Here is a 72089-nt window from a genome sequence, read left to right as displayed (position 1 = left end):
ACACTACATACCCAAAAGAAATTAAGTCCATTTGTTAAATGAGCAGATGAACCGTTTTCATTGTAACATTCTTTACAGCAGCCAAGAAGGATGCTGGGTGGTTTCAAGAGATGGCCTTCATAAGTCACGTGTTCTCGAATACTTGATTCTCAGTTGGTAGCTGTTTAGGGAGGGTTAGGAGGTGTGGCGTTACTGGAGGAAGTGTGTCACTGGGGTGGGCTTTGAGGTTTCAAAAGACTTGCTTCCTTTCAAGTTAACTCCTCTTTCTGCTTGTAGATCAAGTTGTGAGCCCTCAGTGGCTGCTCTAGTACTAAGTCTGCCTGCTGCCATGTTACTGTCTTGATGGTGATGGACTCTTACCCCTCTCGAAGCACAAGCCCCAAACAAACCCTGTAAGTTGCATTGGTCATGGTATTTTATCAGAGCCATAGACAAGTAATACAGAAGTAGAAACTAGTTGTCTGATGACTAATGGTGGATAGAAAAAGGGCACTATCTGTAGACTTACATAGTAGAAAACTATTCAGCCTTGAGAAAGGAGTAAATCTGGGTACTGAGTAAAAATGTGTACTGAACAAACGTGAAGGCCTGAGTTTCCTCATGCTTCTATACAAAGCCAAGTGTAGCTGTGCAGGCCTGGGGACATGGAGAAAGGTGGATCCCAGAGCCTTGCTGACAAGCCAGGAAAGCTGAATTTCTGGGCTTCTGGCTGTGAGAGATCCTGCCTCAAACAATAAGTTGGAGAATCAGAAAGACACCTCAGATTGATGTATAGCTTCTACATGTATGCACATAAATAAACTCTCTTGCACACTACCCCTTACCCCACATATGCAGGCAAAGACAGCAAAGAAAGGAGAAGGAAACAAAAGAAAGGAAAGGAAGGAGGAAATCACGTTTGCATGGACCTTGTAGACCTTATGCTATGTGAGCTAGAACAGGTTCAGAAGGGGGAAAAAAAAGCATTGGATGATCTTACGTATGGAATCTAAGAGAGGTGAATTTGAGAGAACAGAAAGCCGGCCAGTTCTCAAGGCATATTTGGACAAAATGGAAGGATGGTATAAGGCATAAGACAATTACCTTCTGGACATCTAAAGGTCACTAGTGTTAAAAATACGCGGACAGACTGGGGAGATGACACAGAGCGCTGGATGTTTTTCCAGAAGACTCGGCTTTGATTCCCAGCACCCACATGACCGTTAACGAGCCGATAAACTCCAGCTCTGGGGCTCTGGCTCCTTCTTCTGGCCTCTGAGGGCACAGCATGCACATTGCACAGACAGACATTGAAACAAACACCCAGACCCGTAAAACTAGAAGTAAATATTTTAAAATACACTGAACGCTTGAAATTTCCTAAACCAGATGATTTCAAGTATTGTTACCACTCACCCGTGCACAAATATGGTAACCCTGCGGCCGTAGGTTGTCAGTTAGCTTCACTGTGGCAGTCATCACACAATGCACATATATTTAAAAACATCCCAATTGCATATCCTAATGTGTATGACGGGTCTCAGAAAAGTCTCAGAAAAGCTAGGAAGCGGAAAACATTCCATTTCCTCGACGTTTCAAAATCTCTCACGAATTCTTCCATTCTTGTTGGTCACTGGATCCAACCAGATCCTTCCTCCTCCCATCCTTCCTCCTGTTTTTCCTCCCTTTCCTCCTGGCACTTTCTAGGAGCGGATTGGCTCTGGTAGATGATTCTGGGGAAAGGCAAAAGTTACACTAGTCCTCAGCGCGGAGCTGGCCCTTTAACTCTTCATCAGCGTCAAAAGCAGGGACTCACCTCTCAAGAAGCCGAAGACAGGGAACATCTCTACTCTCCATCCACCTTGCCTGTTTCCGAAACATTGATTATTTTGAAGGCGGTTGTCTGTTTATGTTTCTCCTGTCTGTAGATCTGGAATAATTAGGGGCCTAGAGATAATATCTGAGGCATTTTATTGAATGAGCTCGCTCTGACTGGGTAGTGTTTACTGTTTATTTAGCTCTCTAAATGCACCCGGACCTTGACAAATATGCAGAAGGGCAAGTTTACTGCCCTGGGGAGCTTAGGTGCTGATGAAGACATACACAGCAGAGTAGGAAGGAGCTGGGAGGGAAGAGCTGGCAGGGAGGGAGGGGCTGGTGAGGCTAGAGGGAGGGAGAGAGGGAAGCTGCCAACTCTGGGAGAAAGTAGTGGGAACACTGAGTGAATGAAGGGTTCTCTGGAGAAACCCTCCGAAGTAAACGGGGCTGTTTCCTCAGCACAACACCCTCGAAAGGAAGAGGTTAAGAAAGCTCAAGAAGAAGGAAGACCAAAATGTTGGATGCTTTATTCTTTCTTAGAAGGGAGAACAAAATACTCATGGGAGGAAATACAGGGACAAAGAGTGGAGCAAAGGGTGAGTCATCCAGAGGCTGCCCCACCTGGGGATCCATCCCATAGGCAGCCACCAAACCCAGACGCTATTGCCGATGCCAAGAAGCGCTTGCTGACAGGAGTCAGATATGAGTGTCCCCTGAGAGGCTCTGCCAGAGCCTTACTGATACAGATGAGGACGGTTGCAGCTAACCATCGGACTGAACAAGGGGACCCCAATGGAGGAGTTAGAGAAAAGACTGTAGGAGCTGAAGGGGTTTGCAACCCATAGGAAGAACGACAATATCGACCAACCAGACTGCACCAGAGCTCCCAGGGACTAAACCCCCAACCAATAGGTACACATGGAGGGACCCATGACTCCAGCTACATATGTAGTAGAGGATGGCCTTGTTCAGCATCAATAGGAGGCCTTGGTCCTGTGAAGGCTCATTTCCCCCAAGGTAGGGGAAAGGCAGGGCATTGAGGTTGGAGTGGGTGGGGGGGGGAGTGGGAGCATCCTCATAGAAGCAGGGGGAGAGGGGAAAGAAGATATTATTTGGAATATAAATACATAAAATACGTCCCCCTCCCAAGAAAGACAGTAAAGGTAGGTAGGTGCATCAATGCTTCAGTAGTCACTGAAGTGTTGATGCTACCACAGGACAGGTAGTCATGACGACGAGGGAGTCTGTGCCGCATTCCTTACAGTGCCCAGAGTCACATTTCAGCAGCATAGCGTCATCCATAGAAACAGGTTCAGATAAGTTAGCTTCCTTGTTTAAGGCGGCAGAGCCACTGAATAGATGAGCGCCAGTCTCAAACTTGGCTGCACAGTTCACTCATTTTATTGCTTTCCTTCAAGGTAAAGATAATGCTAAAGAATGAGGAACCAACGTGAGGTTAGAATTGATAGCCTGGTTGTCTCAGAACTATAATCAGACTCTCCTCGTACCCTTGACAAAACATCCTTGTATTTGTCTTATAAAAGTTTACAATACTACATGAACATGTTTGTGCTAGCTGGCTCTGTGTGTCAACTTGACACAAGTTAGAGTCATCAGACAGAAAGGAGCCTCAGATGAGAAAAATGCCTTACCACTGGATCTCATAGAGACATTCTTCTCTGTGAGATCAATAGTGATCAATGAGGGAGAGCCCAGCCCATGGTGTGTGGTCCTAGGGTCTATAAGAAAGCAGGCTGAGCAAGCCCATGAGGAGCAGGACAGTAAGCAGCACCCCTCCATGGCCACTGGACCAACTCCTGTTTCCAGGTTCCTGCTCTGTTTGAGTTCCTGGCCTGAGTTCCTTTGGTGATGAACAACAATGTGGTGGTGTAAACTGAGTAAACCCTTTCCTCCCCAACTTGCCTTTTGATCATGGTGATTCATTGTAGCAATAGAAACCCTACCTAAGACAACCCTTTTTGCTTTGTGGTTGGTATTTTAGCTCTCCATGAGAGGAAGCATCACTTTAATAGTCTATCCATGCAATGCGCTGTTGTGTTTTAAAAGTGGCATGCCAAATAACCATTCAGCATGGTTGTTATTTAATTTAAACCTTTAGTTTTAATTTTTACGTTTTGGTGTTTGTTGAAGCAGGGTCTTAGGGAGTCCAGGCTGGCTTCCAATCACTGTGTGACTGAACATGACCTTGCACTCCTGATGCTTCAGCCTTAGCCTCCTGAGTGCTGGGATTACAGACCTGTGCTTTGAGCTCAGCCAAGTTTGTATTTCTAATTAACAAATAATTCTGCACAACTGTGGTCTACAATATGATAGTTTGCTATAAATGTATACCATTGAATGATTATATCAAGCTAGTTAGCATACCCATTGACTCACGCACTCATTTTTTTTTGTGGTAAGAATACTTAAAACCTCAGCAGTTTTGAACTGCACAACACAATATTGCACGGTAACTCACTTGAGTCATCTCATGGAACAGCAAGTCCTGAACGCATTGTTTCATGACTGGACATTATGTACTTTCCCTTGTATCTACCCTTCTCTCTCTAGCCTTGATAATCAGCACCCAATCCTCTACTTCTGTGCATTATACTTTCTCTACACAACATTTTAATTAATTATTGTGAATTTCCCACCATGTACCCATTCATACTCACTTCCCAGTCCTTCCAGGTTCAGTTCCTAATTTTGTGACTTTCCACTAAAGAGAAGAAGAAAAGAAGAAGAGGAGGAGGAAGAGGGGGAGGAAGAGAAGGAAGGAGAGGAGGAGGAGGAGGAGGAGGAGGAGAAAACGAAACGAAAAAATTCAAGTCCAATTCGTGTTGCCCACCTGCTCACTGTTGGCATGGTCAAACTCCCAGTGGCAGCAACTTAAAGAAAACCTAGTCCTTTTAAGATTTCATACATATGTGGAAAGCTATGGCATTTGTCTTTCTGTGTCTGGTATATTTCACTCAATGTATTATCTTCCAGGTTAATCCGTGTTGCCTCAACTAATAAAGTTTCCCCCTTTCAGAAGTCAGAAAGTGTTCCATTGTATATACATGGCATGCTTTCATTTCAATATCTCTTCATCCATTGGTGGATGCTAGGTTGATTTCAGATCTTGGTATTAATGAATAACAGCCTATTTATTTAGAGAAACTGTCCTCCAGTGGGTAGAGGATGCATTTTGAAAGCAGGCATGCTTAGTTATTTCTAGATCTACTATTTTATGTGCTGTATGATCCTGGAAAAATTATAGAGCCTCCCCTGAGCTTCAGCACCTTATCTGTAAACATCCTACAAACATATGCACAAGGGAGTGTCTGTGAAATAGCTGGTGGCTGACATATAGAACCGACAGTGATAGTTTTCAGAGGCAAAAAAAGCCAATCTCCCCCTGCAGACTTTAGTGAGGATATATAAAACCATCCCATGTTTTAAGTGTCAAAAGTGAATACCTTTCTTCTTGTTCCTAGAGGGCATGTTACCCTTGACTGTCACCCTGCTAATAATGGCCGAAACAACCACACACTTAGCACTCACCCTGAGGGTGACGCCATAGGTCGCAACAGGGGAGCTGGGATTTCTGCCAACCTGAAACCATCTCCTGGCATATATTATCCTGTAGAAGCAGGCACAAGACATTTCTTAGAGCAGTGTTTGCCCTGTGTGCTCTTTACAGCCTGCATATGCGCCTTTATCACTCACTCACACTGCCTCAGCTCCTTCCTTAAAAATGGCCAAGGCAATCTTCAGTAGAGATGTGCCAATGTAATGAGAGTTTGGGTCCGTTCTGACGAGTATTTTGTTTCTGTGCCAAGGACATTTGAAAAAGAAAATAATAGGGCTTTCCTTCAGCATGACCTTTCCCTTACACACCTAGAAGTTCTTCGTTTCTTTGTTTCTTTTCTTTGTTTCTTGAAATAGATAATAATACACCGTGTCAAAATGGTAGGCTCCCCCCCACTTCCAGTTTAATCTCAAATTCTTCACAGAGATAAAACTAAGTTACCCAAAGCATGTAAGCTGGAGGGGTTTGGGGAAGGAAGATTACTGGGTCGTGTTTATTTCGACACATAAGTGGGAAGGAAAGGTTCTGGCCTTCTAGAAAAGGGAGCTTCAGATGGAAACAAGGAGATGATTCCTGCGTGCAAATAAAACAGATGGCGAAGCGGATGAGCACGAATGGCTGGCCACGGGCTCCGTTCACACATCGCTTTCTGCTTCTAATTTCCATCCCTTTTATCTATCCTGATTTATGTTTGTCGGGAAAAACCCATCACAACTTCTATAATTCCCATTTATGCACTGCGGAGCGAGACACGAAGTACTCCATTCATCAGTCACAAATACTTGTCCTCTGACTAACTATAGGGGAGGAGAGGAGCAGAGCTGAGTTCCCGCATAACCTGGGGTACTTATTCTATGTTTAGCATTCCAGCTCGATCCTATTTGAGGGCAGGTCACTGTACATGGTTCTGATGAGATGACAGGAGAGTTGGAGAGGCATTTTTTTTTCTTGCCTTTCTTATAGGTACAGAAGGCATGTATGAGGTGGGTAGAGGTCATGGCTACCGTCAGACAGAAAAATGGTATCGGGACAACAGTAACCCAAAGTCAGGTTTAAGAATCCTTTATACGACTTACATGGACCTAGACAGCATAGCCAGCAGAACACAGCTCCCAGGGCTTACTCTAGGCTCTCATTTCTCATTGTTGAGTCCCTTGGGTTTTCTTCTTTCTGAGAAGATTCTCCAGCCGCGGTCTGATAGCCTTTCTCTGCTGCTCCTCAGCTGGAAAGCCAGCCTGAGGAAATGTAAACACAGCTCCTCTCTCCTCCTGTCTCAGGAACTTCGCCCACCTTCAATTTGGGCTTCTACTCCGACAGCCTGATGTCTAGGGTTGGCCGCAAGGGGAAAACGTGACAGCTCACATTTTTTCTTTAGTGCTTGATCTAGGAGCATATACGGAACTTCATAGACTGGCTAGAGCCAGTCACGCAGCCCCACCTGACTGTGAGCAGACAGAGAGGATTCCATCCCTGTGCATCTCGGAGAGAGAGAGCACACTCATGCTCATGCAGGTGGACACCAGACTTCTATGGCATGGAAAGCCTAGGGCTCATGAAGAGCTAAAGATTCACCAAAGGAAGAAAGACATGGAGATTTAGGTCAGAGCAGCCAGTGCATGGAGCATGTGTGGTTCCAGTGACTCTGGAAGCTGAGATGGAGAGGTGAGTTGAGGCCAGATGTTCAAAACCAGTACAACAGTGAGATCTTGTATTACCTAAAAGAAGAGGGAGAGAAAGAAAAAGAGGAGGGGTAAGGAGAGAAGCAGATGTGTCAGGGGCAGCTTCAGTGCTGTGTTCCAGGTTCTCCTGAACCTCTTGTCTCTGCTACAGAGAGAGTGGTCCAGTCTTGGCGCTGCCCAAGAGAGCAGGAAGGTGTGGGTATGTACGCAGCTTCTTTGGGATAGAATAAACACTGCAGAGTGTGAGGTGGAATTCAGCTTTCGGAGTGAGTGCCGAAGGGATTGAGTGCAGCTACCTAGAAGGATGAGGAGAGAAACTGCAGCGAAGCCCTGACTAGTGGAAATGTGGATGGAATGCTGAGCGGACACACTCCCTCCCCTGCATCCCCTCGAGGCACCTTCCCCATGGTGTTCATGATCTCTCCTGCACCTCCTCAGGGCTCTGTCATCCATGGCCTGTGTGGAATCTTCCACCTTAGGGAGAATCCCACGTTTACCGTCTCTTTTTCTTTCTCCTTCCTTCTTGCTGACCTAGGATTGTGTTCCCAAATAAAACATCAACACTTATCCCATGTCCCAGGGTCTGCTTTTCAGGGAGATCAGAGGAAAAGAAAGCTTTCTATTAAATAATATCACACTTGAGGTTTAAAAGTACCAACTGCCTTCAAGATTCGCATTAGGGGAAAGAGAGACAGAGGTTAAAATGCTTAGAATGAGGAGACAGTCAGGTATTGTCAGAAAGGGTGCCTTGCCAGCTTTCCTCCATCAAGTCAGGGGAGGACGCGGAATTTTGGGAGCTTTGGGAGCAAAGTAAAAACTGCTAAAGCTGGAAGTTGGCGTTGGAAGGAGGGTTCAGCAGGAAGGGGGAATTGCTGCATAAGCCTGAGGACAAGTTCTCAGAGCCACATAAGGAAGTTGGGCATAGCCACTAACTGTAGTTCTGGGGCTTTAGGGGCAGAGAAAGGAGGAATGTTGGGGCTTGGTTCAAGGAGTCAACCTGTCTCAAATGAGGGTTGATAAGGTGAGATGCCTAATACCCTCCTCTGGCCTCCATGCACGTATACAGGGGCATGCACCCGCACATACATGTGCATATATGACAGACGTATGTCACAGATTCTCTCTCTCTCTCTCTCTCTCTCTCTGTCTCTCTCTATCTGTCTCTCTCTGTCTCTCTCTGTCTCTCTCTCTCTCTCCCTCCTTCTGCATGTGTGTGTGCCTGTGTGACTGTGTGTGAGCACACACATTTGTAACTCTCTCAAACTAGGAGTATATTGTAAAGGTGCATCCAGTCACAACACAAAATCAGAGGTCGGCACAAGTCGATATAGCTGTTGAAACACATAGAGTCTATAATGATGAATATTTAATAATATGTATGTCCAAGCAAATAATTTAAGATACAAATAGGTATAAGTAGGCAGTTGGCATAAAGTTAAGTCAAGGCACCAAGTCTAAGGCAGTTGAATTGTCTGAGAACAAAGTTAAGGTTCATGAGTCTTGATGTTGTTCTATAAAATCTAGAGAAAACATTCAACTGGAAACACTGGGCAGATTCGGATTCTGGGACGATATCAAGAAAATGTCATAATATAGACCTTTTTTTTTTTTTTTTTTTTTTTTTTTTACTACCTGCAAACTGCATTTAAGGAGTTAGTTATCCAGCCTTGTTATCTGAATCTCTCCTACAATGGTTTTATCTGTGGCCTCTCATCTTCTTCCTGAAGAATTCCAGTCATGGTGTATTTGCTCTCTCTCCTGAAAATTGAGAGTCACTTCCCCCGTGTGGGGTGTGTGTGTGTGTGTGTGTGTGTGTGTGTGTGTGTGTGTGTGTGTGTGTAAAGCAGTCTGTGGAGGGAGTTGGGGGCATAGCTCAGTTGGTGGAGTGCTTGTCTAACATACACAACACCCTGGGTTCCCTACTCAGGACTACACATACTGGGTTAGGTGGTATACACCTGTAATCCCAGAACTTGCGAGGGAGAGGCAGAAAGAACCTAAATGCAAGGCCATTTATTGCTACATACCAAGTAAGAAGAGGCCTGTCTGGGATGCATGAATCTCTCTCTCTCTCTCTCTCTCTCTCTCTCTCTCTCTCTCTCTCTCTCTGTTATCGTGGTCAATAAGTAAGCTGGCCAGTGGTGGCACGTGCCTTTAATCCTGGTACTCAGCAGGCAGAGACAGGGAGATATCTGGGTTCAGGCTAGCCTGGTCTATAAAGTGAGTCCCAGGACAGCCAGGGCTATGCAGAGAAACCCAGTCTCAGAAAAACCACCACCACCACCACCACCACCACCACCACCACCACCACCACCACCACCACCACCACCACCACCACAACAACAACAACAAAAACAACTGAAGACAGAAAACAAAAGCAAAAAAAAAGCAACATGTGCCTTTTCGCCATTGGCCTTTTAACCACACACAAAAGCTGGCTTAAAATTATACTTCCGTTCTGACGCAAAAAATACTTGAAGGCAGATTTTACATTTACCCAGCCTCACCTTTGCCAGAGTAAATGTCCACCACTTCACTAACCATCCTCTCGATGGTTTGTGTTGTTTTGTTTTGGTGCAAGCCATTTCAGGTTCCTAAAGTGAGGAAGGAGACTCTTAGCCACTTTCTTGGGTCAAGGCACATCGAATCAATGGATAGGACACAAGAAGAGAGACACGACATTCTCACTCATACAAGGACGGGAAACCTTACCTTCCTGACACAGTGTGGAGCAGCAGTCAGTAGAGGCTGGAAAGACCAGGCAGACTGGTCGAGGGTGGCCGGATAACAGATACCGAAAGGCAGTTCACAGAGGAACAAGCTGTGTTATCCTGCAGGTTGGCAGAGACTGCAGCTCACAATGCTTCCTTGTGCAGTCATAAAGATCCAGAAGAGAGGAGTTCCAAGTCTCTCGGCACAAAGGAACGGTACATGCTTCAGGATGTGGGATTGATAACTTGGCTTTGATCGTTGTGCGTTACCCACCCATATTGAATTCCCATTCTGTACCCCTGAGAGATGTACATTTATATGTCAATAAACGTTTGTTTAAAGTGTGCTTGTCTGTTATCTAGATCTGAATGCAGTCTGTATTGTTAGACTAGTGCAAAGAGATTAGGAACGTTTATCTCCTTGTTAAAAACTCCTCATTTCCATGACTAGACTCCAAATGCATGTCACCTTTCCCATGGCCACTACCAGATGTAATAAGACCGTCCACTGAGTATGCCCCTCCTGTTGCTTCTCACACAAGATTTCACTGTCCTGTCCTTGTGAGCTGATGTTTTCAAGTCCAGAATTAGTCCTTCCTATTAGTTTCTATTAAAAATTATCCTGTTTGAATCAGGTCATCATTAATGCCTGAGGGTTTAAACGTCAAAATTAGCCATGTAATGTATTTATGATGTGTTTAGAATTCTTGACACTGGCAATTTCATACTTGTACATATTAGGTTTTGATCATTTCACCACCATTATCCTCTCTGATCCCCTAACTCTGTTTCTCTCTGGATCCAGTTGACTTTAATAAGAATTTTTTTTTGCATGAGCATGTGGTGGGAATTAATTACTGAGCATGTACAGCTAGCTTATCATGGTCTATGCCACTCATAAAAATTATACCCCTTTCCAAGGTCTGCTTAGATTTGACCTCATGCTTTTGTTAGTAGGCAAACTGACAAGACAGAAATGAGGACTGCACCCCGTGGCTTACTTTCAGATAGTGTGGATTACATCAACTAGATATTAGACCAGGGGCTACTGTGATGGGTCTGTTAAAATGTTGTGCCATTGTACTAAGTCCCTGCATTGGTCCCTTCTGGATGCTGCAACCATTTAATATACTTCCTCATGTTGTGGTGACCCCCCCATCCATAAGATCAGTTCACTGCTACTTCATAACTGTAATTTTGTTACTGTTATGAATGGTGATGTAAATATCCAATGTGTGAATATCCAATGTGTGACCTCTGTTGGGGTCCCAATCCTCAGGCTGAGAACCTTGAGAACTGCTGCCCTGGAGGTTTTATCAGAAGAGTTGCTGAACCGTCTCCATTTGCCACCCCCCTCCATCACTCCTTCATGTCCTGCAAAATCGGCCTAGCAGCCTTGATGCCAGCTGACTTAACACTCACAGCTTGGTCTTGTTTTCCTGCTGTTGGATACGAACTATCTCACAGAACATTGCCCTTCGACAAGCCCACTCTAAGCTGGAGGAAGACCTCATAAATGTGTATGAGCAGACACACTGAATTGTTACCACCGTAATGGCACTATGTTTTCCTTTATCCACGCTCTAGTCTGATCTTTCTATAGACTGGGTTTATTAAGAAACCTAATCATAGATTTATCCTTTCAGACATTACTCAATGTACTTTGAGTGTCCCCAAATCAAACAGCCAATACCCAGGCCTATTATTAGCCACTCCTAACACCTTCCTATTGATGTGCCCCATACTGTCCCCAGAGCGAATGGAGTGAGTAATACAACCAGCTCCAAACTTAGTGGCCTTGGATCAAAGACATTGACACTCTGTCAGAAAAGGAGACAGTGTTACACAGGAATGAGCACCTCCACCCCTGCCCCCGCCACACACAAATGCACACACACACATACACACACACCCCCACACATGCACACACACCCACACACACATGCACACACACATACACACACATGCACACATGCACACAAACATAGATACACACATACACACATGCACACATGCACACACACATACACTCACACAAACACACATACACACATGCACACACACACATACATACATGCACACATGCACATACACAGGCACACACATGCATTCCCACCCCCCCACAAATGCACACACACACACACACACACACACACTCACACCTAGGCATGCACACACACATGCATTCCATCCCTCCAGTTTTCTTTAAGGAATATCATTGCTCTCTGGAAACTTCTTCTTTGAGAAAACTTTAAAAACACACACTGGGTCTGGATGTTTTCTAAGGCATTGATTTTCTTCCTCCTCATTGCGTATGTAGCCCATGTGAACGACAGGCTCCAGAGAGGACCCCAGACTCTGAGGCTGACGGTTCTCCCATTGCTCCATGCATTCTCTACAGCCTTGGGAGTTATTTTTAATGCAACGGGCCAGAGTGGCATGTTGAAAGATCCATAGTAACTAGCTAACAGTAACAGCGGGGCCTGCCAAGTAGAGGTTCCATAAATCAGTCATAAACACAGTTACAAAACTGGGGCCAACGTCGTGTGCATGAGGGAGTGTCCTCGGAGAAGCCCAGCTTCAGCATTTTCATGGGATCGGTTTGGATCTTCTCAGGAGTGAAAAGCTCTCATGGCAAAGATATTTTTAAAGGGAAATAAAACCCAGAGTGAGAAAGAGGCTTTGTGGTACTTTATTCTGATGGCAGACTTTCTCCTGGATCATCAGGCGACCCACGGAAGCCAAGGCAAAGAAGTGATGAACACATCAGATGCCCTTTCTCATGGCTGTTAATGGTTTTAAAATCATTCCTTTTGCACTACCACAGCTCATGTTCAGACCTTAATAGCTTGACATACTGAAAACCTCATGGCTGACCTATCCTCTCTCAAACCTACCACATTCACCACAGTAAAAAGAGCCCAGGTGGGATTTTGAACATCTAATCCTTTTAGTGAGAATTTTACAAGGAGCTGCCAAGTGCTACCTAACCATATAAAAGCTGCAAGTTTGATACACTAGGGGCTTTTTCGTGTCGTAAACCTACAGCACTCGCAGGGAGCTGGATGCTTTATTTAGATTTGAATCATGCTTTGGGAATTGTAAGGGCTTGTTTATCAGGCAATGGCTGTATTGCCAACAAATACTAACACGGTACGAGTCATGTTTGAAAAGGCAGAGAAGTGTCCTTTACTGGTTTGACTCTCAGCCTTTACAGAGGACCCAGGCATACAGAGAAAGAAGACCATCACCTCTCACAGGAACTGTTACCTAAGGACAAAAATTCATCAGCAGGAAGGATGCTGGAGTGCTGTCAGCTTCAGGCTCAATAAGAGAAGTCAATGTGTGCTGGGAGAGGCTGCTTCCCTTCCCATACTTGAGCACTGCACATCAGATTGCTTTCATCTACTTTATTTGCAATGGTTCTCCTCTTCTGGCTTGTTTGTTTAGAACCCACTATACTCTTGGTAAAGAGAGATGCTGTGGAAGATAGGACATATTGTAGAAACAAGAAGGGAGAAGTTTTGGCCTGAGGAGAGATTTTACATTAGATAAAAACCCCTTTGCCTACATAACTAGGGTTTCTGGCAGGGGGCAAAAAGTCCGATTTTTCTTACAACCCTATGGAACCGTCAGCACTCGTGCTGACAGGATGTCTGCGTAGCTGGGAAGGCAGGAGGTAAGTGAGGTGGCCAGCACCCGTCTCTGCCCCCTGAGGGGCTGGGATAGAACGTGCGCTGATGTGTCCGACATTGGCAAGGGCTCCAGGAATCTGTATTCTTCTTCCCACACTTGCAAGGACTCAGGCATTCTGTGAAAAAATGGGAATGGCCATCGGTTGAATTTAGATCAGGCCGTGTACATGAAAGCCACAACCGTACTTCAACTTCTGGTGTTTTTGAAAGCTGAAGAAACTGTTTTAGGTCACGACAGCAAGTGCAAACTGAGGCCGTCCCAGGCAGAATAGAATGGGTTGTTTCCTTAATTCTAGGCGATGATGCTCTCACCCTTTGGAGATTTAAATGAACATGAAGGTTGTAAAGAAAGGCAACACGTTTGATTCCGCCAAATTTGGCATTTGTTTGCCAGTTTCTTTGACCATGAAGTGCTCACTCAAGGGGCACTTACCAGCAGCTGAGAGAGACTCAAGGTTAGTTAAATGGAAGGAATGCTAACACGGGGACACTTTGACTTGGCACAGAGAGAACCATGGAAGATGGGCTGAGATGGTATGTGACTGGAGGCACATCCAAGAGAACTCTGGCCTCCAGACCCCATGCTATTCCAGGACAGGCTCTTCTCAAGGCGGCAAGCATCGTATGTGCCCACAACTGGGAAAGGGTTTCAAAGACCTAGGATGCTCAGGAAGGCAAATGGTATGCCGTTTTCTCACCTTTCTATGTCCGTCCCAGCTTTGGTTAGAGTGAGGAGAATGAAAACCTCTTCAGTTTACTCTCACAGAGGGTGAAGGGCCAAGCTGTCCGATTCACAGCTGAAGACCCGTTGTTGTCTCTGAACCTGTTTTCATTTGTGAGGTCTATCTACAGGATAAAGGATATGGAGATGCCTAGGCTGGGGGAAAGTTGCCTAGTTTCCATTTGTGGTGTTAGCGGTCTGCACTAAGATTAGAATACACAGGCTTGAGGAGGCCACGCCAGCGTTGGGCTAAGGTGATCATCAAGGATTGTTATCATATAACCACAGTCAAGCTTTGCTTAACCAGAGGTCATACCCCTGGCAGCTTGGCATTTGGAACAATGATTGATTTTGTTAATAATTTTTTAAAGCTAACATTGCCAAATCATTTGTTTCATTATCCTCCTCCCTTTTCCACTAACCCTCCCTCTGACAAGGTCTCATATAGCCCAGGTTGCCCCCAAAATCAGTTTGTAGCAAACATTTTCCTCCTTCTACTTTCATGATGCTAGGATTACAGGTGGGGACATCCATTCCTAGCTGACATTTTAATTTTTATATTCATATACTGTTGTATCTTGCTCATGTTTGCCTCCTAGCTACCTCTCCTTATCCTCTTCCCAACTATAATTAGTCCTTTCTCTCCCACTAAATCACCTTGTTTTTGCCTTCATGTCATACACGCCACCCCAAGTCTGAACGCAGAAGCTACTGCATAGACTGTATGCATACTAGTGACCTCAAAGCAAGCTGCAGAAACAGATTGTCCCCTTTTTGCTTTTTAATTGAAAACAGATTTTTCCCCCTCATCTAATATATCCTTATTAAGGTTTCCTTTCTCTCTATTGCTCCCAGTTCCTTCTTACGTCCCTATCGTCCAGATCCACCTCTTTCTGTCTCTCCTTAGAAAGCCAACATGATTCTAAGGGCTAATAATAAAATATACCAAAATAAAATATGTTAAGATAAAACCACTCACACATTGCAGTTGGACAAAACCAATGGACGGAAAAGACCCAAAGAGAAGATCCCAGAATCAGAGAACTGCTCTTTTACACATGTAGGGAGTCCATAAAGACACGGAACTGGAAGTGGTAAAATACATATAGAGACCCACACAGGACCTGCCGCTCACTCTCTGTGAGATCATGTGAGCTCTGCTCATGTTGATGTAGAGGGCCTTGTTTTCTTGGTGTCCTCCATTTCCCTCCATTACACTCTTTCTGCTTCCTCTTCTGCAGGGTTTTCTGAATTCTGAGGGGAGGGCTTTGATGGGGATGTCCCATTTAGGGATGGATGAATGCTTCAGGGTCCCTCACCCTCTGCATAATCAGATCCCCTCTTGTTTGCATGCGTAGTTTTAGTAAGATTGATGACCCAGACTTCTGGCACACAATACATTTAAGAGCAAGTTAAAAGAAGGAAGAATTAACAATGGTAGGTACAATTAGGTGGAAAAGAAAACGGATAATGTTGTAAAATCTCCATGAGAGAACTCGCATGGAAAGCTGATGGCGTTCTAAAAGCCAATGGCTCACCAGGCCTCAACAGTTCTCTCTGTGTAGTCTATTGACTGTTCTATAGAATCATAAAGAGTGTTTGCAATTCATTAAAAGGCACTGAAGTGTGCCCAGTTATGGCAAGAAGGCACATCCTACAAAACGCTTGTTATTTTAAAGGCTTGGCCACTTAAAAGCCTCTGTTGAATCTGATATTCTGTCCAGGTGCTTTTTCCTTCAGAAAGAGGCTCATTGTCAATTTTTTTTTTTCAACTGCACTTCACCGTCAATGATTAACCCTATAGGTTAAAGGAGGCTTAGCATGGCAACAAAGTGTTTTTTGAAAACAGCCTCTTGTGATTTGAAGACTAAATAAATCATTAAATCAAATGACTCCGTAATCAGAGGTTTATGACTATTTAAACTAAGCCAGCCAGTGGCACTCTACAGAGAGATACCGGCTGGAATTATGTCGTAAAATGCGGCTTTATATACTTTATGTACTTTATCTTATCATCTTAAAGGCCACTTGTGCGTTGTACGGAGGATGTCGGCTGTTCGGGTTGGCAGGCGACAATCCTCAATGTCAAGAAGCAGTTGTAGTCCCTGCTTCAGAGGGCCACTAGCACCCTCCCAAAGGGGCTTTTGTTTTCCTCTCCAGCACTTGATTTTGGAGCACGCCTTCCCACTCTCAAGGCGTTTGGCAATTTTTAATCTCATCAAAAAAAAAAAGAGGTGGAGAAACAAATAAAGCTGCCTTTAAGATAAGCACAGGAATTTGGAGGTTCTGAAGGAATAACGTGTTAGTGTAAACATGTAACGTTTGCCACTGAGAGAAACACGGCACACCGCTCTAACATATGGCCACCATCCTGATTCTTTGCAAACAATAACATTTCCACTTCCCATTCCATGCTGAGACGACAGCCGAGGAGTAGATCCGCATTCGAGCCCCGCATTTTCTCTCTGCTAACCTGACCGCACCAAGATTTGTCAGTCTCTTATCTCATAACTTTTTTAAAAATAGAAATATAGATTGATTTCTGATGAGAAAAGAAAATAATAAGAACACCAACCTTGTGTCTAACTTACTAGCAAATGGCATTTAAAAATGGTAAAATATAATGACTTATTTTGAAAGCATGCAGGGTACTTTTAACTGCTGGGAAAAGAAAACAAAAACAAAAACAACCCAAAACCAAACCTCCCAAAAAACTTTCAACTTCATTGAGTGGTCCTTGGAATCCTGAAGAAGTGGCCTCGAGTACCCGTGAAGAAATGCCTCAGCAACAGGGTGGGTGAACTTGCCAGAGTGAGGGCAAGCAGACAAAAAACGAGGGCTTTCTTCTCTGTTCTTTTATAGACATTGTCACCAGAAGGTGTGGCCATGTTTAGAGTGGGCCTTCTGAGCCAGGTTTAAGGTGTGTCTTCCCATCTCCCTCCAATGGTCTAATGAAGAAGGATCCCTCATGGGTATGACATCTAAAACCCTAATGCACTGGGCTTTAGCAATTCCGGATGTATTGAAGACTAGCCATCACAGGGGTGTTCTAGAAGAATAAAAAAGAAGCAGAACAGGAGCTGGTTAGATGGCTCAGTCAGTATAGTGCTTGCCACACAAGCAAGAAGACCTGACTTTAATTCCCCAGAACCTGTATGAAATGCTGGGTATGGTAGCATATGCTTGAAATATCAGTACTAAGTGATCTGCGGGACTCCCTAGCCAGCTGTTCTAGCCTTATTGGTGAGCCTGAGGTAATAGCATGAGACCCTATACAAAAGTAAAGATAGATGACCCCTAGGAATGATGACCTCCGGCCTCAACGTGAATGTATGTGCATATATGAGCATGTGCACACAGACATGTAAATACAAACACAGAACATATGAAGCAACACTTTCCTTGCTCCTCCACTATTCACATCCTGCATTTCAGCTTTCCTCTTCTTTTTCTCTGGGTGGTGTGTGTGTGTGTGTGTGTGTGTGTGTGTGTGTGTGTGTGTGTACCCACATCCATACATTCCTGTATTCAGCAGTATATAAATTGGTTCAAAATCATATTTTAAAATAAATTTGTATTTTATATAAAATTACAGAGCCGCTATAATGCTTTGTGTATTTGTTATGGTCAATTTGTGTTTACATAAGTTTTACTATTCATTTCCTTGGATAAATAGATCAATGCTGGGACTCTGTGAAGTTGTAGACTGGTGAAATCTAGCCTCTTTGAACTGTTGGAGCACACAGCATCAAATGGGAACCTGGAGCAGCGAACACTGCTTTTTAAGAAAGGCCCACGCAACTCCAGTCAGCCCTGCTTTCCTCTGTTGGCCCAAGTTCCAGTGGCATTCAGCATCACACTAGACTCCTGTTTCGCTTAGGGCCATCCATCCATTTTCATTACTTACTTGGACTCTGTGGGCATTTTACTCTCTGACTTACGCATACAACAAACTTCAAGGTTTCCCATTTGAAGTTGGATTTTTACAGGCATTTCTCCTAAGTATCCTAAAACAAATAGCATTAGTTATCCTACATGCTGAAGAGCTGAGATCAGACCAACCCTTTCTTGGTTGTAACTCATGTGTGACGCCTTTCTTGGTCTGGATAATTTTGTGTATTAACTGTGAAAGGATGTCTATCTGCCAGTTATTTAGGACCTGATGGTAGGCCAACAGATGCTGTGAGATCATGTTTGTCAGGGGGCTCATTGTACAAGTCCCCTGTATACTGTGACATCATATTTACTTGTTCCAGTAGATAAAGAACCATGCCCAGTTGAATAGATTCTTAGGAAGGGTCTATTTTTATCCAACTCCTTAAACTACATATACATGACAAATATTTCCATAGGATTAATGACTAGGTGTTCCAGCCTCCTCCGCCCTTATTAAATACTAGCTTTTTCTTTCATACTTGGAACTCTGCTGAATCTGTGAATGAGGAACATTTTCCATATGCAATGCATCCAAATCCTTAACCTATTAGATTCTGTTGCATATATTGGTTGCTCTTTAAAAGAATAGTTTCCAATCTAACCAACACCCAAATAGCTTCAGTCAAATACTCCTTAGAAGGAATATTTTCATATGTTCAAATTCGCATATACACTTTATTTTTGGATAAGGTCAAGAATTAGCCAAAGGAATTGATAGCTTTAACTATCCATAGATTTGCCAAAATGTTTTCCTAGCTTCATAGGAACCACTTAGACACCAAATGATTTGGTTTTATTTCTACTTGTCTAGGCAACAAACCAATTTCTCGGTCTCCATGGACACACAGTAAAACAACAAGAGTCAGATATGTAAAAACAGCTATCTGACTTGAAATCTAATGACTGTCTGTGACAGTCTGCCCTGGGATGATGATATAGGAGTGATTCTTTGAAGGACTGGTAACAGAGAGATTCTACCAGAGCATCCAGGAGAGAGCCACACCTCCTACTTCCTTCACTTTTTGTTTGTGGAGACTCATACATTTCTTATGGATTGTGATTTTACGGTTGAGGACTTAGAAAGTTCCAAAAGAAGTCAGTGGGATGGACACACACACACACACACACACACACACACACACACACACACACACACACACACACACAGTGCAAACTCATAAAGTCAGGCCCCGGCTGAAATGCTTTTATTTTGCACTTGGTAAAGGAAGAAACCTCATAGATGGGTGCATATGTTAACTCATTAAGAAGTATACATTTGGAAATTCCTGTGGAAAGACCCCCCAAATAACATTTGGAATAAAATGTTAGACATTACGCTTTAGTGTATGTGAGGGCTAGCTTGGGATGAGAACAGAGATCAGAGAATGTATGAGTTTTTCACCCTCAGCAGAGAAGACTGAACTGAAATACTCCCATGTGGATTAATTCTCTAGGATCAAACTAGGATCGTGATTATTGAAACGATTATTCTGACTCCCAGGTTTGACAGTGTGCTTCTGTACTCTTGCTTCTGTAGTACTAAATTCTCCATTTGTTTCTCAAAAGGAAGACATTAAAAGCTGGGCGTTGCAGACGGTTAGTCAGTGTTGCAGGTGGGCAATGAGAGAAGAATGGCAACAGTAACACTTTCATGGCATTTGAGACAGTGATTAAACTGTGACGCTGGGCAGAGGTTTCTACTCAAGACTCCTTTTTATCTGGGAAGTTGTTATTCAACAACAGGTATGCAGGTGTATAAAACAGCTATGGAGATAAAACCTTACTTATAATAGATTTGAAAACAATTATTTGGCATACATATGTTTTTAACTACCATCTTATACAATCAGCATTGCATGCTAATCAGCTAGACACATTTGTTTATTTCAGCTAAAACGTTAAGTCTTGAGTGAGTATTTTGTACTGCAGGATGTAGGATATTTTCAACATGCTTCAGAAGTGGCTGAGATTTTCATTTTCTTTCTTTTCTTTCTTTCTTTCTTTTTTTTTTTTGATGTCAGAGCTAAGAATGTTGCTGTGTGTAAGGATGTAATAGAATATGGAAGAAATGGCTGTGTCACAAATTCCTGGAACCTTTGTCCTAATTCAAAGGCAAAATTAACTTAACATTCTTTAATGAAACCCAAGCTTGCAACTCAAACAGGAATTTAAAAAAATTGAACATTCTTAGCTAGTATAATCTGAAGATATACTCATTTGATATTTTCATGCTGAGAAGTGCTGGTATAAAAATATTAATGATCTTAGTTTTCTGTAATTAAACCATTGAGGCTTTTGTTTGTTTCTTTGCTTTGGTTTTCCTTCTTTCTTTCTTTCTTTCTTTCTTTCTTTCTTTCTTCCTTCCTTCCTTCCTTCCTTCCTCCTTTCTTCCTTTCTTTCCTTCCTTCCTTCCTCCCTCCTTTCTTTCTTTTTCTTTTTTTTTCTCTCTCTCTCTCTCTCTCTCTCTCTCTCTCTCTCTCTTTCTTTCTTTCAAGAGTAGGAAGCCTTGTATGCTTAGGAGAATTTCGTTATATGCTATAATGCTGCATCTGAGGCACAGTGTTCAGGTCAAGTGTATTGACATGCATCATGTGACGTGTGCCTACATTGTGTTCATGTTGGGGGTTCTGAACCAAAGTTATAGTTAGAGTGTATAGCACAGCTCAGTCAAGCACTACCAGGAATATCTTGGAGAAATTGTATATTTGATTTTGAATTGAGTTTTGGTTGTCTTGCATTTAGAAAACTTTTACTGTCGCCAAACTTTAGAGATACTATATTTTAGTTTTGGTCCCGTTGGAGGTGACAACCATAGCTTAAAAAGCTTGGTGTTAGCTCGTTAGAGGAATCCCTGAGCTATAAGGGATGTGGAGTCTTTTTAATATTCTTTTTGCTACTAATATTATAATTCCCAACGAGGGAAAACATTTACTTCACATACAGTAAAGAACATGGCAGGAACTTAAGAGATCTAGTTTCTCAAAGGAAGAAAGCTTTCAAGTTCAAACATAAGGAATCAGACAAAAGAATCAAGTGGGCCACAGTTTTTCCTCCTGATATCATGAAGGTTTCTATGATTACCACAGATAGTAGATTCCTGAGGAAAAAGAGTGGGTACATTTCTCAGATATTTTCTTTGTGTCTTTCTTTTTTTCCTTTTCCTTTTCTTGTTTCTTTTCTTTTTTGATTTTCAAAACAGGGTTTCTCTGTGTAGCCCTAGCTGACTTGGAACTTGTTTTGTAGACCAAGCTGGGCTAGAATTTACAGAGATCCACCTGCCTCAGTCTCCTGAGTGCTGGGATAAAAGGCATGTGCTACATTGCTCTGCACCTTTTGTTTTTGTTCGTTTGTTTTTTCAAAATATAATTCTGAAATATAACATTTTTAACAAGGGGATGCAGTAGTGAGTGTCAGCTACTATAATCCAGTTGTGGTTTTTAGGGTTATAATGACTTCATGGTTTGTGGCAATGATATGCTGTCAACAGAAAATCAGAAATAGTTCTACCTCAAGACCCAGCTATACCAGTCCTGGGCATACACTCAAAAAAAAGCTCCAGCATCCCACAAGGACATTTGCTCAACTATGTTCATAGGAACATTATTCAAAATAGCCAAAACCTGGAAACAACCTGGAAGTCCCCAAGAAGAATGGATGAAGAAAATGTGGTGTATTTGCACAATGGAGCATTACTCAGCCATTATAAACAATGACTGTTGCAGTAGGTGATTAATGCCATTCAAATTGCCCTGGCAGCAGTGGCAGTGTGAGTTCTGCACTAACCACCCCAATGTTCTTAATTCCTGAATGAAAGACACACACACACACACACACACACACATACACACACACACACACACACACACACACACACACACACACACACACACAGCCTTCTATTTGATATGCCTTAATCAGCTCAATGGCTGCACCACTCCCAAACATCCACATGGTTAACACACTCTCCCCTTCGATATTCCTGAATTATTACTCACTAAAACCTATATTCCATTTTGGCCATCTGGACCCAGTTGGGGAGCCCTCTTGGGCTGCTCTTTCCTGACTCTTATATGTTTGGTATGTTCCTTCTTCCTGCACTTCTCAGGCCTGGTTTTCTGTTTTCCCCCACCATGGCAGTTCTCCTTTTCCTCTCGGCCAGCGAATCCTAAGGTCCCACCTCTGTCTCTCTGCTCAGCCGTTGGACACCAGCAACTTTATTTACCAATCAGAACCAACTGGGGGGCAGGGTTATCCTGAAATTTCAGGAACCCAAATAACACAATGCAAGTGTTAGACCAAATCCACAACAAATGACAACATAAAATTTGCAGGAAAATGGATGGGACTAGAAAAGATCATCTTGAGTGAGGTAATCTAGACCCAGACAGACAAACATGGTATGTACTCCCTTACAAGTGGACATTAGCTACACAGTAAGGATAGCCATGCCACAAACCAAGACCCAAAGAAGCCAAGTAAGAAGGAGAGCCCAGGGTAAAGGGTTGAGTCTCATTGGAAAGGGAAACAGATTAGACATGGGGGAGGATGGAGGGAGGGGACTGGACACTGGGTGGGGGAAAGGGAAGGAATGGAAACAGCAGGGATGGGAGGAGGACGGAGGGAGAGAGTATTAGGAGAGAGAACTGGAAGCAAGGCACATCTCTGGGAGGAGCTGTAAACCTAGGACAATGGAAACTCCCAGAGATCTATGAGGGTGACCCTAGCTAAGACTCCTAGCAATGGGGAATATGGAGACTGAACCAGCCATCTCCTGTAACCAGGCAAGATTTCCAGTGGAGGGACTGGGACACCAACCCAGTCACAAAAGCTTTGAACTACAATTTGTCTTGCTTAAATGATATGCCAGGATTAAAAGGTGGAGCAGAATTTGAGGGAAGGGCCAACCAATGACTGGTCCAGTTGAGACCCATGCCATGAGTGGGAGGGCACCCCTGACACTATTAATGTTATTCTGCTACACTAGCAGACAGGAGTCTAACATAACTGTCATCAGAGAGGCTTCACCCAGAAACTGATGAAAACTGATGCAGAGACCCACAGCCAAACATTAAGTGGAGCTTGGGGAATTCTGTGGAAGATGGGGAGGAAGGATTGAAGGAGTCAGAGGGGTCAAGGACATCACAAGAAAACCTACAGAATCAATTAACCCCAGGCCCTTGGAGGATCATAGAGACTGAGCTGCCAACCAGAGAGCATGCATGGGTAGGACCTAGGCGCTCTGCACATGTGTAACGGTTGTGCAGCTGGGACTCCATGTGGAACTTCTAAAGCTTAAGCAACGGCTGTCTCTGACTACATTGCCTGACTTTGGATCTCTTTCCTCTAACTAGGCTGCCTTATTTAGCCACAATAGAAGATGCCCCTAGTCTTACTACAACTTGATATGCCATGGCTGGTTGATATCCATGGGAGACCTCTCCATTTCTGAAGAGACTGGGAGAAGGGGTGGAGGGCGGGGAGAAGGAGGGAGTGGGAGGAGAGGAGGGAGGGGAAGTTGCGATAGGGATGTAAAGTAAATAAATAGCAAAGAAAGAAAGAAAGGAAGAAAGAAAGAAAGAAAAAAAGAAAGCAAGCAAGCTAATGATGGGTTACAATTTTCCATACAGTATTCATTATTGATAAATTAGTGTTTGTCTTAGGTAGGGTTTTACTACTGTGAACAGACACCATGAATAAGGCAACTCTTGTAAAAAAAAAAACCAACATTTAATTGGGACTGGCTTACAGGTTCAGAGGTGTAGTCCATTATCATCAAGGTGGGAACATGGCAGCATCTATGCAGGCATGGTGCAGGAGGAGTTGGGAGTTTTACATCTTCATCTGAAGGCTGCTAGCAGAATACTGTCTTCCAGGCCACTAGGAAGAGGGTCTTAAACCCCATGTCCAAAGTGTACACCTACTTTAAGGCCATACCTCCAAGTAGTGTCACTCCATGGGCCAAACATATTCAAACCACGATGGTGTTCTATCTTCATTTAAGAGAGGGGGGGGAGGGGAGGGAGAGGGAGAAGGAGAGGGAGAGGGAGTTGCCGAGAGCAGGGAAATGTTTGGGAAAAGTTGCTGAAGAAATAATGAACTTCTTAAATTTAGGCATTGACATGTTTACATTCTGGAGGGCTCTCACCCTGTGAGTGAAGTTTCCTGATCCACTGAAGTCACATGCATGAATGGGGAAGGAACAACACTCCAAGAAGTCACATGGTGGACAGAATGGAGAGTGTAGCTGTGAGGCCTGGAGGCACATTGCAAGGACCACTTAGTCCTCTGTAAGATGAAGAAGGGGCAGACGATTTAGTGCAGGTGCAGAAGAAAAAGACATGCCAGCAATTTAAAATGCAGGGAGATTTAGTACAGGCAGAAGATGCTTCCAAATACATGGGAAAGACTCAAACAGTAGCCTTCTGTATGTCTGTTCTTCGGGAATAATTCCTAAGAACTTGCTTGCCACCGGCCTTAAGGTCTAGGCTTTAGGGATTCATCTGAACACTTGTAAGCAGAGTGAGGACCAAACTACACCTACCAGAACCATTCTAGCCAAATGGAGCCACCGTACCTTACCATCCTGCTCAGAGAATTCCAGTGAAAAGTTACAAGAAGGCTCACGGAAGAGATCAGAATAGATGCCAAACATGCAGATCTTGGAGGTGATCAATATATCAGTAATTATGACTTTATAGCTACAGTCACAGGGTAAAAGATGTATCTTTAGAAATAATGTTTGAAGAGTTTTCGTCTCCTGAGGAAATGTTCATATTATTCAAGGGTCATATGATTCTGGTTTGTAATCATTCATTAATAAATATCTGGTGGGTATAATTATGTTTAGAAAGTGTCCTTTCCCGAAAGCTTATTTGTTGGAAAATTAAATGCCTAAATTTGCATGTTAACAGTATTTGGATCCAGGGCCTTTGTGAAGTAATTAGGATTATAAAAGGTCAGGAGAGTGGGGCTACTGTTGCAACATTAACAGTCCTACAAGAAGTGAAGAGAGACTTCAGCTGGTATGTTTGCTCTGTTTAACAGACGTTTGTATTAGGCAATGTTCTCTAGAAAGACAGAACCAGAAGGGAATATATATTATATCTCATATATTATTATTAATAAATTGTATCTAAATTATACATAATTAAAACATCCATTTTATGAATTATATATTTATATTATAAATTAGCTCTAATTTATACGTTGTACATATTTTTATTTATTTTTTTCAGAATAAGGAATGAAAAGGAGTTTTCCTGTTTTTTTGATTAACCAGTCAGTAAATGTGCTAATTAGGTGGCATGTGGCCGTCCTCACTCCCTGCAGAAGCCAGAACCAGCCTTTGGTGTTCTTCATTGGCAGATACTCCTTTTTGAAATTTGCATTTATTCATATATTTATTTACATCTCAAAAGCTGCCTCCCCTCCTCTTCTGCTCTGAGAGGGTGGGTCCTGCCTGGGTTTCCCACAAACCTGGTCACCAAGTCTATGCCAGATTACATGCATCCTCTCCCACTGAGGCCAGACTACAGTCCGATTACAGCTTTAGGGAGAGCCTCCGCTCCCCTTGTTGTGGGGTCCACATGGAGAGTGAGCTGCACATCTGCTACCTATGTGCTTGGGGCCATGTTCCAACCCGTGTGTGTGTTCTTTGGTTGGTGGCCCAGTCTCTGAGAGCTCCCGCATTAAATACTAAATACATAGCAGAAGACAATATGTTAGATTGCCTTACCTAACAGGGGTCAGGTAACTTAACACTGGACTCTTAGGTGTTGGAACGAACCTGGAAATTGCTCTAAGGTGCTGGGTGTTTCTGAAATGACGGCTTGGTGCTGAACATTTAGAAGATCCTTGGAGGGTTGAACTACAACTGTGGGAGAAGTGGCCAGGCTACATCTTGAACTGGCTACAGAATTTACCAAGGCATCCGTGTTCAGTGCTCTCTTTGCCTGCAGGAGTGCCTATGCAAGCTAAAGACTGTAGAGGTTTACGCCAAGGCTTGAGAAAGCTGTACGTCTAACACAGAAAGCTGCAGGCACAGTGGAGCCAATCCGAGAGGGAGGCTACACATGCGGGCAGCAGAGCTGGGAGGCAGGGCGTAGATGAGGTCTCCACAGGCTCCAGATGTTGGTGCAGGGGTTGCTGGTTTCTCTGCCTGGGTTCAGGTCTTACCTTGGTTGTGGCTTTCCTTGCAGCCCTGAATGTGGGTGGCACCATTCCATGGGCGAACGTCCTAGAGTGAATAAAAGGAAAACAACATCTCCGCGGTGCCCCCAACCTTCCCTATGCTCCAATCCCTGCACCCATAGTTGCGAGCTCCTCCCACTAATACCTTTCTTGTCATGATAAAGTATATTCCTTGAACCATGAGCCTTGAGTCGATTCCATCAGGAATTTGTTATAACAACAAGGAAAGTAACTAATACAAATACTCTCTTCTCTATTATAGCACAGCAAGGAACCGCTCACCAGATGCTAAACAGATGCCGGCCCTGGGCTCTTAGACACCAGCCCCCAAACAAACCCCTATTGTTTACGAGTTACCTGGTCTTAAGTATTTTGGTATAGTGGCAGAACACAGACGAAGACAAATCTTATATAAATGATATCACGTTATATGGAATTAAAAAAAAGCAGAAAAATACATATGCAATAGAATGTGATCCCAGTTGTGGCAACTTTCTCTTTTCTGTTTCACGGTTGAAAGGAAGTAATAAAAAATGTTAATATTTGGTCGTGTCTGTTTGACAGAATGTCACATGATTTTCATTTATTTCTTAGGCTTTTGGAGCTTCTCTAAAATTAAGCAAGCATTACTTCCAAAACACACACACACACACACACACACACACACACACACACACACACACACACACACACACACACACACACACACACACACACACACACACACACACACAAACACACACACACACACACACACAAATGTTCATGTTCTTTTCATAAGCTCTTACCCATTCAAGGGAATTCAATGATGAAAATATTTTTAGAAAATATATCAATCTACCTAAAGCACGAAACCTCTTTCCCCGCGGTTTGTGCCCAGACAGATGGCCCACAGTGATCTTCAAGCTTCTGAGTGTGGAGTGATGGGAGTGTCTGGAGAGGCTGGCAGTTTTAGCCTGCCCCCGTGTGACACAGAAATGCCCACTTATAAGAACTCTTCTGGGGCTTTAGGAGTTCTGCTACTACTTCCCTTCTGGCAGTGTCTTGATCTAATAAGGCCAAAAGCAAGCACAGTAAATTTCCTGGGACTCCTTGCCAAATTCTGTCAGGAGATGTTCATCGAAGATTTTTCTGATCAGAATAGGATTTTCTGTGACGCGTAGATAATTAATTCCCCAGGCTTCTGTCTGATCAGAGCTGAGCTGTGCACATGCTTTTTTTTTTTTTTTTTCTTAAAAGAAAAAAAAATAAGTGCTCGCTTTGGCAGCACATATACTAAAATTGGAACGATACAGAAAAAAAAATAAAAAGAAGAAAAAGAAAAAAGAGAGAAGGAAAAAATATGTAGAGGTAGGCCAGTGGGTTACACAAATAACTCTTTTGCTTGTCCATGTGTGATTCCAAGTGAGATGTGCACTCACACATACATATGCTCCTGAAGCTATGCCTTCCAGGAGTCCTCAAGATGCTGAGAAACATTTGTCCTGAGTCTTGTGTTATGACTTTATTCCTGTGTGAAGACAGACAGAGACTGGTTGTCAACTGAAGGGAGGTATAATTGGCAAGAGAGTGTGTAACTAGAACCATTGCTAAGAACACCCTGCTTCTGTTCCAGTAACATAGACATTCAAAAGGAAATAGTTTGTAAACTTCTTTTGAAAATCATTGGTTGGCTTATCATATTTTAACTCTGCATGTATGCACACATGTGTGCATGAGTGCATGTGTGTGTACATGTGTGTGTGGAGGCCAGAGGTTATCATTTCGTGTTTTCCTCAGTAGATCTTCACATTAGTTTTTTTTGAAACAGGGTCTCTTACTAAACTCAGAGTTCACTGATAGGGCCACTGAGCCCAAGGGTCTTCCAGTATCTGCCTCTGCCTCTGCCTCTCCAGTGCTAGGATTATAGACTAGAACTCTTGTATTGGTTTATGTCCATGAGTACTACAGAGCTGAACTCAGGTCTTCATACTTGTTTGCCAAGCTCTCTACAAACTCTGGAGGCCCACTTTTAAGTCTTAAACTCCCCCTATAAATTATTTATTGGCTCATAAGGAAATCTTTTAAACGTGTTTTTCATAGTTCCTCAGCCTCCTAGACCCTTTCTTCAGCCCCTTTTTGCCCCGTCAGTAGGAGAATCAGGGTACAGAGATTATTATCACTGGGTAGGAGAAATGAAACCTGTTGTTTAACTGTAGTCAGGGTTGGTATGTAGACCATAGAGTAAAAGAGTCCTCTATCTGGAAACAAGCTTGCATGTACTACAGGCGAGAAATCCAGGAAATTTCTGAACAATTTCAGAACAATCTCTTATGTGCAGATTAATTTTTATTTGCAATGGTGGTAGAACTCAAAGCATTTGAGGCTAAAAAAAAGTTTCACTGAGCTCACATGGGCTTTGAAAGTCTTTCAGATGTGTCACACACACACATATATATATATATTCATATTATATATCTATTATATAATTAGGCCTGGCATTATGGCACACACATTTAGTCTCAGCATCCAGGAGTCAGAAGTAAGTGGATCTCTGAATTAAACAGCATCCTCATCCATGAGAGATCTAGGCCAATCAGGTCTGTAACTTTAACTTTTATTTGCCTGATGTAATTGTCATCTTAGAGACTTACTGCTGAATAAGCTCACCCTTTCTAGTTCTTTCTGAACTCTGGTTGGCTGGTTCAACTCAGTTGTTCTGGCCCAAACTCCTCTCCAAGCTGACTGCTTCAAACTGGCTTCTCTGGGTTTCTCACTGAATAGCTCTGCTTGGAAAAACTGCCTCCAAATTCCACAAATGGAACTGTACTGACTGAACTCAACTGCATTAAACTACACTGCACCAAACTGCACTGCACGGAACTCAAGTGAAATCTGTACTCCCTGAACTGCCCTCCCCTTCTGATTCACTCTGTGCTGCTCTTAAGTAGCCTTTCTTTCCTCGATGTTCTCATGAGAGTTGGAAGCATCCTATCTCTGACTCATTCTATCAAATATTTCTCTGATTCATCGCATTGTCTGCCCCTCAATTAGACATCATTATTTGTGATTTAAGGTATGTACTAACGGCATGTCTGTATTCCAGCCAGAGGGATTAAAGGTGTGTGGAATTCATGTTTCCATTCCAGCTGGATCACATAGACCTCGAGGTCTTTGGATGTGATCTCTTGCCAGAGAAGCTATGTTGCTTGATGAAAATTCCTCTATGTAGGGCTATATGAGACCTTATTTCAAAATAAAATGTTATATAGAATGTATGTATATGCATGCAACATTATAAATTTAAATTAAACTAATGCTGTAGTTAAGTGAACTTTTAACAACACACTCCTCAATTATATTTGATGATAGGAGTAACCATATCCAAATGTGAAAGAATAATATGGTATACAACAGCCACGTGTTCACAAATGCATTTTTCTCTCTATAGAAATATTCTATGGTATGTTTTCCTTCAGTGTAGCACATCTGGTCACTGATCTGAGTTCTCACATTCTGTATAAATAACCTGTAACATGTACTTAGGCTATTACTAATTCATAGCTCACTTTTCCAGACTATTACAGAACTATTTACTTTTATAAGGGCAGCAGTTGTTTCATAAAATTCTTTCAGAACTAGCCTTTTCGTACCCAGGTGGATTCCACATGTGTGAACAAAGGAGCTACAATCCTAACCATGCCATGGATTGGAATGTATTTTTTTTTCAGTCATTCTTGAGAATGTAGAAAGTGATCCTGCTATATGTCGGCATTCAGAAAGTGAGTTATCTAATGAACTTTCTAATGAAGTAGACTGCTGTGTGTAGCCTTCGGTAAAAGCTTTTGGGAACTCATAAATAAAATGCGTTTGACCCAGGTGTTAGTAATCAAATTTAGAATATTTTAAAACAACGTTTTCAGCCATGAAACCGTAATGCATATTTCTTTTTCTTTTCTTTCTTTTTGCAGCAAGGGTCTAAGGTATGCTAGGGTGGCTCTCTGACCCTGAACTTTGTCCCCATTCTTCCTAACATAAATTCCAAAGAACATTTTTTTTCTTTTCTTTTTTTGTTTTCTTTTTTTTTAGGTATCTGGTCAGCAGGCTAATGTTCTTTTAGAGCATGCCTCTGATGAGAACTTGACTACTGCATTATATTTTGAGGATTGTATACAATTGTGATTTATGCTCTTTTGGACACATGAGGGCAGGGGGAGTCCCCTTTAAACAGAAAACTTCTTCATTGAATAAGCATGCCATTAATTCATGATTCAAGATGTCATAGTTTGGATGAGATAACCAAATTCCTCAGATGGTTCAGCTGAAAACAGCTGTTTCCTTCAGAACCAGTTGGAGATATTTGAGTGGAAAATGGTAAGCTGGAAAAATAATGGACACGCAGTTATTGCCACAGTTATTACTGGAAATATGAGGTGATTAAAAATCGTGCAGGGATTACTTCTATTAAGAAGTTTTCTTCCCGTTGCTTTTTCCAAGAAACTACTTTCAAATGAAATGTCATTGGAGCTCGCCTGTTGTTGATGGATTTAAATCATTTTCTGAGCGTGCCTTTGAAGTCTTTGGGGATCGTTATGAAAAGAATGACCCCAAATTCTTTGCAAATTCTCCGTCCTGAAGGTAACAATACCATTTTGCGTTACAAAGAGTCTTCTATTCAGCTCTCAAATCTTCACGTGCAGATGAAGTGTTTCAGTGATTGGTGATATGTCACCACTGACACAGTGTAACCTCGTGCTTCAGTTCTTTGCATAGAAAGAAACTCTTTCTTTAAAATGTGAACACACAGTCTCTACCCCATCGCACAAAATCTCCACATGTCACACCTTCTTGCCTGCTCACACTGAGGCGAGGTCAATGCAATCTTTTCTCAAAGCAACTGCTCACAAAAAAAAAAAAAAAAAAAAAAAAAAAAAAAATCTTAAAAAACAAAACGCCCATGTTTTCTGGCAGAGCAACAATGTACCAGTCAAAATAGTTTTATTTAATGACTGAGCATGGTTAGCTGGCTCCCCATAATTCATTTTATAATTGGGAAAATTGTACCACTTCTGTCTGATAGTGTCAGAGTAGTGATCTGGAGCGACTGAGCAGGAGTTTCCAACAAAAAAAACATTTAAGTTTTCCACTTTATAACGCAAGAAGAATTTAGGACCAGGGCAGTTATAGACTCTAGAGATTGTTTTCATGTCCAGGGTTTAGTTCAAATTTCAGACAGGAAGGAAGCATGGGCATAGTTTGATTTCCAAAAACAAAGTTTTATTTGTCAAATCTCACTTCCTTGTATACTTATTGATACAAGTCTAATATCAAACTCATTAAGCTCTCAAAAAAGTTTTAGAAATGAAAAATAATGAATGAGTAAAGAAAAGTAATTATTATAATTCTCCTCTGTGAGTTTCTCTAACATGTAAGCATTCACCTGATTCTTTCAACCGGGGCCTCTAGTTCCTTTGAAAGTTTCAACTGCAAAATGTACATGGAGTGCATCAATGGGTGATTGAAAGCTGTATACTCCCAGCTGTAATAATATATATGACTTTGGTGGTAAGCATCATGACTTCACATGCCCTACTATGCGTATGATCCAAGAGTATCTAGACATTGTTGTCTTTAAAAACGAAAAGATTTATTTTTTTATATCCTTCCGTGTGTGAGCCCATATGTCTGTGTGCCCCATGTGTATACTGTGGAGATCAGAAAATAATGTTGGAGTACCCTGGAACTGAAGTTACAGATGGTTGTAAGTCACCGAATATGGGCCTAGGAATGGAACCCAGGATCCCTAGAAGAACAATACACTTTTTGTTGCCAATGAGCCATAAATCTTTCATGAGAACCTATATGACTCCCCAGTTAAGAACCTGTAAGAACCTACATCTTTGTATCAGAGCTGAAACATAGAAATTTGTTCGGGGGTGGGTCCAAAGTTGTTATATATTCAGATGCTAAATTCTGGCCCTCGTGATTTACTTACAGTTCCACGAGCACATTCTCTTGAACATAAAATGATGTTGTATAAACTTTGCTCTCCAGTCTTCTCTGAGTGGTTTTATGAAAGAAACCACAGTCAATTACTGGGAGAATAGAGGTAGGCAGGGCTGGATGCATTTAAATGCATTTTAAAAAGTACATATTTATTGATGTTCTCAGCTAGCTCATAAATAAGTGAGACTGGGACTGCTAAATTTATTTAATCATCTTTAGTACAATTACTGGGCAAATTATCCCTACTCTACTTTTGTGTATGCTAGACTGTCAATTCCCATCTGAGCTCCCCAAGTACTTGCTGTTTGAATCTCACCTGGGTTATTTCTGCTCCATCAGTTCATCCTCAGGGCCATTTCACTCAGCCACATGCTCCTGGTCCATGTTCTTCTGTTCTCTCTTCTTCCTCCTTCTCTTCCTTCTCTCTTCTTCCTCCTACTCTTTTTCTTTGGGGGTCCTTACCTGATATCCCCAGCACAGTCATCAAAACTCCACCTACCTCTATTCTCCCCAGCAATTGGCTGTATCTTCTTTTATTTAACCAGTCATAGAATACTGGAGAGTAAAATTTATACAACGTCATTTTGTGTATGTGAGAATGTGCTCATGAAACTGTAAGCAGATCTTGGAGGACAATATCTAGCATTTGAATACATAGCAACACTAGACCAACCCCCAAAAGAAATTGATTTGTGTGTGTGTGTGTGTATTTTATACATTTACACCATGTATTTTGATCATATCCATACCAAGTCTTTTCCTCTAACTTCTCCTAGAATATCTCCTAGAATATCTCCTTCATGTACTACTTCTCCTTTTCCTCTTCTTCTTTATGACCCAATTCATGCTGTCCATGTGCACATAGATACAGGGTCATTGGCTGGAGGAGCATAAGCAACTTATGAGGGACCATATCCCTGAAAACAAACGAATGAACAAACAAACAAACAAACACAAAACCAAAAACCAAAATGGACTCTTCCTTCTCAGCAATCATCAACTCCCAACAACTGGTAGTTAGGGGCGGGTCCTCATGGGTCCCTCCCCCATCCATGCTGGAATGATGACCAGCTTGATCTTCTGCATATTTGTAGCCAATCGCAAGTTTTGTGAGTTTGGGGGTCCAATGGTTCTCCTGTATCCAGAGAATATTATTGTATAGCAGTCCATCTTGACATCTGGTTCTTACATTCACCCTGCCCTTTCTTCCATGATATTTTCTGAGTCTTGAGAGGTGGGACTATGAAACAGATGTCCCACTTAGGGACAAACACTTCAGAGTTGATGATTTTATGCACTCACCAGTCTTTGTATATATGCTTAAAACTTAGGAGTAGTAGGTTTTCATATGGATTTTTCAAGCATCCTTAGTTATATATGATAACTAACTAAACTCTCTCTCTCTCTCTCTCTCTCTCTCTCTCTCTCTCTTTCTCTCACAACACAAACACACACACACACACACACACACACACACACACCTAAAACTTAGGAGTAGTATGCTTTCATATGTATTTTTCAAGCATCCTTAATTAGTTATCCTTCCCCTGACCCATTCCTCTGCTCTACCCTCCCATCCTCCTCCCAAATTAAGCTTTCTCCTCCTTTTATTTCCCTTTCCTCCGTGTATAACCAGTACCTACTCCCGCCTTCCCTTACACTCTTGTTTCCTCCATCACAATGGCCATCTTCTAGTTTCCTGGCTACCATAGATATTCCAAGTTAAGCAAACAAATCTAAAGATTCAAAGCAGAGTCCATATGTGAAAGGGAACATATAGAATCACTTTTTAGGGGGATGTGGCCTTTTATTGACTGTGGAGCTCACTAAGTGTCTCAAATGATCATCAAGACCCTGGATGGGATCCTCATCTCTGTCTATCTCTGTCTCCTAACTATATGGAGTCATAGCCATGAATCACAATGCATGGCTTTTAACATGGGTTCTGGGGACCATAACTCAGATCTTCATACTAGAGGAACAAGCACTTTATCCCCTGTGCCATATCCTTAGACCATCAATTGACTGATTTTTTTTTTGTTTTACTTTATTTTACTTTACTTATCGTATGTATGTTATGTAGGTACTTGAACTACAGCACATGCATACAAGTAAGAGGGTAACTTTCAGAAGTCAGTTCTCTCCTTCAACCATGTGGATCCAAGGGATTGAACTCAGATTGTAAGGCTTGGTGGCAAGTTCCTTTACCCACTCAGCGACCAGAGGAACTACTTAGAAAAGTTGATATTTCCCCGTATTTGATCTTATAGATGTGTTTATTCTTTATCTTGACTAGATTTAGATCACAAGCTGAGCCGAGCCTGCTGGACTGACTGCTTGCTCTGTGCCTGCCTCTGAACAATTGAAATAGCGGAGGAAAGCGATTGCGTGACTGTAGCTCAACTCCCTTTTACAGGTCTGCACACATAAATCTTATGTGGGCACTCAACATGTCCAGAATCCTAACACACCTTCATAATGCTTTACCAGCACACATCCCTAAATAACCATTTGCATCTTCTCTTTGAAGCTTCCACATATCCAGCCTCTCTGTCATGCTTACCCTTCATCGTAAGTTTGCCCTCTAGTTGTCAGGAAAGTAGGGGTATTAGTCAGGAACTACCACATTATCCCAAGAAAATTGCCAGTTTGCCGCACTGTGCTTCCTTTCTTACTTCCTTCTCATTGCTACAGTGTGTGTTGATCCAGGTCAAAGGACTTTGCTTCCCAAAGGACTCCATTGTAGCCTTTCCAGGAAGGAAAGGATCTATGCTCGTCTCTGCTCGCACCCACACTTCTTTTTTTCCTTTAGAATTATTTTATTAAATCATAAATGTACAACAGCTTCTTAACTCTACACATGCACTTAAATTTTTAAAGGAAAAAACGTTATGTCTTATTACACCAGGATCCTGGCTAATAGCTTTTCAAAAACTTTTCAAGAAAAAAAATCTTAAAAAAGGTTTCACATGTCACCTGAAACTTACAACTTTAACAATATCAAAGAAGGAATGCTTCTACACTCTTACAAGGACCTCTAGAAAGAAACAATTACCAGGGACTAAGCCACTATGCAAAGACTATACATGGACTGACTCTGGACTCTGACCTCATAGGTAGCAATGAATAGCCTAGTAAGAGCACCAGTGGAAGGGGAAGTCCTTGGTCCTGCTAAGACTGAACTCCCAGTGAACTAGACTGTTGGGGGGAGGGCGGCAATGGGGGGAGGGTGGGGAGGGGAAAACCCATAGAGAAGGGGAGGGTGAGGGCTAGGGGATGTTGGCCGAAACCGGAAAGGGAATAACAATCAAAAATGTAAATAAGAAATACCCAAGTTAATAAAGATGGAGAAAAGAATTTTTTAATTGCTAGAAAAAAAACAATTAAAAAGCTAAGAAACTGTCTCACAGGCATTTTTTTTTTTACAATCCTTCCTCCACAGTAAGGCATTAAATAATCCAATCCATTCACAAAATGGCCCGCTGCATCTGCTCTGGTGTATTCTGCCATATCACTGCATATTTATGCATGACTGAGGTAAGAGTTTCCTTAACATTGTTATTTCGATAACCTGAAGCTGTTCTGTTACCTCTGGGCTCTCATCCTCTCCTATTTATACAGCGAAGCCCACGGTAAGTGGGAAGAAGCTCAATATCAGCTCTTCCACCATAGCCCCCACTTCCTCCACTTCCCCCAGGATCATAGTTCCTTCCACTGTGGTCCTCCCATGTTCCTGCTACCACCACAGTTTCCACTCTTCATTGGACCACAGTTAGATGGTTGCTGGTTATGATTTCCAAAATCATTGTGATTTCCACTTCCATAATTTCCTCCTCCATAGTTGTCATAACCACCTCTGTAGCCCCCACCCTGGTTGCCATATCCAGGTCCTCCACCACCATATCCTCCTCTTCCTCCTCCATAATAACCAGGGTTACCTCCAAAATTGCCACCTCCAGGTCCTCCTCCATACCCATGATAGCCATCCCCAAATCCACGTCCACTTCCATATCCATCAGAACCGCCCCCCCCAGCCTAAAGTTGCTTCCTTGTCCTGGTCCAAATTGCCACCGCCATCACGAGAATCCCCAAAACCAAAGTTTCCTCCTCTTCCACTCCTAGAACTTTGGAGTTCCTGCATTTCTTGTCTAGACAATGCCTTTCTAACTTCTGCATTGTGACCATTTATGGTGTGATATTTCTGCAGGACAATTTTATCCACCGGATCATGGTCATCAAAAGTAACAAAGCCAAAGCCTCCTTTTCTTTCCAGACTGCCTATCAGTAATTATTTCAACATTATCAATTTTTCCATATTCTTCAAAGTAATCTCTAAGGTGATGCTCCTCAGTATCTTCCTTAATTCCAACAATGAACAGTTTCTTCACAGTCACATGGGCTCCTGGTTTTCTAGACTCCTCTCTTGCCACGGCACGTTTTGGCTCAACCACCCTGCATCAATGGAATGAGGCCTTGCAGCCATGGCAGCATCAACCTCAGCCATGGACGAGAAAGTTACAAAGCCAAATCCTCTTGATCTTTTGCTTGCAGGATCCCTCATAACCACACAGTCTGTAAGCTTTCCCCATCGCTCGTAGTAGTTTCTCAAACTTTCTTCTGTGGTTTCAAAGCTTAAGCCACCAAGAAAGAGCTTATGGAACTGTTCCTTTTCTCTCTCCATGGCGGACTCAGTCGCTTCGATTTCCCGCAGCCGAGCGAGAAGAGAAAGACCTCCGCGGATGGACACGCACGGGACTCGTCCTGATGCTGTGGTGAGAGCAGCCGATGGCCAAGAAACTGTGCCGCACGGGGCACCTGCACACAGGACCGGCGCCGCTGCTACTCACATCCACACTTCTTTAGCTATCTCATTTATCACCGCTTTGCAGAACTTGTCTTTAAGGAGTTCTCAAGAGTTTCTTGCTACTATGGACTGTTATGGTTTGATGATGAAGCAAAGGCTTGTCTTTGGGACACTTCCTCAGCAGATGGTACTGTTTTGGGAGGCTGAGAAATCTTTCAGGAGATAGGAGTAGGTCACTGGCTTCGAATGTTATACCTGACCTCTGCTTCTCTGATGTTTGTTGTCCTCATTCTGCTTCCTGTCGCGCAGTGATATATGGACAGTCTCCACCTTGCATTCCGGCCACCACAATCGGAGTCATATGTTCCCTCATCACAATGACTGAAACCCTCTGAAGCCAGGAGTCACAATAAGTCTTTCCCACCTCAAGTTGTTTGGGTCATGTATTGTTGCCACAGTGACACAGAAGTAGCTAATACACAGACTCAATTTCATCCCTTCCTCCAACTACATAAATTGAAATACTAAACCCACTGTCATTGTGGCTATATTTGGAGACTAGTCTCTAGGATATTTAGCGATATCCTAATATCACTAATAGGGTCCTAGGTTAAACTAGCTCGCAAAGATGGAGGTCTCAACCGGATAGGAGTGGAGTCCTTTTAATAAGAGGAAGGGGCCTGGATGGTAAGTCAGTGGTACACTGCTTTTACAATACATGCAAGGACCTGGGTTAAATACTGGAATTCCTGCATGGCACTGCGTATACAGAGAAAAACTATGTGAGTATCCAGAAAAAGAGTAGCCATCTACAACACTCCTCCATTGTTGGTGGGATTGCAGACTGGTACAACCATTCTGGAAATCAGTCTGGAGGTTCCTCAGAAAATTGGACATTGAACTGCCTGAGGATCCAGCTATACCTCTCCTGGGCCAAAAGATGCCCCAACATATAAAAAAGACACATGCTCCACTATGTTCATAGCAGCCTTATTTATAATAGCCAGAAGCTGGAAAGAACCCAGATGCCCTTCATCAGAGGAATGGATACAGAAAATGTGGTACATCTACACAATGGAATATTACTCAGCTATCAAAAAATGCCTTTATGAAATTCATAGGCAAATGGTTGGAAATGAAAAATATCATCCTGAGTGAGGTAACCCAATCACAGAAAAACACACATGGTATGCACTCATTGATAAGTGGCTATTAGCCCAAATGCTTAAATTACCCTAGATGCCTAGAACACATGAAACTCAAGACGGATGATCAAAATGTGAATGCTTCACTCCTTCTTTAAAAGGGGAACAAGAGGGGTTGGGGATTTAGCTCAGTGGTAGAGCGTTTGCCTAGGAAGCGCAAGGCCCTGGGTTCGGTCCCCAGCTCCGGAAAAAAAAAAAAAAACAAAAAGGGGAACAAGAATACCCTTGGCAGGGAGAGAGGCAAAGATTAAAACAGAGACAGAAGGAACACCCATTCAGAACCTGCCCCACATGTGGCCCATACATATACAGCCACCCAATTAGACAAGATGGATGAAGCAAAGAAGTGCAGGCAGACAGGAGCCAGATGTAGATCTCTCCTGAGAGACACAGCCAGAATACAGCAAATACAGAGGCGAATGCCAGCAGCAAACCAATGAACTGAGAATAGGACCCCCGTTGAAGGAATCAGAGAAAGAACTGGAAGAGCTTGAAGGGGCTCGAGACACCATATGAACAACAATGCTAAGCAACCAGAGCTTCCAGGGACTAAGCCACTACCCAAAGACTATACATGGACTGACCCTGGGCTCCAACCTCATAGGTAGCAATGAATATCCTAGTAAGATCACCAGTGGAAGGGGAAGCCCTTGGTCCTGCTAAGACTGAACTCCCAGTGAACTAGACTGTTGGGGGGAGGGCGGCAATGGGGGGAGGATGGGGAGGGGAAAACCCATAGAGAAGGGGAGGGTGAGGAGCTAGGGGGATGTTGGCCTGGAAACCGGGAAAAGGAATAACAATTGAAATGTAAATAAGAAATACCCAAGTTAATAAAGATGGAGAAAAAAATTTTTTAATTGCTAGAAAAAAAAAACAATTAAAAAGCTAAGAAACTGTCTCACAGGCATTTTTTTTTTTTACAATCCTTCCTCCACAGTAAGGCATTAAATAATCCAATCCATTCACAAAATGGCCCGCTGCATCTGCTCTGGTGTATTCTGCCATATCACTGCATATTTATGCATGACTGAGGTAAGAGTTTCCTTAACATTGTTATTTCGATAACCTGAAGCTGTTCTGTTACCTCTGGGCTCTCATCCTCTCCTATTTATACAGCGAAGCCCACGGTAAGTGGGAAGAAGCTCAATATCAGCTCTTCCACCATAGCCCCCACTTCCTCCACTTCCCCCAGGATCATAGTTCCTTCCACTGTGGTCCTCCCATGTTCCTGCTACCACCACAGTTTCCACTCTTCATTGGACCACAGTTAGATGGTTGCTGGTTATGATTTCCAAAATCATTGTGATTTCCACTTCCATAATTTCCTCCTCCATAGTTGTCATAACCACCTCTGTAGCCCCCACCCTGGTTGCCATATCCAGGTCCTCCACCACCATATCCTCCTCTTCCTCCTCCATAATAACCAGGGTTACCTCCAAAATTGCCACCTCCAGGTCCTCCTCCATACCCATGATAGCCATCCCCAAATCCACGCCCACTTCCATATCCATCAGAACCGCCCCCCCCAGCCTAAAGTTGCTTCCTTGTCCTGGTCCAAATTGCCACCGCCATCACGAGAATCCCCAAAACCAAAGTTTCCTCCTCTTCCACTCCTAGAACTTTGGAGTTCCTGCATTTCTTGTCTAGACAATGCCTTTCTAACTTCTGCATTGTGACCATTTATGGTGTGATATTTCTGCAGGACAATTTTATCCACCGGATCATGGTCATCAAAAGTAACAAAGCCAAAGCCTCTTTTTCTTTCCAGACTGCCTATCAGTAATTATTTCAACATTATCAATTTTTCCATATTCTTCAAAGTAATCTCTAAGGTGATGCTTCTCAGTACCTTCCTTAATTCCAACAACGAACAGTTTCTTCACAGTCACATGGGCTCCTGGCTCTCCAGACTCCTCTCTTGCCACAGCACGTTTTGGCTCAACCACCCTGCCATCAATGGAATGAGGCCTTGCCATGGATGAGAAAGTTACAAAGCCAAATCCTCTTGATCTTTTGCTTGCAGGATCCCTCATAACCACACAGTCTGTGAGCTTTCCCCATCGCTCGTAGTAGTTTCTCAAACTTTCTTCTGTGGTTTCAAAGCTTAAGCCACCAAGAAAGAGCTTATGGAACTGTTCCTTTTCTCTCTCCATGGCGGACTCAGTCGCTTCGATTTCCCGCAGCCGAGCGAGAAGAGAAAGACCTCCGCGGATGGACACGCACGGGACTCGTCCTGATGCTGTGGTGAGAGCAGCCGATGGCCAGGAAACTGTGCCGCACGGGGCACCTGCACACAGGACCGGCGCCGCTGCTACTCACATCCACACTTCTTTAGCTATCTCATTTATCACCGCTTTGCAGAACTTGTCTTTAAGGAGTTCTCAAGAGTTTCTTGCTACTATGGACTGTTATGGTTTGATGATGAAGCAAAGGCTTGTCTTTGGGACACTTCCTCAGCAGATGGTACTGTTTTGGGAGGCTGAGAAATCTTTCAGGAGATAGGAGTAGGTCACTGGCTTCGAATGTTATACCTGACCTCTGCTTCTCTGATGTTTGTTGTCCTCATTCTGCTTCCTGTCGCGCAGTGATATATGGACAGTCTCCACCTTGCATTCCGGCCACCACAATCGGAGTCATATGTTCCCTCATCACAATGACTGAAACCCTCTGAAGCCAGGAGTCACAATAAGTCTTTCCCACCTCAAGTTGTTTGGGTCATGTATTGTTGCCACAGTGACACAGAAGTAGCTAATACACAGACTCAATTTCATCCCTTCCTCCAACTACATAAATTGAAATACTAAACCCACTGTCGTTGTGGCTGTATTTGGAGACTAGTCTCTAGGATATTTAGCGATATCCTAATAGCACTAATAGGGTCCTAGGTTAAACTAGCTTGCAAAGATGGAGGTCTCAACTGGATAGGAGCGGAGTCCTTTTAATAAGAGGAAGGGGCCTGGATGGTAAGTCAGTGGTACACTGCTTTTACAATACATGCAAGGACCTGGGTTAAATACTGGAATTCCTGCATGGCACTGCATATACAGAGAAAAACTATGTGAGTATCCAGAAAAAGAGTAGCCTTCTACAACCCGGAAAAGAGGCCTCCGAAAGCCAACTCTGATGTTACCCTGGGCTTGGGTGTCCAACTTCCAGAACTACAAGCTAATACTGTTGTTTAAGTCACCAGCACGTACATGTATGGCACCTTGAGCACGCTAATAGACTGTTATTATTACTTTTGCAGCTCATGTTCCTTTTTATTCTGCTCCAGTTAAATGTCTGATGCTACAACTTCTTTGACTTTTCACTGGCTAAAGCTTCAAACAGTTACTGTGTTCCAAATGCTGATGACCTCTCAATGCTTGCGGTCCTGACAACATTCAGCAGGGTCTATCATCATTTCCTTCTTGGTTTGCTTGAAAACCATCATGCCCAGTTTTTCCGCTTCTCTTCTCTTTCTTCTGCTTCTTACTCTACACTGTGATTTCTCTTTTACCTAAATGCCGAGAGTATTCTAGGGCTTTCTCCTGGGCTTCTGTCTTTCCTCTTGGTTTTCCAAGTCAGTCCTCTTTGCCACATGGTTTTTACATACTATTCGTAATGGTAACATTTTTTCAAATCTTTATATTCAATTATTTCATCTTTGAGCTTCAGATGTTTCCTCCGAAGTCTACACATGAACACTAAACAATGATCTCAACTTTAACTGCTCCAATGGATGTTTTGTTTGGTGTAATGGCTCTGTTATCACTATAGTTGCCCAGCTAAAAATCTGAATGGTCACTATGATCATCCTTTTCTACGTTTGTTCTCGTACAGAAAGATATTTTAAAATATCATCTTTCAGCTCCGGTAACTGCTGATTTAGTCCAGATGCGTGACTCTTGTACCGCCCTCCCCCAAAAGCTTATATCTATAGCAGAAATCCTCTGTCTTCAGCTTCAGTTTGCATGGATTCTAACAGAATACCTTACAGAACGTGGGACGCATTTTACCAAAAGGAATGAAATCATGACCCACTAACTCCTTTAATGATTTCTCCATGGCCCCTCCTGTGATCATAATGAAATTTACAACTAGGACCCTACATATTTAAATTTTCTCAGTGAGAGAATCAGACCGTAAGTCTCTACTAAGCCTCGTTTTAGCACATGTTCCAGTTCCGCACTGCATTGAGTCTGTCCAGTGCTTTTCATGAAACACTCCAAGCTTTTGCAAATGCTGTGCCTGCCCTGCTTGAGATGCTCTTCTGGACTTTGCCATTTATTCTCTTAATATGTCCTATTATATGGTTTGATTTAACCATCTTGCATTTCTTGAGTAAATTTCACTAACTCATGGATTAAGATTTGTTGGACTTAGTCTGTAGGTGCTTTATGGAGGAGTTTTGTTTTAATTATGTCTTTCTTTGTTTTGGGTAGCAGCATAATACTGGCCTCACAGAATGAGATGGGAAATGCTCGCTCCTAGTCTATGCCTTTCTGGATATTCTATTTAAAAAATTGGTATTATTATTATTTGTTTAATATATAAGGGAATTCATCAATGAAGTCAATTGATGCTTGGCCTTTCTCTGGGGGACATTTCTCCACCGATTGCATTTCTTTCATTGTTCTGAGTTGATTTGGGTGTTTTACTTCTTTTCGGAGTCAGTTTGGTAGTTCTCTATGTCTTGGCACTTGTTGAAGTAAACCGCTCATTTAATTTGTTGTATGAAGTGCTCCTCAGGTTCCTTATGCCTTTATTTTCAGAGGCTCTGTAGCGGAATGAGGCCTTCTCTCACATTCCTTAGTTAACAATCTGGGTCTCCTTTCTCTTCTCATAGTCTGCTTAGCTAAAGGATGTCAGTTTTACTGGTGATAATACATTTTTATTGATTATATACATATAATCAATATATGCGTGTGTGTACACACGCACGCACACACACACATATATAATGTATACACACACATACACACCTTTAATTGTGACTACCTCCTTCTTTCTGCTTCCTTTGCATTTTGTTTTGTTTCTTCGTTTTTTCCAGCCCCTTAAAGTATAAAGTTAGGCTACTGATTTGAGGTTCCTTACTCTTTCTAAAATACAGACATTCACTCATACATAGCTTGGCTTTAGCTTTATTTCATCACACTTTGATATGTTTTGTCTCTAACTAATCACCAAGAGTTACATAATATTGTCATTTCATTTTTGACTCAGTAGTCACTTGGAATTATGTTTAATTTTCCCAAATAATCTTTTTGTCTGTGGTTTCTCATTTCAACCCATTGTAATTAGAAGTCTTATTTTGTACTACTGCAGTCCTTTGACGGTAGTCAGGCACATTTATGGCTTAACCTATGGTCTGTTCTGAAGATTCCCCTGAACACGTGAGAAGAATGTTTTCAAGTGTTTGTCAAAAGCTCTGTAAATGTTTGCTAGGTCTATTTAGTTCATGGTGTTGTCTTCTATTTCTTCAGTTGATACTTTTCCTGGATGTTATGCATGAAAGTCAGTTGCTAAAGACCCAGAATAGTGCGGTGAAATTATGTATTTTTTCCCCCGTTCAGTTTCTTCTGGTTTTGAAGTCCTCGCATTAGAGACAGATGTGTTCATTATTGTTAATGACCTAATGCACAAACATTTATCGCTATAACTTTCTCTCTAATAATAGAATTAACTCTAAGGTCTGTGATGTTCAGTGTTAATGGCCAACTTAAGAGACTCTAGAATCACCTCAGAGATGGGCCTCTGGGCATGCCCTTGGCAGGTCATGTCGGTGCTGGAAGACCGGTTTTGACTGTGTGGATGGAGCTAATCTTTGGGCAAAGGATGCTGGGATGTCCACAGTGCAGAGTGTACACAGAAAGTGAGCTGAACATGGAAAGTTTTCATTGCTGTTTCTTGACTGTGGAGGAAGTGAGACCACAGCTTTACAGGCCTGCTGCCTCGATTTCCCCTTCATTGTGAACTGAACCTCATGCTGTGTGCCGGAATGAACTCTGTCTCCCTGAAGCTGCTTTTGTCTGGTTGTCTATTACAGCAACAGGAAAAAACAAAGGTCAAATTTGTCAGATATTAGCATAGCCATTCTAGCATGCTGACTACACCTCTCTCTTCCCCCTTCCCCGTGTATTTACTGTTTATAACTTTATCCATCCTTTTGCTTCTCAGCTTATTTGTGACTTCAGATCCAGAGTATGACTCTTGTAGAGTTACGAAGATATACAGTTGGATCATGCATTTTAAGAAAAGAAATGCAGCCTGGAAATGTTTGCCTTCTGATGAGACTATTTAATTCATTAAATTTAATGTCTTTCGGATGCTGCAATTTGTTGTCTATGTCATTTTCTCTGACTAAAGAACCTCTTTAAAATTCCTTTTTTTCCCAAATATAGTTACATTCTGAAGTGTAGTGAAGATTCTAATATATGAGTTTTAGAGAGATGCAGCATCATAAAGCTATTGATAGTTACTTTTGAAAATGCTGTTTTTTCCTCATGTGATTTGAGTTATTGTTTTGTGTCCTTTTATTTCTGCCTAAAGGACACTCTGAGAATAGATTTGAAAGCGGGTCTGCCAGAGTGAATTCTGCTTGGGTTATCTTTTCAGTGCTTTGAATTCCTCACCTCATGATTTCTGGCTTTCATGGTTTCCATTGAGAAATTAGCAATAAATAACTTTGAGGCTCTTTTGTGGGTGATGAGTCACCCCCTCTGGCTTCACCGGTTCTTATGTCTGCCTGTAGCTGTCTCTATCTCACTTGGACTTCGATGTGTTTCTTAGATGTCTCATTAACGGTTTTCACCATCTTTGGGAAGTCTGCTGCCATTATTTCTTCCACTCTTCTGTGCCCTCGCCCTCTTCCTTCTTCACATCCCTTTGTGTGCACGGTGATCATCCTGCTGTGTGCACTACGATGTTTACTGATATTACCATCTTGCTATCACATCACTCTCATCCTTTCTTCTAATTCTCTGGGTTTTGTTTGTTTGTTTTGGCTTTTTCAGACGGGGTTTCTCTGTATGTTCCTATCCAGCGAGTCACTTTGTAGACCAGGCTGGCTTTGAACTCAGAGATCCACCTGCCTCTGCCTTCCAAGTGCTGGAACTAAAGGTGTGTGTCACCACTGCTCATCTCTCTTCAAATTCTTCAGGCATGATTTCGTATTGGTTTTGGATGTTTCAAATGTCTAATTTTGAATAAAAATGACTGTTATAATTAACTCACAAATGAAAACATTGCACAGCTAGGTTAACACAGCACTCAAATACTTGCCCAGTAATAATTTCTGTATCTGTTTGTGAGCATCAACCTCGTGAGAATGGCCTTTCTCCTGAGGCTTTGCTTAGAGTTTTTACTTTCACTACCAACTGCATTTTTATGCACTTATCCACCTAATAGTACCCTGTCTTTTCTAAATGTTATACTATTCCAATATTTACATATGTACATGTATGTAATATGTAACATATAATAGTATATATAGTAGAAAATATAATATATTTTATATACTATAATTGTATGTAATGTTATATATTAATAATATAATATTGATATGCGATTCTAGAATCTGTCATTATTATAAACTGTGATTTACATTTGAGGCAGAACAAGAATATATATGTTAATTCCATACAATTTCTCACCAATTTTGTGATTTCAATTTTCTTTAGAGCTGAATAGTGTATATATGATACATAATACATATTATATATTATATTATATATTATATATATGTGTTCATTGTTCATCTGTTGATAGACATCTAGATTATTCCATGTCCTTGTGACAGTAAATAGAGCAGCAGTAAACATGGATGCCCAAATATCATATAATGCTCTTGGTATGTGCTCAAGAGTGGAATAGCTAGGATATATATATATATATATATATATATATATATATATATATATATATATATACATATATATATATACACACACATACATATGTGTGTATATATATACGTTAACTCTATTATTAATGTTTTGTGGCTCCTTCAAATTGATTTCCATAGTGATTCATTCTTCGCTTGCTGGGCTGCTTTTGAAAATATTGGATTTAAAGTGTATGCCCAAGATCAAGGGTTCTTTTAGGAAAAGTTTTGTCTTGATGGTTCTTGTTTACAGTGTTTCTTGTTGCTGTTGCAGGCATTGATAAGCAACTACTTTGTTTAACCTTTTGGCAAATTCATTGTTGGCAAAATCATCACTATAAGTGGGAAGAGAAAGAAAGAAATGAGAGAAATAAATAAATAAATAAATAAATAAAGAAAGAAAGAAAGAAAGAAAGAAAGACAGACAGAAAGAAAGACAGGCAGACCAATCCAGTGAGGTCCATAGGAACTTGTCAAAGCAGGTTTGGTGGCTCGGCAAAGCTCTGGACTCTTACTGCCTATGGCTTTCCGGTTTCTGTCTTTCACTTTGGCTGTAAGACTGTTGGTCTTTAAGGCTACTGAGGAATTTGGGAGAGGACATGAGGTTAGAAAATTCAAACTGTCGTGAATCTTACCTATTTCACTCAGATTACAGAATGTTTCTTGGTTGGTTAAACCGTCCTTCAATTGTTGAAAGACTTGACATCCAGAATTCTTTAAGTGTCGACCTGGACTTCTTTTGCACTTCTTCTTTGGAAAAATAGCTCTGGGGCCTTCCCAGCACTCCTGCCGACATAACCTTATCTGCTCACATCAAACGTAAGTTCAGCATTTGTGGGGTCGCTTGCTCTTTCTTTTCCTGTGTGTGTATCCTGATGACAGTAAGTGAGTTCATTGTCTGGGATGGCTTTCTTTAGTCTTCCTATTCTGAGGCTGCTTTCACCCTCCTTGTTGTCTCCAGTGAAAGCAACGTTTCCTGGAAGGCAGGCATTTCCCTTTCCTCCAGTGGCTTTCTCTTCTTTTCATTTCAACTAAGTGAGATGGTTAGTGCCTAAAAGCACTTACTGAGAAAGCCTGACCTGACGTTTACCCCCAGGAAGCACATCCACATGCTCCTGCCTCAAACATACACACACAGTACACCTAAAAACAAAACAAAACCAAGAGTCTGGTATATTCCTCTTTTCTACGATTTTCATCACTTCTGCTATTAGGTGTCTGGTGCGATTTCTTCACACGTATCCTGCTTATGTTTTATAGAGCTTGACTATGTGGCTTAAGATCTTCCTAATCCATTTTCTGTTGTACTATAAAAAGATCTCTGAGCCTGGGCAATTTATTTAAAAAATAATTTTGTTTACCTCATGGTCTGAAAGCTACAAGTCCAAGATTAGTTGCTAGCATCTTAGTTTCTAGGAAGGGGAACAGTGTCATGGTGCTTCAGCTCGTGATAGCAAATGGACGATCCGTGGAAGTGTGTATAATAAATTGAGACTAAAATTCTGTGACCTGCTTTCACCAAAAAGGCACTGATTTATTCATGAGGTCTCTAGCCCTTCATCCAAATATATCTCATTAGACCTTACCTCCCAATACCATTACATAGGGAGCCAAGTCTCAGCATGACTTATGGTAGAAATAAACCATCGCATGTCTTTTGAGAGGTTTGGAAAATCTTTAGTTGCTATGTGCATTTTTTTTTCATACAGTATATTTTGATCATGTTTTCCCCTCCTCCTACTCCTCCCACATCTTTCCTCCCTATCTATCCACCTAATTTTGTATTCTCTCTTTCTGTCTCTCACATTCAGATCTCTTTATTTAATTCTACCTCTCTATCTTTAAAAAACCCACAAAATGAAAATCAAAAAACAAAAGCCAATAAGACAAAAAAACACTAAAACAAAACAAAAAGTATATACATGCATGTGTGCATGTGAGCACACACACACACACACACACACACACACACACACACACACACACACACAACTTCCTTTTTCGTTGGCCAATTGCTCCTGAGAAAGGGCCCTGCCATGGAGTGTGGTTGATGTATCCAGTAACCATTTTTCTCTTTGTTGGCAGATGGTTAGGAGAGGGACAACATGTCCACTCCCCCTTCTTAGTGTTTGGACTTCATCCAGCTCGAACCAGTGAAGGTCTTCTGTGTACTGTCACAGTTTCTTTGAGTTTATGTGTGCATCAATCCTGTTGTGTCTGCAAGACACAATTTCCTTGGAGCCATCCATCCCTTCTGGATCTTAAAATCTTGTTGCCTCTTCTTCCTCATAGCCTTGAGGGGAGTGGTTTGATGATGGCTTCTCATTTAGGAAGGAGTTCTCCAAAGTCTCTCACGCTCTGCATGTTGTGTAGCTGTGGGTCTTTGTGGAAGCTTCTCCGGTTGAAGGCTGAGTAATGAACTGATCTATGGGTACAGCAATTAGGACTTATTTTATTGCTATGTTCTTTTAGCAGAATAGTAGTAAGTTTTTACTGCGGCTCATGGCCGATGTAATGTCAGGTTCTTGGCTACTTCAGCAGTATCAGGGATGAGTTCTGTCTTGCAAAGTGGGTCTTAGCTTTCCAACCAGAAAGTTCTTGGTTACTGCCAGGACATTTGTGCCACCATTGTACAGTATGTTTGCAGGCAGGTCCCTGCTGGTAGGTGTCAGGGTTTGTGAAGGTACCACCTTTAGCAATTTCAGTCACTATCCTTTAACTATGGTTCATGTTTTATTTTATTTCCCTTTCATGATTGTGTCATAATATGTGCATTTCCATCCGATGTCACACAGTATTGTCTTCATTTCAGATTTCTGTGACTCTGCTCAGAAGACATTTCTACTAATATCAATTCTTCTTTTGACTGTGTCAAGTTTACTCATTGTTGTATTCTTTATTCAAAATTTTTACATTTTTCAATTCTCTAATTTCCGTACATTCAAGTTTGCTATTTCTAGTTCAGTAGTGAAATTCTTCATCTTTTTTAATTTTTCTCAACATATATACTAAAGTAATTTTAGAATTCCAGTCTATGCTCTCTAATAGTGAGTCTATTTGTGCCCAGTTAGTGTGGACTGAATAGTAATGCCATGCATGGAAAACTGTACAGGCTTTAGAAAATGTTGATTTCTTACAGAGAAAAGTCAGAGTGATGATTTCCCCAATTTAAAGACAAGATAGCTTAAAACTTGGTTACATTTAAAAAAAAATACTGCTTTATCTTTCTCCATTTTACCTCCATTTCTAAATGGTAGCTTTGTTCAGGCCCCCTTGAGATTCTGGAATGTTCTAAAATTTCTTAGAGCTGGCATGCATTGAACCTCCGTTGTCCCTTCAGGACCATGAGATTGCTGCAAACTGCACTTCATTTCAGACTTTTCCAAAGCCTTCCTTCAACTTCCTATCCTCCTGCCCTGGGCAGGTGTGACATTCAGTAAATGTCTGGCCAGGGATTTGCTTAGTTTAGTTAACAAGCTCTCTTTTTCATCAGAGCCTCAATTCTTACATTTCTAATTTCCTCAGAAGCCTTGAATTCTGGTTATACACACCAGACTCTGAGATTTTCCCAGAATCCCATTGGCATCTCTGTCTGGTAGTCCTGTCCATGTATCCTTGTTCTTTCCCTGTGTGAAAGAATCATAACAGCCCCAGCGTAAAGGCAACTCAGGCAGTTGCCTCGTTTCTTTGTGACTTCCTTCCTTCCTTCCTTCCTTCCTTCCTCCCTCCCTCCCTCCCTCCCTCCCTCCCTCCCTCCCCTCTCTCTCTCTCTCTCTCTCTCTCTCTCTCTCTCTCTCTCTCTCTCTCTTTCCATATTCTTGGTTCCTCAAGTTTGTATTACATTTGTGAGTCTCTAGTGCCTTTAAATTATTTAAAAAGAATATCCTGCTTTCCTAGTTTTCCTTGGCATTATATGCCACTCTATGAGTTGCAAGAAGAATTTTTATTCCTTTGAAATTGAAATAGCAACATTCTAATTAATATAGACTAAACCCCAACTCAGCTTTATTTAAATTTAAATGTTTTGTACTTTTCTCTCCAATAGTCATACCTGAAGTATGTTATTTTAGAACCAAGTTAGTCATTTTAAGTGCAATTATTTTGTTTGATTAATTTTGTAAAAACCGTAATAGGCTTCAGTCTTATGCTGTGTGTCCGAGCACCATAGTCTCTTATGCCATTTAGTAAACTTATGTTTTTACTAAACTAAAAAAAAACTACTAATGAATTATATTTTCTGAAATCTCATTTTCCATATGAACTGTTTTTTTATTGGATATATTTTACTTACATTTAAAATGTTATTCCCTTTCCTTGCCGTAAGCTCCCTATCCCATCCCCCTACCCTTCTTCTATAAGAGTGGTCCCCCTCCCCAACCATCCCCTTCCTACAAACCTGATGTTCCCCTACACTGGGGGGGTCCAGCCTTCATAGATCTAAGGGCTTCTCCTCCCATTGGTGCCCAACAAGGCCATCCTTTGCTACATATGCAGCTGGATCCATGGGTCACTCCTTGTATAATCTTTGGGTAGTGGTTTAGTACCCGGGAGCTCTGGTTGGTTGGTATTATTGTTCTTATGGGGTTGCAAAACCCTTCAGCTCCTTCAATCCTTTCTCTAATTCCTCCAAGAGGGACCCCCTTCTCAGTTCAATGGTTTGCTGCTAGCATTTGCCTCTGTATTTAACATGCTCTGGCTGTGCCTCTCAGGAGACAGCTATATCAGACTCCTGTCAGCATGCACTTCTTGGTTTCATCAATATTATCTAGTTTTGGAGGCTGTATATATATATATGGGCTGTATATCCAGATGGGGCAGACTCTGAATGGCTGTTCCTTCAGTCTCAGCTCCAAACTTTGTCTCCATATCCCTTCCTATGAATATTTTTGTTCCCCCTTTTAAGAAGGACTGAAGCATCTGCACTTTGGTTGTCCTTCTTGAGTTTCATGTGGTCTATGGATTGAATCTTGGGTAATTCGAGCTTTTGAGCTAATATTCACTTATCAGTGAGTGCATACCATGTGTTTTTCTGTGATTGGGTTACCTCTCAGGATGACATTTTCTAGTTCAATCCATTTGCCTATGAATTTCGTGAAGTCATTGTTTTTGATAGCTGAGTGTGCATATGTACTACATTTTCTGTATCCATTCCCCTGTTGAAGGGCATCTGGGTTCTTTCCAGCTTCTGGCTATTGTAAATAAGGCTGCTATGAACACAGCGGAACATGTGTCTTTGTTGTATGTTGGAGCGTCTTTTGGGTATATGCCCAAGAGAGGTATAGCTGGGTCCTCAGGTAGTGCAATGTCCAGTTTTCTGAGGAACCTCCACACTGATTTCCAGAGTGGTTGTACCAGTTTGCAATTCCACCAACAATGGAGGAGTGTTCCTCTTTCTCCACATCCTCGCCAGCATCTGCTGTCACCTGAGTTTTTTATCTTAGTCACATTTTGACTGGTGTGAGGTGGGATCTCAGGGTTGTTTTGATTTGCATTTCCCTGATGACTAAGGATGTTGAACATTTTTTTAGGTGCTTTTTAGCCATTTGATAACCCTCAGCTGAGAATATTTTGTTTAGCTCTGTATCCCATTTTTTAATAGTGTTATTTGGCTCTCTGGAGTCTAACTTCTTGAGTTCCTTGTATATTTTGGATATTAGCCCTCTATCAGTTGTAGGATTGGTAAAGATCTTTTCCCAATCTGTTGGTTGCCGTTTTGTCCTGACAACAGTGTCCTTTGCCTTACAGAAGCTTTGCAGTTTTATGAGATCCCATTTGTCGACTCTTGATCTTAGAGCATAAGCCATTGGTGTTTTGTTCAGGAAGTTTTCTCCAGTGCCCAGGTGTTCGAGATTCTTCCCCACTTTTTCTTCTATTAGTTTTAGTGTATCTGGTTTGATGTGAAGGTCCTTGGTCCACCTGCACTTAAGTTTTGTGCAGGGCAATAAGAATGGATCGATCTGCATTCTTCTACATGTTGACCTCCAGTTGAACCAGCACCATTTGTTGAAAATGCTATCTTTTTTCCACTGGATGGTTTTGGCTCCTTTGTCAAAAATCAAGTGACCATAGGTGTGTGGGTTCATTTCTGGATCTTCAATTCTGTTCCACAGATCTATCTGCCTGTCTCTGTACCAATACCATAGTGTTTATGACTTTTTCTCTGTAATACTGCTTGAGTTCAGGCATGGTGATTCCCCCAGAAGTTCTTATGTTGTCGAGGATAGTTTTCACTATCCTGGGTTTTTTGTTATTCCAACTGAATTTGCAAATTGCCCTTTCTAACTTTGTGAAGAATTGAGTTGGAATTTTGATGGGAATCATTTTCCATATGAACTTTTGAGCATTCAGTCATGTTTCCACTGTCTACTTTCATTTTGGAATTGGACTTTTAATGAAAACAGAAAAACAAAAAAAACTAGGAGTTGAAATGAAGGTCATCTGGATTGCTTTTCTTTCTCTGTTTTTTCCTTAATTTATTCTGTCTCTACATTGGCTTCTTCCTTACATAGACAGATTTTCCTAAGCCCAGATTGTCTGTTCCCAGTTTCCTCAGCAACATCTCAATTGAGTTCACCCTCATCTCTGAATCTGTTCCCGTGATCAGAGCTGTGAATGACTCATGGTAGTGACTGGGTAGAGTGGATAGAAGCCACTCAGTCTGCTTGAGTTACTGTAGAAGAATTCCTCAGAATCAGTAGTTTGCAAATGACAGATTTTTATTGCTTACAGTTTGAGATGTTGAGAAGATCAAGATCAGGACATCATCTTCTTGCTGTGTTCTTACATGGAACAAGCAGTGAGAAAGCTTGGAGCGTGATGTGGACAATTCTACTTGGACCTCTCTTATGAGGTCATGGATTTCTTTCATGAAGTCTTGGCTCTCCTGACCTGATCACTTCTGTAATGCTCCATTTCTCAATGCTCTAGGGATTAGGTGCCATAACACAAATTTGCAGAAACCCCACATATCCAGCAACACCATGACAATGGTGATGGGATCAGTTTTCACTAACTGGAGCTGTCAACAGTCAAGGCTGAGCAGTTTAGCAAAGAAATTCTAAGGAACTCTTCCCAGAAAACAGAAGAAATTTGCCAGCAGAAGCAAGATGCCTGCCATAGTTGCTCTTATCAGCTCATGGGAATTAGAGACTTACGAGGGGAAACAAACATCTATGTATGTCACGTGCTTATCAAATGAAAATCTGTAAGGGAGTTGTCTAGAAAACTGTCTGTATATGTCTCATATATGCATCCCAGCTACAGTTTTGTCTCTCTCATTTCCTCCAAGTCCCTCCTCTTTCCTCTCCCCCAAATCCACTTCTCCTTCATTTCCCTTCAGAAAAGGACAGGCCTCCCAGGGATCGCAGCCAAACATGGCATACCAAGTTGCAATACAGCTAGGCACTTCTGCTCATACTTAAGGCTGGATGAGGCAACCCAGAGGAGGAAAAGGTTCCAAAAGCAGGCAGAAGAGTCAGAGATGACCCTTGTTTCCACTGTTAGGAGTTCCACAGGAAGGCAAAGCTACACGACCATAATAACATATATGCAGAGGACCTAGGTCAGAACCATGCAGGTCCCCTATTGTCAATTCAATCTCCTTGAGCCTATTTAAGCCCAAGATAGTTGATTGTGTGGGTTTTTGAACCCCCTGGCTCCTATCATCCTTCCATCCCCTCTTCCAAGGATTTCCTGAGCTCCATCTAATGCTTGGCTCTGGGCCTCTGCATTTGTTCTCATGAGTTGATGCATGCATTCTCAATGATGATGATTATGCTAGGCTCCAGTCTACAATACAGCAGTGTACCATTAGGAATCAGTGAAATCCTTCCTTCCTTCCTTCCTTCCTTCCTTCCTTCCTTCCTTCCTTCCCAAGCCTTTTATCATGAAGGGGTGTCGTATTTTGCCAAAGGCTTTTCAGCATCTAATGAGATGAACATGTGTTTTGTTTTTTCTTTCAGATTGTTTATATGGTGGATTTACACTGACAACTTTTCATCTGTTGAACCCTCCCAGCATCTCTGGGATGAAGCTTACTTGCTCATGGTAGATGATCATTTTGATGTGTTCTTGGATTTAGTTTGTTAAGTATTTTATTGAGTACTTTTGCATCTCTGTTCATGAGGGAAATTGGTTTGTCGCTCTCTTTCTTTGTTGAGTGTTTGTGTAGTTCACGTTTTCAGGGTGACTGTGTTTTCATAAAATGAATTTGGCAATATTCCTTCTGTTTCTGTTTTTCTGCAATCATTTGGGGAGTATTGGTATCAAATCTTCTTTAAAAGCCTGGTAGAATTTTGCGCTAAAACCAACTGGTCCTGAACCTACTGCTTTTATTTTCTTATGTGTTATAGGTCTAATTTTTCATTTGATCTTGATTTAACTTTGGTAGTGGCATCTATCAAGAAAATTACCCATTTCTTTTAGATATTCCAGTTTTGTGGAATATGGGTTTTTGAAGTATGAATGATTCTTTGGATTTCCTTGGTATCTGTTGCTTTTGATTTTACTAATTTAGATACTCTTTCTCTTTGACTTTTAGTTAGTTTGGATAAAGGTTTATTTCATTGATTCTCTCTCTTGTTGTCCTTGCTTCTATTTTATTGATTTCAGACCTTAGTTTGATTATTTCCTGCTTCTGCTGGAGATGTGGAACAGGATGTGGAGACAAGATGGGGGTGCTGTTGGAGACAGCTGGGCGGGCTCCAAGGAAGTGTTGCACATCTGTGAGTTGGTGGGGAGTTTTACCTGGGGTTTTGTGTAAGAGATAGCCTCTGGGAGAGCAGGGGTTCTCTGCTGGAGTGGTAGCCTGGGATATGGAGATGAGGAAAGGTCAGAAAACTATATTTTAAGTTAAACTAATAATGACTGTTCCACTTCAGTTATTATTATTATTATTATTATTATTGTTGTTGTTGTTGTTATTGTTGTTTTATTGTTGTTGTTCAAGTGTATAGAAATAGTTGGACTATTCTCTCTTTCCATCTGTATTAAACTTTACTCAGTGAGGTTCCACACTCAAGTTAAAGAGAGAATTAACTGATTGCTGCATTTAGGCTGTGTAAATGGGCACTTGAGATTCAGAATGAGATGATCTGAAATAGACATCGGTGGGTATACATATTTGTTGCATGTAGTTTTCTGCTATCGCCTTTACTCTGGGAGTTTTATGCTATCGCCCTTACTCTGGGAAAGTGGCCTTGCCATCAGCCCCCTCCCAGCTTCCTTTTTGCTCTATCCGCCCTTAGCTATGGGAGGTGACCTTGCTACCAGCCCACTCCTGGCTTGTCTTGAATCCAAGGATAAAAGACACATAAACAATTGTTCCTTTTCAACTTGCCATAAGACACAATTGCTAGGCGTTTCTATCTCCCGTCTGGAAAAGCATGCCCCTTATAATAATTTTATCTCCTCTCCTCCCAACTGTCCTAAACTTCAATGGCTAGCCCCACCTAACCCCTGCCAAACATACATGAGTATCCTCCTGTAGCAGTGACTACAAGCCCCAGCTCCTCCCGAGACTCACTGTTGAAGTCTTCCTTCAAAGCGTGGCAGAAACTCCTCCTCTCCTCCCTTGTGTCTCCAGGCTCCAGGGACATGGAAGTCCCGCCTATCCCTTCCACCCAGCAATTGGCCCACGGCTTTCTTTTCTGAGAGACCAAGAACCAATTGGGGGACAGGAGAGCGTCAGAACCACCCCCCTTACAGATCTTAACCAAGAAATTATTCAGTTGTTTGTTGATTTTTCCCAATATAAAATGAGAAGTGAGGTTTGTTTGTTTTTGTTTTGTTTTGTTTTGAGAAAAGAAAAAGAAAAAAAAAAGAAAGAAAAGAAAGCAAAATAGAAACAGCTTTAACCTAGCGGCCATTTTCTCCTGTCAGGAAAAGAACAAACAAATGGACAAAAGTACTTAAGGAAATGACCATTGTTTTCACGCCTCGAATTGTGAGGTATTTGTAACTTTAGTTTTTTCCAAACCTTAGTTTTAATGATGGTCCTTAAACACTTCAACCTCTCTTTTAGCCCACCACGCACCAGAAGTGGTGGGAAAGAAAGGATGGGGGTGCGGAGTGGATCTGTTTAGAAAAGTTGTGGAGCAACTCCCGTCTGTGCTATCTGGAGATGGGCAGTTCAACTCCTAGGTTAGCGGTGGTAGCTCGATCCACTCACAAACACTTCCCAGATACACCAGCAGTCCAGTTCGGTAGAGTCGGGAGTCAGGATGGCAAATACGAATCAGCGATGGTAACACTACCTAGCAGACATAGCCAGGCCTCAGCCCTGGCTTGAGTCAGCAGGAGGGACCAGGAGGGACACCAGGAGAAGTTCTCAGCTGGGCTTCTCTCAGGGAAGCAAAGATAAGTGAAGACTCCCACGGGTCGCACAGCTAGCTGTACCAGCAAGCCAAGCTCTGTCTCCATCACTCTGCGGAGTCCTATTTAAACCAAACATCATGTGTCCTCCGTATGTCTAACCTCAGCACATACATCTACTCAGCCCGAGTCTGCAGAGGTCTGACAGATTGAGCTCAACTACGAAATGTAAGGCAGACCAATACATTTGTGTTGTTGGCAAAGGATCCTTCCTCACCACGTGTCCTTTCCCGTGCTTGCTTTAGCAGAACATCCTCTCTCCTGTGTGTGCTTCGGTGAAACGTTCCTTTACAAGTCCGTCTTAGTCTTTCGCCTGTGTCCACTTCAGGAAAACACTCCTTCACACGTGTGCCCCAGCAAGACAACAAAAAACACCAACACAACAGACTCTCCGAAGAACCCTTACATTTCCACTCCAAATATTCTTCTGTTATTATTCTCAAACATCTGTTTTTGCTTTGCAACTAGACATTTTCAGCAGATACACAGCACAGTGAGCATTCGTGGGTTCCCTGGTTACTGTAGCACAGCACAGTTGTGCTGAGTGCTTAACTGTGTGGTATGTGAATTTACTTGGAGAAAAGAAAAAAACTTTGCTGTCTCCCCAGTGTTTTTGTGAGGGTGACTTCACGTGTGCCAATGCTCTTACAGATCTGAGTTTTAGAGCCAGCGTGCACTGACCCTGAAGGAATCCGACACACAGCAAACACCCACTTTCGCGCAACTCTCAGTGTAGAAGTCACGTGGCTTCAGATTGTACTTCCTGGCAATGGTAATAAAGGCAACAGTATCTATAGCAATAACTTGTAATAAAATTAACATCTCTTAAGTTTTTTTTTTTGTATGTGGCTACCATGGGAAACACTTTTTATAGATAATTTTATTAAATCATATAAAATCCCGGAAGTAGTGGTTATAACAAGTCTTATTTTATGACGAGGAAATGGAATTACCAAGGAAATTAAGTAATCTCCCCAAGTTCACAGAGCTACAGAATGTCAGAGATAGGCTTTCAGGGCAGTCAGCCTGTCTCCATGTACACGCAACCTACCCTTTTGTTCTAGTGACTAATGGATTTACAGTGCCCGTCGGATGTGTTCACTGGGCATGCATTTAGTTAACACATAGGAGGATGGGGCAGCAGGATTGAATAAAGGCTGAGTCAATGGCCTTGACTTCATTGACTCTGAACTCCACTGGGGCTAAATGAGCTAGGCCGACTTGGTGTCTCAGAGCACTCAGAAATGATGAAAGCCTTGCCTCACAGTTAAAGGCTGTTGGCCTGGGAAAGAAGAAGCATTAGGAGGCCCTTCTGTTGGTATGGGATGGAGTAGATTCACAGAATGAAGGCCAAGAACATGCAAGCGACAACCTGTGCCCGTTAAGCTCACTGACAGCAAGAGCGGAGCTTGTTCATTTACTGGCACCACCGAGATGTCCTTATTATTCAACCTGTGACTCCAGGGGAAGTGTTTTCACCATTTAAAACAAAAACAGTTTGTTTCCTCCATACTAATTTAAATCTTGCAGAAATGATGACGGAATCTTCACAGACCTTTTTTCCTCCACTGTCATCAGCCTTCGGGAAAGCTGGATGCTATCCCGCAGGCACCGATGTATCTTTTGAACTTGATGCGCAACCCCGTGTCCATTGACCGTGGGTCAGTTGGAACTTCCCAGCGCTGCCACATCTTACATTTTCTAAGAGATACAGACAAAAGGAAAAGAAAGAGCCCGTCTCAAAGACCCCCAGGAATGAGCCCCCAGCTGGCTTTCTCTGTAGTTGTTGTCATCCCTGAGAAATGCACGTATCTGTTGCAAAAAGCAGGAGCCGAGGCATGCTCGGTGAGGATGGGCCAAGCCTCCCACTAGACTGTGTGAATGGAATTCAGTACACACTGCAGCTTAAAAATATTGTAAGAGCGAACCATTTTTCTTTCCTTCTTATTCAGCCGTACTTGGATCCCTGTGGGGAGCGAGTGAGTCTGAGTGAGTCTGAGGGTGTAACGAGATGGAAAAGCCTAAGAGATTTCCGGAGAGCCCTCGGTGCAGCCTTGAAAGTTTTCATTTGTTCACCACACTTGATAGATCAATTTAGTCCCGAACTCACTGATACGGGAGAGATATTGACTTACCCCATTGTGCAAACGTAGAAAAGCCCAAACCAAAACCCTTGCCACTGACCCCCGAGCCCCAAGCTCTATGAGCTATGGGGTTGAGACAAGAAACTGTGAGAGCCAACAATGGTCCTGACAACCATACGTTATTGGCTCAGACTGATTGGAAATTAAAGCACCAACCCGGGAGGAAATCCTGCAAAGAGCTCGGGCTGTGCTTGGATTCTCTGTGCTTGGCAATCATTTAGTTGAAGAGAAGCCGACAAACTACCGAATGCCTTTTGTCCTCCTTCCTTACTGAAGTTTGGCATTGACTAAGGTACCATGAGAAGATGGATGTTCAATTTCATCTCTATTTTTCAATACATATGACTTTGGGGAGGTCTTGTAACCTCTGGACGTCATCCTTTAATTTATTTGTGAAAAGTGAGCAATTCTGTCGTCCACTTTCTCAATCGTCCAAGACAGCCATGGACTGGGATGTGGGCGTGGATGAATTTGGAGCTGAGGTGAGATGCTGAGGAAAGCAGGCGCTCAATTCTTCCCAGGCTGGGCTCTTCCTTCCTTAAGAACAGGGTAGCTCTTTGCATCCGACCGACAACAGTGTAGCACAGATCCGTCCTGTTTTGTTCTAGGTATTTTCCTTCCCCAAATATTATCAGGGACCTCACCGATAGCCAAGCCGACCTTGGGAGGACGTGTTAGGTAGCTTGTACTCCCTCTGCTGGCTAGCTGTCTTGTATTTCTCAGGACTCCTACTCCTTAAAGGTTGTTTACTTTTAGTAAGGGAAGAAATCAAGGGTGTTTTTAGGTTTTTGTGAGCCTAACTTAGGCAAAGCTTTTGATGCTGTGTTTACCAGGTCTATAAGAGTTAGCATTTTCTTTATCGAGCACAAATAAAAGCCAGGTCCAAAAAATGTTTTATCGAGGTACTGTTAATAAGGATTAGCGTTGCTAGTCAACACCAATTAGTGATATGAGATAGGAATAAAAGAACTATGAAGTATTAGTCACTGCCATAGAATACTCTGGAGGCCGCTCTAGAAACATGGGAGGAATCTGATTTTTTTTTTCAAATTTTAATAAAATACTTTTATTTACATATTCAAGCTTTGTTTTTCCATGCTTAGTCAGTAGATATAACCTGTTTTTCTTACTCTAACATCATCCCATTGCTCCAAATTGCCACTTTCAATTTTCTTTTTTTTTTGAAGTTTTTTATTTTTTATTTTTATTTATTTATTTTTTTTTATTATTAACTTGAGTATTTCTTATATACATTTCGAGTGTTATTCCTTTCCGGTTTCCGGGCAAACATCCCCTCCCCCTCCCCTTCCTTATGGGTGTTCCCTCCCCACCCTCCCCCTTTGCCCCTCCCCCCAACAGTCTAGTTCACTGGGGGTTCAGTCTTAGCAGGACCCAGGGCTTCCCCTTCCACTGGTGCTCTTACTAGGATATTCATTGCTACCTATGAGGTCAGAGTCCAGGGTCAGTCCATGTATAGTCTTTGGGTAGTGGCTTAGTCCCTGGAAGCTCTGGTTGATTGGCATTGCTGTACATATGGGGTCTCGAGCTCCTTCAAGCTCTTCCAGTTCTTTCTCTGATTCCTTCAACAGGGGTCCTGTTCTCAGTTCAGTGGTTTCCTGCTGGCATACGCCTCTGTATTTGCTGTATTCTGGCTGTGTCTCTCAGGAGCGATCTGCATTCACATTTTGATCATCCGTCTTGAGTTTCATTTGTTCTAGGCATCTAGGGTAATTTAAGCATTTGGGCTAATAGCCACTTATCAATGAGTACATACCATGTATGTCTTTCTGTGATTGGGTTAGCTCACTCAGGATGATATTTTCCAGATCCAACCATTTGCCTACGAATTTCATAAAGTCATTGTTTTTGATAGCTGAGTAATATTCCATTGTGTAGATGTACCACATTTTCTGTATCCATTCCTCTGTTGAAGGGCAGAGGAATCTGATTTTGATGGCAGGCTGAATCATCAAACATTTGCTCAAATTTGTCAATTTGTAGTAATATCATGTACCTATCACGCCTGGCGGACACAAGCTCCACATTCTGCTAGCGTTCATCCCTGGGCACACTATACAGTTAGGGGATATAAAGTAGACAGGAGAAATGTTATCTGGAAGAGAGTTCTAGCCAATGAATGCAAAAAAGGGATAGAATGGAAATATCATTGTTTGCAGTTGCTAATTGTTCTCACCCTGGGCATCAAGCTTCCAGCCATGGACTCTCCATGTACTTCCTGGTGAGAGAACAGACCCCTGTCTGTGCAGATGCCAAAGGTGTGGAATCAGAGATTAGTAAGTCCTCGGATTCAGGTGCTGGTAGACAGACGCCCCAAAGGGCACAACCAGGAACAGAAAGGGGAGATGTCTGTGTTGCTTCCGTTGGCTGGGTTTTGAGTTCTGCTGGATAAATTTAATTTTGCCAAAACTCATGTAGTCTTAAGGATTTCTTCTTGTATGTAATTTTGTATATTCATTTGGCTTTCTATTTCTTTTAATCTGGTTTACCCTCTTAGCTCATTACAGGTTTAGATCAGAACCGAATGATAATGTGAGAAAATATTTTAGATAAAGGTACTTAAGAAACAACTGGTTATATGTCGAGTGTTGCCTTCACGGACTCAATGGGCTGGTGTTCCTCACAGGATTTATTGAGCACCTTCTATGTGCTGGGCACTTTTTACACACTGCTCCTTAACTCCTCAAAGGACATGTTGTTCCTGTAATTTCGGCTTCATTATCCCGACTTTGCAGATGAGGACAGAGAAGTCCTGAAGGTTAAAACCATTTTCTCACAGTCACTTAGTTACTTGTGAAAACTGTGTTGCAGCCCTGTACTCTAGAGCTCTTTTTTTCTTACCGCAGAACACTGAAGATTGCAGTTTTCATTATGTAACCGAAGCCTCATTTTCTATACTATACTTTGTAGTGAAGTGCAACCCTGGACTTGGGATTCAATGTGAGTTATAAGATTCATTGTTTTGGGATTAGCCGTCCTTCTCATGCATAGCTATTTTGGCAAACAGATGGAAACACAATTGAACATTAAAAATTAAAGTGTTGGAGCAGTAGTTTGCAACCTTCCTAATACAGTTCCTCATGTTGTGGGGACTCCCCCCCATCATACAATTAATTTGTTGCTACTCATAATTGTTATGATGTGACTGTTATGAATAGGAATGCAAATATATCATATGCAACCCTAAGGGATCACAACCCACAACAAACGACTGCTTTAGAGGCTAGAAAGAAAACTCAGTGGGTAAAAGTGAGAGCACGAAGCACTGGGATTGAATCCCAGCATCCATGTGAAAACACATGCAAGTTGGCATATACTTGCAATCCCAGGGCTTGTGGGCAGAGCACACTGATCTCTGGGGTTCGCTGGAAAGGCCTAGGGACCAGGGAAAGCCTCTGTCTCAAACACTTCTAAGCAGCAACACACTGGCCTCCCCTCCGCATTCATGCACACACAGACACACAGACACACAGACACACACAGACACACACAGACACACACAGACACACACAGACACAGACACACACACACACACACACACACCTACTTTAAGCATTCCATTTTTAATTTTGTTCAGGAGAAAATATCTCTTAATCCTTTAATATTTTGACTGTGTTTTATTCCATAGACAACTAATAATAGATTTTTTAAAAAGTACTTACAATGATTCTGGGAAGTGTTTCTTAGGTTCTGGACCTCCCAAATGCTTCCCAAAACAATCAACTTGGACTTTTTCCCTTCCTCTTTACCCTCTCTTTTCCTCCTTCCTTCACCTCCTCCCTTTCTCTCCCTCTCTCTCTTTCCCTCTCCCTTCTTCTCTCCCTCTCCCTCTCTCTCCCTCCCTAGTGTTTCTAGGGATTGCATTTACTGAGTGCCTTGTGCATGCTAAGTAACGTTCTGTCACCAAGCCACACCCCAGACCTAGACACTTTTCTTCTGAAGTGACTGACTACCATCAGAGGAACTCAGAACACCTCACAGACTCAGCAATGGTGTGTAGACCTAAAGGTTACTTTAGAAGAGCAGTCCACGGTGACTGACTCTTTTAATACAGAGCAAAAATCATTTGTCTAAGTCAGTGAAGCTACGACAAATAAATCTAACACCGACAAGCCAGGCTGTGAAATCTGGGCATCCCCAAAGGGCCACAGTTCTTAGTTTGGCTGTCTGTCAGAAGTACGTGAAGTGTGTATAAGTGAATGCATGCCACAGACACAGCACACAGACCTCCTCAGGTCTCTAGGCGATGATCGAAGGCATCGTGTTCTTTAAAGCTCTCCAGATGACATGCGTATGTTCTACTGTGCATTGTGTACTATGGAGAGGTGTAAAATTCTTTACTTTTTGGTTAGAGATGGGAAGCCATGGGAAGGTCTACTCACTGGCTATCTTAGTTTTGTTTCTATTGCTGAGATAAAACACCAAGCCCAAAATCAACTTGGGGAGGAATATGTCATTTCATCTTATTATTCCAACCAGGTCACCACTCACTGAGGTAAGCAGGACAGACATCTGGAGGCAGGAACTGAAGTGAAGGCCACAGAGGAACACTGCTTACTGAATTGGTTTGATCTGTTAACTTTCCTATAGAATCCAGGACCATCTGCGCAGGGACTGCCCTGCCCACAGTGGGCTGGGCCCATCCACATAAATCATCAATCAAAAAAAATGGCTCACAGGCCACTTTGATTGGGGGCATTGTCTCAGTTGAGGTTTCCCTTTCTCAGATGACTTGAGTTTTTATCACTTTGACAAAACCAAAACCAAACAAGAAACAAAAAACTTAGCAGTCTGGCCATTTCAGAACTGTAATTAGAAGACATTTCTCTCTGTGGGAGACTGAATGAAGGTGACAAAGATAATTTGCCAGATAATTATGGCCACAAAAGCTGTGCATAAATGATACCCTTTCTGATAAGAGAAGACTTATTCACTCGGGACACCATGACTTGTGTCCTGGAAGACACATCCTGGAAGAAGCATCATGTCTTCTTCCTCCATTTTGATCTTCTGAAATGCTTCGATTGATGCCTGGGATTGATCAAGATGTGACGATGTCACCTGCATGACACGGAGTGACACTTCTCCAAGTGAAGGAGCAGAAGGATTGATATCAAAAATGCTGACTTTTATGACGTCCAGATGATGACAACCTCCATTTTCTCTCGAAACCTTCTGGGCATGCTCAGTGTATTCTCTGATCAGATCTGGAATAAAAGTGGAGTAGCCTTGCTTTCCCGACATTAGCATTTTATCAAGAAAAAAAAAACAACTAGTATGGCTACACTGTGGATCTAGCAATCCACGTTCAGTGTAAACATTTTAATTACAGTTCAAACATTTGGCTTTCATTAAGAGATAGGGAAAAACTTCAACTTTTCTTTTTCATGGAATACCCCCCTCTCCAAAAGGCACCTCTATTTCTTAGCACAGGAGCACTTTGATTTGATTAACAATGAAGGGAAAAACATAAACAGATGCAAATGAGAGGGAGAAAGAGAAAGGGGCAGGAACTGGATAATGAAAAGAAAAATCCCCCCAGTAGCCTTAGACCAAAACCAGAAAGACAAGGGCTAGTTAGTCCTCCCCCACCCCCAACAGGAAGGACAGAAAACTGAAACCTACAGTTGTCTCTAAGTTGAGAAGTGTCCCTTTGGTAAATTTTTAAACTTTAAAAAAATGCAATACTTAGCCAGATGGTGGTGGCACATGCCTTTAATCCCAGCGGGTGGATCTCTGGGAGTTTGAGGCCAGCCTGGTTTACATAGTGAGTTTTAGAAAAGCCAGGGCTACATATATGAGAGCCTGCTTCAAAAACATCATGATGATGATGATGATGATGATGATGGTGGTGGTGGTGGTGATGATGATGATGGTGATGGTGATGATGGTGATGATGATGGTGGTGGTGATGATGATGGTGATGATGAATAAGCAATATTTGATGATGTTTAAACCATTTTTTTTGGTGTGGGGTATGTATTTTCCTGCCCACTTTTGGAAAGTTCTCTGTAGATGCATGAGATAGGCTGTGATGAAATGGTTCATTGGTGTTAAAGTGGAATATGTGATGTCTGAAAAACTGATGGGAAGCTTGATCCTGGGAACATGGAGTGAGTACCTTACTTCATCTGGGAGATACACTCATCTATGATCACTTCTTGAAAGTTATTGTATACACATGGATGTGTGTATGTGTTTCTATGGGAGAATGTACACGTGTGAGGAAGGTGTGTGGTCTCCCGAGGCTAACCCTCCATGTTAGTTCCCCTCCACCCTGTGATTCTTTTTTTTTTGAGGCAGGGTTTCTTACTAGTTTGGGCTCACTGATTTTCCTAGACTGCTGTGTGGTAAGCAAGCCTCAGTCAGCTTCCTGGTCCAGGAGTCTTGATCTTCCTTTCCACCATCACAGGACATAAGAAGACTTTTCTCAAGAAGGTATGCTTGAGAAAACAGGCCCTAGCCAGACACAGACTCTGCCAGTAATTAGATGTTCTTTCTAGATCACCCAGTGTACAGTGAGTTTTGGATTGAGTCCTGAGATTTTTACTAATCTGGAACTTGGATGCATGGCCATTGGACAAGATAATCTATGAGTTCTCTTTGATTGTAAAGATTCCATTATCCCATAGAACAAATGCATCATTAATAAAAGAAGTCAATTGCATGAACTATGTAAACTTACTGGGTTTTAGTAGATTTGTGGACTTGTCATAAAGAGCTAGAGTCTTTAGAGTCTACCCAACTGACTTCTAGCCCAAGAAGGGCTAAGCAACTCTCTTAGAAAGGACACAGAATTAAGTCTAGATTTCTCAAGGACTGGCCATGCCTCTGATGTCCCCATAACACCACATCTAGCACCCTTGACTAAGACCAGATGCCAATATTTTTTAAATCTTTGTGAGAAGAGATGGGGGGGGGGAAGGGAAGTGCCCATTATATAAATTACAAATAGTGTTCCTCTCTTAAGAGGTATCTTAAGCCTGGAGTTTATCATTTAGGCATGGAGCCACTTTATTCTGGAAGAACCACTCCTAACTAGGGCAAAGGCCATCTTTAAAGATGGAGTTTAGCACAGTTTGGCTCAGGAAAGAAGAATGAGCCCCTCGTGAAACTTTTCTTTAGAGCTCTGTTGCTACAGAAAACCTTTCCTCAGGCTGAAATGTTGTTTTCTAGGCATAATTTAAAGCAGGGGTTGAAAACAGGGAGGGGCACATCAATGGTCTAATATCTGTCTTCGTACAACCTATAAACTAAGGAAGCTTCCTACATTTTTAGTGGGTACATAAGTAGATAGGTAGGTAGGTAGGTAGGTAGGTAGGTAGGTAGGTAGGTAGGTAGACAGACAGACAGACAGACAGACAGACAGACAGAGAGAGAGATACAAACAAGGTGGTTGGTCATTTCATGTCAGTGAAAACTACACGAAATTCTTATTTAGTGTTCTCCATTAAAATTTCAATGGGATCTAGTCCTGCTCACTGGCTTGGGTATTGCCAAAGGTGTCTTTTGCCACCACAGAGATGCAGCCTTGTACAGAGGACATAAATAGCTTACAGAGCAGGAAATGTGGTGCACTCTTACCCTTTACAGAAAATGTGCTGACCAGAGTGTGTTCTTTCTGTCTTTCTAATTTCCTAAGTCCATGTGTGTGTGTGTGTGTGTGTGTGTGTGTGTGAGAGAGAGAGAGAGAGAGAGAGAGAGAGAGAGAGAGAGAGATAACCAAAGGACCAGAGCAGGAGCTAAGGGATGACATTGGGTGTCTTGCTTTATTACCTTGTACTGTATCCCTCTTAGATGGGGCCTCTCACTAAACCAAGGCCTAGATGAGAAGCCAGCAAACTCCAGTGATCCCTCTCTCCTTGCCTCTAACAGTACGAGAGAGAGAGAGAGAGAGAGAGAGAGAGAGAGAGAGAATAAATAAGAAAGCCATCTACAGAACCAGGATAACAGCAGCCATCCTCCAGACGGTGTGTTTGTTCCAGAGTCAATACCAAGAGCCACAATTCCCAAGCCTTCTTGCCCACCAATGCCAAGCTTCCTCCAAGCTATGAGACAATCAAAGAGGAGTACGGGGTGACTGAGCTGGGGGAACCCAAGAACTCAGCTGTCATGAGGACCACCGTGATCAACATGCCCAGAGAGGTCTCTGTGCCTGACCATGTGGTCTGGTCCCTGTTCAATGCACTCTTCTTCAATGCCTGCTGCCTGGGCTTCATTGCCTGTCCCTACTCTGTGAAGTCCAGGGACAGAAGATGATGGGTGATGTGATTGGAGCCCAGGCCTATGCCTCCGCTGCCAAGTGCCTGAACATCAGCTCCCTGATCTTCAGCATCCTCATGGTCATTATCTGCATCATCATTTTCTCTACCACCTCTTCAGTAGTCTTGCAGTCCCTTTCACAAAGAACGCCACATTCTGGATTCTAGCTGCCCTGTGTCCCACGGTCCACATTTGGCTCTCCCCCGAGGCTGAGGCCTTGACCCTTTAACCTATGTGTAAGCAAATGTTACCTTCGTATATCTGTCCACAGTGGAGCCAATAAAGTACACTTGGTGGCAAAAAAAAAAAAAAAAAAAAAAAAAAAGTCATGATTGTCATGATTGAAATCACTGCCTGGACATGTCTTATTCTAAGAGAAGAGAGACTGGCAAGGGATTTGTCTGCTTTGTCAACACAGACACGTGAGTCTTTTCCCCCTGCTTTCAGTGGCAAAAACTCTCCCTGTCTTCCCATACACGCAATTACTTCTTATTCTGACAGTTTAGATTGAGATCCTCCCTTCCCATAAGGCCGACTTGGGAACTGATCTGCTCCTAGCCGCTGTCCCAGTTCTTTATCTCAGTTGCCTCTAATTCACAAGTGTGGCAACACACTCTCACCTCACCTTAGACAAACCACTTCTACCAGGTGAGCTGGTGCATGTCCGTAAGCCCAGCTTGCAGGAGGCAGAGGCCACAATGTTCCACATAGCAAGTTCCCAGCCAGCCAGAGTTGATTGGTAAGGAACATTGTTAAACACACATATACATTCCTCACTGTCTGAGCAATTCCATTTTTGTGTGAGTCAAGATGTTTGCTGAGATAATTTTTTGACATAGTTAAAAATAAAACAGAAATAACCTAAAGTGATGGGGTTTGATTCATACAAACGAATGCTATAGATCCATTACAAATCAGGGATTAATCTATATGTATTGGCCTGGAGATATGCAATGATATAGTGTTTGGCAAAAAGGAGCCAGTTGAAAACATATACATACATCCACTAAAAACTTAAGAGAGGAAATATGATCAATATATATTGTATGAAAATTTAAAAATGAATTTATGAAAGTATAATTAAATATACATACAACATTAAATGTTAAAGGATTGTTAGTAGGCAGATCTCTCATGCCTCCAAACTGAGGTATATATTGGGATTTTTTTAAATTTGTTGTTAAGCTTGATTTCTCTAGTCTTCTTTCTGCCAACTAGTACAGGCTAGTTCTGACTCAAATCAGAGTAAACATGAAAGATGCTGTTTTCCTCAATACTTTCAGTGTTCTCTTCTTTACTCTCTCTATAAAGGAATGGCTGGTTTCCATGGAGGCTTACACAGCTGTCAAGGAAGAGGCATTAAGATTCATTCATTCATTCATTCATTCATTCAATCTTACATTCAATCAACAATCTTTCATTCCTTGTATGTAAGAGCCCAGCTACTGTTCTAATCCTAGACACATGGAGAGGGCAAGAGAGAGCGAGAGAGCGAGAGATAGATAGATAGATAGATAGATAGATAGATAGATAGATAGATAACACTATAGACAGAAGAGGTGGGAGAAGAGGGGTCCCAGTGACTGGAAGAAGTGGAAGTGTGCCAAGGCAGGAGCTTGTGTGACATGTGAATGACAGCAAAGGACTTGCTTGGCAGTAGGAAAATAAACTTGGGAATAGCATGTGTACCCATGTGTGCCCTATATAAGTTTATGTGAGTATGTGGGCAGGTATAAGTGCTTGTAAAAATGTACATGGGTGTGCCTGTGTAAGCATGTTTTATTGAGTGTATGTGCAGGTGTCTAGTGAGTTTTCTGAGCATATAGTGCATCTGAATGTTGTATGTGTGAGAGTGTATGTGTGTGTGTCTGTTGGAAGTGTGTTAATGATAGCATGTGTGTGTGTGTGTGTGTGTGTTTGTGTGTGTGTGTGTTGGGCTGTTAGTGTGTGTGAATGTGAGAATGATGACATATGACTGGGTGTTTGTGACTGAGTGCAAGTGTGTGCCGGCATGTGAGTGACAGTAAGCGTGAGCATGTTGAAGTGTGAGCGCAGTGTTGCTCTGTGTGTGTGTGTGTGTGTGTGTGTGTGAGAGAGAGAGAGAGAGAGAGAGAGAGAGAGAGAGAGAGAGAGAGAGGCCATGAGAGCATATTGATACCTGTTAGTGAGTTTGGGTGTGTGTATGCATGTGATAGTGTGTGTATGAGTGAGTGAGTGTGTGTGTGTGTGTGTGTGTGTGTGTGTGTGTGTGTGTGTGTGTGTAAGACCGGCCTCTGCAGACCTTCGTCTTTCATGTAGCTCAGGACAGGACAGCTAAAGGCCCTGAGGTCAGTATCAGTAGCTTAGTCACGCCTACATCCTTCTGCTTCTGACTGGAGGGTCAGAAGTCCCATATCCAGGACCTTTCCCGGTCTCCTACAGTAGGAAAACACATTCTCCCACCATTTTTCACTCTTCCCACCAAGCCACTAACTTGCTGGGAACCTCAGCTCTTAAGCCTCTGATTTTTTTCTCCAAATTGAAGAATGGACTTCCTTCTTTACAGCGAGAATTATTTTTTCTTGTTGCTTTCTTTAAAAATGTATCTGTCGCTTGATAACACACACAGGAAAAGAGGAGACATGACTGACAGAGAATGTCTAGGGGCGGAAAGCACACTGGTGAATATTTTTACCTTAATGTCCTAAACACAAGCTTGAGAAGACACACTAACTGTGAATATTAGGCATCGCTTGTGTACAGCTCTACCGTCAACTACGCCTTGGCTTTCCTAATCGGTAGACCCTTTCAACAGATGCCATGGAACCATACAAAGCCATAAAAATAAGCAATAAAATCATATAGTAATAAGATATTGTTAATTGGTATAGTTTCTTTTTCTGTTTCTCTTTTTCTTGTGCACCTGGCCAGAGGAACATCTTTTTAAAAAAAAAAAAGATTTATTTATTTATTATATGCAAGTACACTGTAGCTGTCTTCAGACACACCAGAAGAGGGCATCGGATCCCATTACAAATGGTTGTGAGCCACCATGTGGTTGCCGGTATTTGAACTCAGGACCTCTGGAAGAGCAGTCAGTGCTCTTAACCACTGAGCCATCTCTCCAGCCTCCCAGTGGAACATCTTAAAGAGATGCTTGTCCGTTATCTCCCTTTCTTCCTCCTCCTCCTCCTCCTCCTCCTCCTCCTCCTCTTCCTCCTCCTCCTCCTCCTCCTCAACTTTTATTTTCTTCTCAGGTGGTTTCTTCCAAAGTTTCCTTTTCTAAAATAGTTCCAGAAAAAAAAAATCTTTAATTATCTCCAAAGTTTTGCTATACTGCTTGTTGGAAATATGTATTTCAGTTGCTATGTTAATATCTTCCATGGAGACTAAGCCTCCATGCTTAGAGAATATTTCTTCAACTATGTTTATAGTTGAAGCCCTATCATTGGCTTCATAGTAACTCTTGGCTCTATCTGTAGCCAACTACATACAATGTTCTCCATCAGATGCAGGCAAAAGATTTAAAATATGCTTAGAACCATCTATAGCCATTTATGATCATCCCTCTGTTCATAAATGTTTGACCCCTCCCAGGTAGCTGTAGAAGGGGATAGTAGGACACAGGGGCTATGAAGTGGGGACATGGGAAAATGAGGGACAGGGAGCTGTGATACAGTTTATGTCAGCTGGAACAAACACAAGTGTCATTCCTCATCATCCAAGGTTTAGCCTGTGACATTTGCACATTAGGAGTAAAGTAGTATCAAAGCCATGGACAGCTTCTTCTTAGATAAGTGGTTCTCAATCTGTGGGTCTTGACCCCTTGGGGGTTGCATATCAGATACCTTGCATATCATATATTTATATTATGATTCATAAGAGTACCAAATTACAGTTATGAAGTAGCAATGAGATAATTTTATGGTTGTGGATCACCACAACGTGAAGAACTATATGAAAGGGTCAAAGTATTAGGAAGGTTGAGAACTACTGTCTTAGAGGAAACTAGTTCATACTTAAAAGTATCCCAGCTTCCTCCCTTCTACACTCACTGGCATGGTGATGGGGGTAGGGAAGAAGGCTGTTGATCTGCAGCTGGGTGTGGCTTGTGGTCACTAACAATTATGGCCACTTTCTGCTTGTCATAGTGGTGAGCTGGCTCTCACCCTGGCTGTAGGCATCTGATAATGGAAAGATTTAGACCCGAGTTGTAGGTAGCTCCTATCTTACAGCTCCTGCCCAGACCCTCAGGGAGTTTCCTGGAAACCCTGAGCTCTGTTGCTAGAGGGAACCAGCTCTTCTCTAAATGGCAATGGGGAAGAGACTCGGGCTCTGTGGAGAAAAGGGATGATGGAGGGGTTCTTCCAAGTCTCATCTGGAAATTATTTTTGCTTTTCTAAGAGCATAATACATTATGCTGTGTGAATATATATCTATATGTGTATGTGTGTATGTGTATAGTGTATGTGTATATGGCATATAATGTATATACTGTGTGTATATGTGCACATATATAAACACACAATACATAAAAATCAGGAGGTTTCTCTGAAGAGAATGAGGATAAAAGTGTGGCTTATACGTAACACTCTCTGCCTTCCTTTGTCTTTGCTTTTTAAGAAAACAAAACCATTCTGGATCATCATCATCATCATCATCATCATCATCATCATCATCATCAACATCATCACCACCACCACCACCACCACCACTACCACCACCACCACCATCACCATCATCTTACATTTTATTGAAACAGGATCGTTCTGTGTAGTTCTGGATGCTCTGGAACTCCTGGGAATGGACTCAAACTCACAGAGAACCTCCTGCCTTGCCCCTCTTGAGCACTGGGATTAAAGTCATTTGTCGCTATGCCTGGATACTAGATAGTTTTATAAGCTATCTAAAAGCTATATCACATGTTACATTTGCATGACCTAGGAAAAATTTTACACATATAGTATTTTAACTACATAGAAAATAGTTCTAATTATAGTTAGGTTAGTGACTCTGTTTCTACCATTCAGAGATGACAGAAATCCTTCTGCTGTCTTTAAGCTAAGTTACACAAATCCAGTAAGAAAGAATTTGAGTAGGCAACTGGCAAAAACAATTGAAGTAGGAACACAAATCCTGTGAGGGAGAGAA

The 72089-nt window shown here is 42.1% G+C and overlaps 2 protein-coding genes across 2 annotated transcripts; both read right to left on the bottom strand.

Moving 5' to 3' along the window:
• Positions 1–36049: 36049 nt before the first annotated feature.
• Positions 36050–37129, bottom strand: LOC116904110 (heterogeneous nuclear ribonucleoproteins A2/B1-like). Its single transcript, XM_032906988.1, is given in 4 exon segments — positions 36050–36258; positions 36429–36549; positions 36551–36747; positions 36750–37129. Coding segments are annotated over 4 exon segments (750 nt in total). The 5' UTR covers positions 36973–37129.
• A 2409-nt stretch (positions 37130–39538) lies between these two features.
• On the bottom strand, positions 39539–40462 carry LOC116904111 (heterogeneous nuclear ribonucleoproteins A2/B1-like). The gene is given in 3 exon segments (XM_032906989.1): positions 39539–39762; positions 39933–40059; positions 40061–40462. Coding segments are annotated over 3 exon segments (729 nt in total). The 5' UTR covers positions 40454–40462; the 3' UTR covers positions 39539–39553.
• Positions 40463–72089: the final 31627 nt, after the last annotated feature.

Source organism: Rattus rattus, chromosome 6 (assembly GCF_011064425.1).
Source record: "Rattus rattus isolate New Zealand chromosome 6, Rrattus_CSIRO_v1, whole genome shotgun sequence".
Lineage (NCBI taxonomy): Eukaryota > Metazoa > Chordata > Mammalia > Rodentia > Muridae > Rattus > Rattus rattus.
Note: the sequence above shows the minus strand (reverse complement) of the source record. Positions and strands in the feature narration are given on the sequence as shown.